The sequence below is a fragment of the Leucopleurus acutus genome (genome assembly GCF_964270905.1).
Source record: "Leucopleurus acutus genome assembly, chromosome: 10".
Classification (NCBI taxonomy): domain Eukaryota; kingdom Metazoa; phylum Chordata; class Mammalia; order Artiodactyla; family Delphinidae; genus Leucopleurus; species Leucopleurus acutus.
The window spans coordinates 624,113-695,137 of NC_139153.1; the positions used below are offsets into that span (position 1 = coordinate 624,113).

At 54.2% G+C, this 71,025-nt stretch overlaps 1 protein-coding gene across 1 annotated transcript; it reads right to left on the reverse strand.

Moving 5' to 3' along the window:
• Window positions 1–9,622: 9,622 nt before the first annotated feature.
• Window positions 9,623–58,984, reverse strand: CFAP100 (cilia and flagella associated protein 100; the record flags this gene model as incomplete). Its single annotated transcript, XM_082847439.1, has 18 exons — window positions 9,623–9,736; window positions 10,507–10,600; window positions 11,590–11,795; window positions 12,916–13,051; window positions 26,511–26,662; window positions 26,740–26,788; window positions 28,792–28,915; window positions 28,992–29,024; window positions 29,264–29,445; window positions 29,827–29,907; window positions 30,096–30,259; window positions 30,332–30,399; window positions 31,946–32,132; window positions 33,931–34,031; window positions 46,162–46,275; window positions 55,001–55,096; window positions 55,634–55,874; window positions 58,898–58,984. The coding sequence occupies 18 exons, from the start codon at window positions 58,982–58,984 to the stop codon at window positions 9,623–9,625; spliced, it is 2,229 nt and encodes a 742-aa protein (XP_082703565.1).
• Between the last annotated feature and the right edge of the window lie 12,041 nt (window positions 58,985–71,025).

The window sequence follows — 71,025 nt, forward strand, 5'->3', positions numbered from 1 at the left end:
TTTCCATCGTCTCCCCAAACCCCCACTCTTGAGAGGTCACCCCTCATTTCCCGCAGCCCCGGCATCCCCGGTCCACGTTCTGTCTCTGTGGGCTTGCCTGTGCTGGATGTCTCATGTACGTGGAATCCCTAATTGTCTTTTTCTGTCTGGCCTCTCTCACTGAGCGTCATGTTTTCGAGGTTCATCCTCATCATAGCCTGAGTCAGTGCTTCACTCCTTTTCTGTGGCTGAGTCACCGTTAGCCTCTCTGCTTTTAACTCTATAATTAATTGTGTCCCCCTGCCTGCACCACACAGGGCTGATGAGGATTTCACCTTCCATCATTCTTGGGCTGTAAGCTGAACTTTGAACCAACACCAAGGGATCCTGTGCAGAGGCTGAAAGGCCAGCCCCACACGGTGCACAGTCGCCGTGTGTGACCAGAGCCCAGGAGGAAGGGTGAGATGGGCCTGCCTGTTTACGGGACCAGCGTCCTACGGTCTCATGGGAAACCAACTCGCTCGTCAGCGTCCCGTGAGAGCTGCTCCCACCGTGCCAAGCGGGCAAGACAGACTGGTCAGGGACCACGGTGCTGCCTTCAGTTCAGGCCCACTCCTACTAACTGTCTAGTTGGAAAGTGCTGAGGCTCCAGGGGAGGGTCCTTCCTGCTTCTTCCAGCTTCTTGGGGCTCCAGGCATCCCTGGGCTTATGGCTGCATCCCTCCCATCTCCGCCTTCACCTTCATGGGGCTTCCCCTCTGTGTCTGTGTCTCCATCATCATATGAGGACGCAGTTACACAGGATTGGGACCACCCTAAGGCCCCTGTCTCACCTAGTTACACGACCAGGCCCTACTTCCACATGAGGTCCTGGCCTGAGCCCCTGGGGTCAGGGCATGGACGTCTCTTTCCCTGGGGGGTACACAATCCCCCTTCAGTCTGAGGGAACGGTAATGTTGCCCAGGAAACAAGCCAGCCCCTTACCTAAGCCAGCGCCTCGAAGAGGTCTGAGCCCGCCTGGTCTCCTGGAAACTGACTGGGCAGGAGAGTGTGGCTCCGGACCCGAGTGTGAAGCACACCAGGAAGCACCCGTGTGAGGCTCCCCTTCGCAGCGGCAGCGCTGGACCAGCTGATGAGGTCCAGCAGGGCAACCCCGAGCTCCTTCGAGGACTCGACCCACGTGGACTGGGGGCGACAGGCAGCAGTGAGTGGACGTGTGATGAAGTGTATGTGACGGGCCTGCAGTGAGCAGGTGAGCACATCTGCGTGTGTGACATCAGGCACACGTGATGGGTCAGCAGTGAGCACACATGTCTGAGATCAGGTGCGGTGCACACTCACGTGATCAGGTTCGTGTGGCGTCTTAGCGGGCAGGGCACCACAGGGCTGCAGTGCTGCCACGGGCTCGAGCCACCGACCCTGCCTGGCGTGGAGCATCCCTCCCCCACCACGTGCCCCAGCAGCTCCTACGTCCGCAACTGCGAGTGGCTGCACCTGCGCAGACTACTTCCCCTGGGCAAGTACTTCTGGAAGAGGGTCACCTCCGTGGTGACGGCGACCCTCCTCTTCTGCTGCTTCAGCGGGGGCACCCCTGCCTGCTTTCACCAAGGCATCCGGCCGCAGAGGGCTGGTCCCTGCACCTGAGACCAAAGAGAAGGACTTGAGGGGCTGCGCTTTCTCCCACCAGGAGCCCCATATCCAGGGGGGCCAGCGGGGGCACGTCAGACACACAGGGCCGGACATTCTGGTTCATCTTCCCCCAACACGGTGGGCGAAAGGACAGCCACGTGGGACCTCAGGCTACGTGGGACCTCAGACTATGTAGGACAAGGCATGTGTCGAGGACCAGTGAGTGTCCGTTGTTGCAGCACGTCCATCCTCCCTCGGGCCGGCCCCTCTCCCCCACAGGCTGGGTCTATTAACACAGGGGACCCTGGAAGGGGGTTTGCTGTGTGGCTGGCTCACTGAAGCTGGGTGTCTGTGGGCACACGGGCCCGTCTGCAGTCCCGGTGAAGACATTGTTCTCTCCGGGGAAATGAGGTGGACACTCAGTCCCCGCTCTGTGGATGGTCTAGTCCTCTGGGTGTCTTGTCTCTTCTTGGGGGTCACTGGGGCTTTACTCTCGCTCCATGGGGTACAGGAGGGGAGGGATGCCCACGCCCTGGGCTCACTGTGGCTGGGCTCCTGGGGAGGACCTCTCTGGCCCACATGTTCCCAGGCCTCGTTCACTCCTGCTTGACACCCCCTCCAGGGACTCGGCACGAGGACCTGCCCTGTGAAACGCGGCACCTGCATCAACAGAGGTGGGTCATCCACCGGACATACGACAGGAGCGAGCGGGACAGCAAGGCAGCCCGACGCCCAGCTCGGGTGGGGAGGCGGCTGCGTGTCCTCCATCTTCAGCACCCAGACGTGTGTGTAGAGATGCTCGTGCAGATACCGAGGGGCTCTTTCCTCTGATGCCTCGTGTCTCATCATCTGGCAGGTGTGGGGGTCCTGGGGTGACCGTGACAACATGCCACAAGCCGGGGGTGTCACAACAGCAGAGGTTTCTCTCTCGCAGCTCTGGACGCTGGAAATACACAATGAAGGTGTGGTTGGTTCCTTCTGGAAATTCAGGGAACCTGCCCTGGCCTCTCCAGGCTTCTCTGGTCTCCAGAAATCTTTGGCGCCCCTGGACTTGGGGCTGCATCATCCCCATCTCTGCCTCCATCGTCACGTGGCTTCTCTGTGTCTGTGTCCAGATTTCCCTCTTTTTATAAGGACACCAGCTGTTGGATTTAGGGCTCTCCCTAATCCAGCATGGCCTCATCTTAACCACATCTGCAAAGACCCTGTTTCAGAAACAAGGCCTGATTCTGGGGTCAGAATGGATATAAGTTTGGGTGGGGGGGACACTACTGAACCCACAGCAGCGGGTGAGGTGTTAGCGGATGGAGGGAACAAGGAGTGCCCACCGAACTGACAGGGCACCGTGAGCCCGAAAACCGAGGCAGGCGGCTGCTTCGGGACCTGACTGCTCAGATTTCTGCATGACCCCTGCGTGACCTCTGCATGACCTCTGCGTGACCTCTGCGTGACCTCTGCAGGCCGACCTCAGCGGGACCATGTTGTGTCAGGAGTCTCAGGCAGGACACATCCTCAGGGCTCGGGAGGAACCTCAGGAGGCCTTGGAGGCCAAATCTGTTGGGGGAGGACGGAAGGGCTCACCTCCAACCACCGTGGGGAAAGTGAGCAGGGCAGCGGGTGTCCCACGTGGACGGGGCAGTGTTATCAGCTCGCCTAAGAAAATACCCTATCACGGCTCCTGTGCGTTATGTAAAACTCCCGTTTCTACCATGAGGTTCTCAAGGAACCGGAGGTGCTCCGGTCTCGCTCTGCAGCCGCGCCCGTGTTCCAGCAGCGACCACGGACTGACGGCAGCGGCGTCCCCGGTAGACCCCAGCCTCGGGCTGAGAGGAGTCAGGCCACAGGCCCTGGCATCCAGGGCTGCGGTCAGTCAGTCACCAGTGCACGGCCACTGGCCTCACGAGGCTGTTTACACTTGATGATAAAGCCGGCCAGCCCTCCCAGTGGATTCTGTCCGGCGATGCTGGGGATGCGTGTACACGTGGGCGGAGCCCTGGGTCCGCCTCTGGACCGTCCCGGTATGGGGTCGTTCACGCCCTCCTTTACACTCCACGGTCCCCACATGGTCACCCGGGAACCACGTGGGCAAGCAGACGGGGTCTTTCAGCAGAAATGCGAGTCCCCTGTGATGTCAAGTTGTCGATGTGATGAACGATGGGGTTTTTTGAATTGTGGTAAGAAGCATTCTCAGTCCCCCAAAGGAGAACCCATCCCCCTCCCCATGAGCAGTCACTTCCCGTTTCTCTTCCCCTCCCCCAGCACCTGGCACCACTAGCCCACTTTCCGTCTCTGTGGATTTGCCTGTTCTGGGTGTTTCCTATAAATGGAATCATACAGTTTGTGGTTGTTCTAGGCTGTGTGTTTGTGTCCCTCCAAAATTCACATGTTGAAATCCTAACCCCCAAGGTGATGGTATCAGGAGATGGTGCCTTGAGGAGGTGGTGAGATCATGAGTGGAGACCCCATGAATGGAATTAGTGGGGGGGGGGGGGGTTAATAAATTTATTTACTTTTTATTTATTTTTGGCTGCACTGGGTCTTCGTTGCTGTGCGGTGAGCGGGGGCTACGCTTTGTTGCAGCGCGCGAGCTTCTCATCGCGGTGGCTTCTCTTGTTGCGGAGAACAGGCTCTAGGTGCACGGGCTCAGTAGTTGTGGCATGAGGGCTTCAGTAGTTGTGGCTCACGGGTTCTAGAGAGCAGGCTCAGTAGTTGTGGCGCACGGGCTTAGTTGCTCCACGGCACGTGGGATCTTCCCGGACCAGGGCTCGAACCCGTGTCCCCTGCACTGGCAGGCGGATTCTTAACCACCGCGCCACCAGGGAAGTCCAGAATTAGTGTTCTTATAAAAGAGACCCCAGAGAACTCCCTCTGCCCTTCCTCCACGTGAGGACACAGTGAGACATCACCGTCTGCAGCCGAGAATGAGCTTCGCCAGAACCTGGCCATCCTGACACCCTGATCTCAGACTTCTGTCCTCCAGAGCTGTAGGAAATACGTTTCTGTTGTGGAAGCCCGCAGCCTGGTATTTTGCTATGGCAGCCCGAGCAGACTAAGAGAGTGTCCTTCTGTGCCTGGCTTCTCTCCCTGAGCATCAAGTTTGCAAGGCTCATCGGCATTGTAGTGAGTGTCAGTGCCTCACTCCTCTTCATGGCTGAGTAATATTCCATTGTGTGGATGGACCACATTGCGTGTATCTGCTCTCCTGTTGATGGTCTGTTACCTGTCGATGGTCGTTTGGGTGGTTTCCATCTTTTAGGTGTTGTGAATCATGCTGCTATGAAGATGCGTGCACAGGTGTTCGTGTGGACGTGTTCCCCTTTCTCTTGGGTGTATACGTAGGAGTGGAATTGCTGGGTCACGCGGTGACTCCGTGTTTGACGCTGAGGAACTGCCAGCCTGGTGGCACCATTTCACATTCCCCCCAGCGCTGTCTGAAGCTTCCACTTTCTCCCCCTGTTATCGTCTGTCTTTTGGATTCTAGCACCTTAGTGGGAATGAAATGCTTTGTCATGAGGGTTCTGTCAGCCCGTCAGACCCTCACCCCTTTTATATCAAGTACTTTGGAACACTCCCCTCACCTTCTGAAATCAGATGCAGAGGTAACATAATCTCTCTACACATATAATTTAAGTATAATTATGTATATTGTGTATGTATGCAGCTATAGTTACAACAGAGAGGAGAATTCAAGATAAATACATTTAAATAAAATAATACGTAATTTAGTAGGTGAGTGTTTGGCTTCAACTACACTAAGTAATCAGATGCTTGCTTAAAGTTTTCTTCAGTTTAGATTTAAGAAAAGGCAGATAACATTCAACTCAACTTTTATATTTAACATTTTTAAATGAGGAAAAATAGGAATCTCTCTACAGAATTTGAATGACTGTGCTGACAGCAATCCTGGTGTGTTTACTGGCAATTCAGAAACTCTGAGCCCCTTTACCAGGAGATCTGATTTTCCAAACTGTCAGAGAATTCTTGGTAAAGTTCTGAATAACTATGAGAACAAGGTTCGCTAGAATCACTTCATTATTTTATTCCTGCAAAATTTAGCGTATCTTAAAGACACACAGAAATAACCTGTGTGTCAAGTAGAACAGAGTCAGATTCTCGGCTCAGAAAATCACGGGCAGGTCCTTCCCAGGAAGGGCGGGGGGCACAGGGAAGCCCTTCCCGCAGGAGGCCTGGAAGCTCAGGGCACCCCTACAATGTGCCCGAGAACCCCAACCTTTGTGTCGACCACAAAAGCACAATTCCACGTGTGCCGGGGAGAACCCAGCTGACACCAGAGGCTCCCAAACAGGGACATGTGCCCCCGCGTCCAGGGCGCAGGAGAGTGCACGGTTTGGAAGGGGTCACTTTGCAGCTGCCCCTGAAACTGGCCGGCCTGGAGCCCCTGCGTGCAGAGCACCTCACACGCAGAGGAACCCTGGTGCAGTCCCCTCTTTCTAGGACATTAGATGGTTAAGGTCCCGTAAATGCAAGACGTCGTAACTTGGCTACAGAGTACTGAGTATAGTTCCCTGTACTTCTAGTTCACCCAAAACTCGGTCTCCAAAATTCAGTTCAGCATTGGTGCACAGGGAACAGGTTTCGGGATCACAAGGGAAGACGTACAGTATCCATGTAAGAATGGATCATGTTGGAGGTATTATTATCAACTCACCTTTCGTTTACTATGGGTACAGACAGTTCCACACAGAAATCTTTATAATTAGGTGTGTATACTGTTGTTTAGATTTAAGAAAAGGCAGATAACATTCAACTCAACTTTTATATTTAACATTTTTAAATGAGGACAAATAGGAATCTCTCTACATAATTTGAATGACTGTGCTGATGGTAATACTGTTGGGGAGGGGGACCTTTTTCCCTCTCTCCCTCCGGAGTTCCTGTGGTTGGACTAATAATAAAATTCACACAAGACAGATCAACAGGAGAAAAAGAAACAAATTTAATTCCTGCACACAGAGGTCTCATAGAAATGGTGCCCAAGAAGTAGTCAAAGCAGGCAAAAAAAAAAAAAAAAAAAAAAATTATCATTCCCGCAAGGAGATGGAAGGATGTCAAATGAAACAGGACCCAAAGGGAGAGGATCAATGGCCAAAGCAGGGATAAACAGCAACCAAAAACTCTAGTGCTGGGTTACAACCAAGAGCTTAAAACACCTACCCAGGTGTCCACACTGGGAGAAATAAGTGATTGCATAGGTTTCTTTTTTTAAAATCAGATTGGATAAAAATCTCCTATGCAGAAGAATCCACGTATTTGATGCAGACACTCAGCCATCCGCCAAGGAGGTGAAGGTAACTCCCTTCTGCAGAAGTGTGGGTTGCCCAAGCTAAGTTCATCCAAGAGAAGACACACAGTATGGACACAGGGAAGCAAGTGACTTCACTGTGGGAAACGCTGACGCATAATAACTTAGCCAGCAGTCCCAGTAAGACGAACAGTGATAAGCTGCCTTGAGGCCTGTTCCCTTCACATAAAGTGATGAGAAAGCACCTGACCTCTGTGACCTGCCTCCTCAAGACACATAACCCGTCTAATCACAAGAAAAACACCAACCTGATCAGTCTTCCTCCACACTGTCAAGGTCACAGAAACAAGGTGAGTCTGAGAAACTGTGAAAGCCCAGAGGGGACTAAACAGACATGACGACTACATGTCATGTGGTGCCCTGGATGCGATACTGGAACGGAAAAGGGAGAATAAAGGTAAACTGAATAAAATATGGATTTCCGTTCATAATAAAGTATCAGTATTTGTTCACTAAATGTGACAATTCTGTAGAATAAGAGAAACATATTGCATCAGACTAAAGATCTAGAGGAAATCGGTGATTTCTTAGTGAAAACACACATTCACAAAATGGACCCTAAAATAACAACATGCAAGCAGTCCCATTTGTGACCCAGAGACCTCTTCCCTCCTGATTCTCCTCTCAGTGTTCTGGGGTTTCCCTTTCCTGGACAGGGAAGGGACAGGGACAGAGCTCTTTGGCTGCTCCTCTAAGATCTGACCCGACCCCGTGTCTTCATGTTGCCCACCCATCCCCACCCAACGAGGACACGCTGCCAGAGGGAGTCTCAGGACTTATTCAACAGCCACTGTTTGCACCCACACTCTGCGCAAGCCAGCCTTCGCGCCTTATGACTCACTCAATACCATTCGGGTATGCCCACTTGCACCCTCACTGTGTGCATTTAAAAACCGCTGTTTACAGAGGATGTGTGCAAATAACCAACTTCTCAGATACACTCATTCTGCAAAATCCAATTTTTACTCTTTAGAAAGAAAACTTTTTAATTCAACATTCAATCCAGGCACACTCAATGTCTGCAATAAATACTCTATGTATATTCATTCCACTGCATCCAACAGACAGGTCTTGCCCGATCACTCTGGGCCAATCAACCATGTCTCACACACAGATGGACCTGGGGTGATCCCACACCTCACCCAGAGTGAAACTGGACTGACCACAGACCTCACGTCAAGGGGGAACTGGGCTTGTCCCACGTATCACCTGCAGGTGGAGCTGGAGCTGATGCGACACCTCTCCCCAGGGTAGAACTGGGGTCCATCCCACACCTCAAGTGAAGGTGGAACTGCAGTTGATTCCACACCTCACCTCAGGTAGAACTGAGGTTTAACTCATCTCACCCCACGGAGAACTCTGGTTGACCTCACATCTCGCCTCAGGTGGAACTGGGGTTGATTTCACACCTCAACTCCAGATGGTGCTGGGGTTGATGCAAAACCTCACCTCCAAGTGAGCTGGAGTTAATCCCACACCGCACCACGTGGCAGAGCTGCAGCGGATCCAGCTCCCCTCAGGGTGGAATCTGGGTTGACTCAACACCTCATTCAGTGGGGAGCTAGGGTTGACTGCACACCTCATATCAGTGTGGAACTGGGGTTGGTTCCACATGTCAAACAGGGTGCAGCTGGGGGTGATCCTACGTCTCATATCAGGGGAGAAACGGGGTGGATCCCATATCTCACCTCACAGAGAGAGGGGACTGATCCCACACCTCCCCTCAAGGTGGAAACGGAGTTGATCCCGCATCTCACCTCAGGTTAGAACTGGATTTGACGCCACACGTCACCTCCGGATCGAATCGTAGTTGATCCCACACCGCACCTCAGGGTTGAAGTGGGGTTAATCCCACACCTCACCTCAAGTAGAACAGGGGTTCATCCCACACCTATGTCCAGGGTGGAGCTCGTGTGGATCCCACACCTCAACTCAGGTTCAACCTGGGCTGTTTCCACACCTCACCATGGTGAAAAGCTGGGGCCGATCCCACACCTCCTCCAGTTAGGGTGGAACAGTGTGCGACCCAACACCTCACCTCAGGATGGAGCTGCAGGGGGTCCCCCACCTCACCCTAGTTGATTCCACGCCTTACCTCGGGTAGAACGGGGTTTAATCTCACCATACGCATCTCACGTAGAACTCGGGTTATTCTCACACCTCAGCTCCGTGGGGACTAGGGGTGATCCCACATCTCACCTCAGGTTGGAGCTAAGGTTTATCCCACATTTCACAACAGGGTAGAGATAGGGTTGATGCCAAATCTCACCTCAGGGTGGAACTGGGGTTGGTCTCACATCTCGTCTCAGGTAGTTCTGGGTTTCATCCCACACCTCACCTCAGGGTGGCACCGGGTTGGATCCTACACCTCGTCTCAGGATGGAGCTGGGGTTTATCCCAGCCCTCACCTTAGGAAGGAACTCTCTGTCTCAGCAGCTAATTGAATTGACATGCAAAATGGGCTCCTCTCTCATTGTTTGCTGATTTAGATGACGAATGAGGGGAGACTGACATTTTGCTAGAGCGTCTGCCTCCTGAAACAGGCCTTGAGGTACCAGAGCGACATAGCTTTTATTTCGCGTGAGACTGAAGGGACAGCGTGGGAGCGGGGGGCATGGTGCCAGTGCTGGCGTGTCCTGGGGCGTCAGCCCCGCCGCCTCTGCTTCTCCTTAGGCAGCAGGTGGCCCGTGGGCTATGTGAAGAAGAACAGCCATTCCACCTGGTCCTTGTCCACCAGCTCGTGCCTGGGCGCCTCCTTGCTCTGCAGGGCAGGTGGCCGCGAGCGGCACACCAGCCTCCTGCCCCTCTGTGGGGACGGGCACGCCGTGAGCCTGCGCCCTGACCGCAGAGCCCCAGCGCTGAGGTCTGGACACCTGGCCCGAGTGCACCAGGAGCCCAGGGCCCATGCCAGCCTCTCTGGTCACTCGTGGTCAGCAGGCGGGCCGGGGCCACTGTGAGCGCTGCGGGGGAGGAAGTCTAACCAGCCTGGACCGGACCTGCCCCCCGGGATGAGCCGGGCGTCGGGAGAGAAGGGGGGAAACCTGGAAACTCAGGGGAAACACCAGGCTGAAGGGCCCGTCTCTCCTGCCGCGAGGATTACGGGAGACCCCGCAGTGTCCTCATTTGTCCTTGGGGCCGTGTTAATGCTCAGGCCTGCTTTAGGGACCACGCATCCTGACGCCGGGGCCGGAGGCCAGAGGCCACTCCAGCCCACTTGCTGTGGTGGAGGATGCAGCTGTTGGGGGGCCTTACTGAGGGGTGATGACCTTGGCCTGTGGTCTGGCTGAAACATAGGTGGGACCCTGGGGTGGGGGCTGAGCTGTGGGCGCCAGCGCTCTGGGCGGAGGGCCCGCAGCCGGGCAGGGCTGGGAGGGCACCCAGAGGAAGCAGGTCCCGAGGGGCAGGTGGGGCGGCGGGCCTGGAACGGGAGAACGTGCTCCACCCTGACCCCGCTCTGCTGGCCCATCTGCCCCCGAGGACCTCAGCAAGAGCATCTGCAAAAGGGGGCGAGCCGGGGGGGCTGCAGGCCATCACCCCTCCCGGGCCCCGGCGCCTCCCCAGGGCCACCTCGCCCACCTTCTTCTTGACCTCGGCCTGGGCCCGGGCCCGGGCCCGCTGTACACGTTCCTCCTGCAGTTGCTTCTGCAGCATTAGCTTCTCTTCCCGGAGTCTCGGGGGCAGGAAGAGAGAGGTTCATGACCAGAGGCCCAGGGAAGGCCACCGAGTCACCAGCTCCCTCCCACACGGCCCTCAGGCCACAGCCCTCCATCTTCTGAGAAAACTGTCCACTCCTCTCCACCTCCCTGCCAGGGGGCAGGGCCTGGCTTCTGACCCTTGCAGGTCGCGGCACTGGGCTCATGCCCCCGGGAGACCCGACTTCCGAGCTCGTCATCCCTGGTCACCGATCCACTCCCCCATCGCCGCCCTTGAAGACCCAGGCCCCAGCAAGCTCTAGAGTCCCGTGTCGTCCTCTGTACTTGTGGCCGTCAAACCTCTGTCCAGTGCCCGCTCCAGCAGGGCCCACGGACACACAAGAAGAGCCCTTGTGCATGTGGCAGAGACATGGCTGCTTGCAGGTGACCGTGTCTCGGGGCTCTGCTAGGACCGAATGAACCAGGTGGCCAGGGACTGGCCTGCACCCCACTGGACCTGTGGGGAGCTCCACGGGCCTCCCTTTGGAGCCGGGCGTCCCCTGCTGACCTAGGCTCCCTTCAGCTGCTCCCGAGCGGGCGCCTTCCCCCTCCACCGCCCCCCACCCCGGGCTCTGGCAGTGCAGCTCCTCTCCCCCTCCAGTCCAGCCAGCACAGTGCCTGCCACCGTCCCTTGTCTCCGGAGGCGAGGCCGGCTGGCCGCACCCTCACTTTGGCTCCCAGGCTCCCTGACGCCACCACACGCCCCACTCCCAAACAGGGACTTTCTCCGTCGGGCTGAGTGTGCCGTCCCGTCTGGACCCCCAGACGCCCCCAGAGGCCCGCAGATGCCGGCTCCCCTCCCCCAGCATGCAGCACCAGGTCCTGCCGCTGGTTCGGGAGCTCCGCGGGCAGGGCCGCATCCGACCTCTGTCCTCAGTGCCAGCCCAGAGCCGGGGCAGGGGTGTGAGGGTCCCTCGCCCCCGGGCCCTCCCGCTGAGAGACAGCTGCACGACCAGCGGCACCTCACCTCAAATGGCGCTCCTTCTCCTTGGCTTTCTCGGCCTGCTCGACCCTCACCTGGGGCACCCGCTCCAGGTTCTCGAGCAGCTCGTTCAGCTGGTGCTCGATGGTGGCCAGCATCTTCACGGTGCCCAGGCTGGACTCCTGCTGGCTGCCGACACAGTGCTGGTACACGTGCAGCACCTTGCGGTTCAGGCTCTCCAGCAGCTTGTCCTGCGAGGTGGGAGGCCTCCCTCCAGTGTGGCCACGCGGGCCTGGGCCGGCCCCTTGCCCCAGCCTGCCAGACCTCTCACTGCGGCTTCTTTGACCTCCCAGGGCCCTGCCCAGCAGGCAGTGGGGCTCGGGAAGTGGGGGGGGGGCCACAACTGGACGCCTGGACTTCTCTTGGCCAGAGTGCCTGACCCCTTGGCCCTCTTGTGGTCAGCCAGATCCTGGGTCCCGGCACCTACCGGGGCTCACGTCTGGGCCTCGGGGTGCCCACTGAGGCCCATCCCCTATTCCAGGAGCCCGCCTTGTCCTGGCCCCGCGCTGACCTCAGCTCCCCCCAGGACCATGTTCTGTGACCTGCTTTCTGTGTAGCCCTGGGCAGGTGGACTCCCCTCTCTCAGCCTGTCCTGGCATTCAGAAAACTCAACGACCGCTGTCCCACGGGGTGGTTACAAGAGGAGCAGCAGGCACAGGCCAGGCACAGGGCACAGCCAGCGCCCACTAGTCTGCAGGAGGCACGGACGCCTGGCCTGCTCTCGGGGCATCCCAGGTACCTGGCCCGGTGCCTGGCGCACAGTAGGCATTCAACGGGAATTTGAATGAACTGGGAAGTCAGGTGCACACCCTGGGCCCCGGGCATGCTGTCAGGAGGGGTGTGCCCGGTCCCAGGACACATCCCTGGCCTCTGTGCCCTCAGAACTCTCCCCCCCGCCAAGCCTGGCTGGGGACGTGCCTGCCCTGCTCCTGGCAGGGTCACTTCCAGACACACTGTGTGTGTTTAAGAAGCTGACGTAGTCACTGAAGGAAGCAAGGGATAGAGGAGGTGTGTCGGGGAGCTGCCTGTTCACAGGGCGTGAATACATGGCTGGTTCTGCTTTGAGGCCAACGGCCTTGTCCAGTGGTGCCCCTGGGTCAGGCCCAGAGCCTGGACGCTGGCAAGGGGCCACGGCAGCCCCAGAGCACCGCGTCCCCGGGGCTTCGCTCTCCCACCATCCGAGCTCTGAGCACTGGGCCCTGTCCCAGCAGGTGCCCATGAACGCCCCCACCCTCCCACCCTGGCCTCTGGCCACATGCCCTCTGCCCACCACCGCCCACGGGCAGCCATCTGTCCATCCAGAGGCCCTACCTCCTGATCACCCTTGTACTCGCCGAAATGGAATATGCGAGCTTTGAGCTCCAGCTCCGCGGCTGTCTCCTCCTCCCTGGCGACGGACATCATCAGCGTGCTGATCCACTGCTTCAGTTGGCTGACCTCCCGCTCCCTGGATGGGGGACCAGCACCTCTCTGAGCCTGCTGGCCTCTGCCGCATGCTGAGGGCTGGGTGAGGCCCAGGGTCAGAGGCGCTGGTGAGATGCAGGAGGAAAATGTAAGATCTTTAACAATCCACACTAAAAAAAAAAAAGAAAACAAAAACCAGCCTCACTGAGGTAGGTAATTCACCATAAAATTCTTCACAAGTGCACAATTCAGTTGTTTTTAGTAGAGTTGCAAAGGCGTACAACCGTCACCATAATCTAATTTTAGAACATTTTCACCACCTGGGGAGAAACCCAGGCGGTCACTCCCACTCTTCCGTCCCCCCTACTTTGCCTCCTGGATATCTCAGTAACGTGGAGCCACACGACATTTGTCCCTCTGTGTCTGGCTCTTTCGTTCAGAACAATGTTTTCAGGTCTGTCCGTGTTGTAGCGCGTACCAGAGCTTCACTCCTTCCTGTGACCGCTGTGGTCCATCTATGACTCTGCAGTAGTGCGCTGTGTGCAGAGCCCACACTTTGCTGATGGCTTCTTCACCACTGGACACCTGGGTACTGCCCACCTTTAGGCTCTTGGGAATAATGCTGCTATGGACATTGACAGGACAGGGCTTGGTGAGGACACGTTTTCAATTCTCTTAGGAATAGGACAGCAACGATCAACTCTTACATGAAATAATATACTGAGAAGTTTTTTAAATCTTTCACAGTCATGGCAGACACTGACCATTGTATGTTGGGGTTTCTGGAGCAGGAATCCTGGCTCTTAGGGTGGTCGTGGGGCCGTCCTGTACGGGCGGCCGCATGCAAGTCCTGGCCAGGGTAAGCAGGACATCGGCCCCTCAGCCAGCAGTGCCGGGAGGCCTAGAGGTGTCCCTTACCCCTACGGTGATTTTGTGGCTCTGCGCATTGGTTGATGGAACCTACTGACATTTTCTCCTTTACAGGCCAAGTGCCACGGGCTGCTGCTCCTTTGCCCACTGGGGGCCACCGGTCCGTCACACGCACCGCCACAGGGTTACGGGCCTCAGCCTCCCGGTGCCCACCCGGGCTGCAGCCCCATGGCTGTGGGGCTGAGGCCAGAAGCCTGAGCATGAGGGATCCTGACCTGGTCTGGCCAGCTCTCCTGGGCTCTCAGAGGCAGATGGTCTGACAGGCCACACGCAGCTCCCACATACCCTCCCCCCGGGCCCTTGTGGGGTGCACGCGGGTTGCCCGGGACAACAACAGAGGCCGGACACCCCTCCAACCCTGAGTGCCCACCAAAAGGGCGGGTGCGTTCGGGGTCAGTGATGCATCTCCTAAGGGTACGTGATTGCACTCGGTTCTAGCCTGTTTTGTAAAGCTTCCTCTACGTCCAGTGCCTGGACCCATGAGTGACCCTAGAGCCGGCACCTCTGCTACGTGGACCAGGTTGCGGGCCGGGGGGTAATTTTGATGTTCTATTTCTTCTCCAGGTAATTGGGATAAAAAGGTACCTTATCCCCACTAGTTCTCTTTAAATGTCAAGTTGTTGGGTCACAGGCTTTTCTCTTCCACCAGATCCCACTGGTAAAGGAGAAAAGTCTCAGGAAATGCAGGGCATGAGGGACACACTGCTCAGTGTCGGTCCTTTCAGACCAGCGTGCACATCACCGGCACATCTGTCAGAAACGCAGGGTCCAGGCTCCACCTAGGTCCTGCCCAACTAGAGACTTCACTTACCAAGATCCCCGGGAACCCTCCTACAGTGTGGGAGGGAATGCAAGCTTCTGCAGCCACTGTGGAGAGCAGTATGGAGGCTCCTCAGAAAGCTAAAAATAGAGCTACCATAGGATCCAGCAATCCCACTCCTGGGCACATATCCAGACGACAGTCTAATCCAAAGAGATACATGCATCCCCATTTTCAGAGCAGCACTGTTCACAACAGCCAAGACATGGGAACAACCTAAGTGTCCATGGACAGACGAATGGATAAAGAAGATGTGTTGCATATATACAATAGAACACTACTCGGCCATAAAAAAGAATGTAACCCTGGCGGTCCAGTGGTTAAGACTCCGTGCTTCCAATGCAGGGGGCACGGGTTCAACCCCTGGTTGGGGAACTAAGATCCCACATGCCACAGGGTGCAGCCAGAAAGTAAAAAAAAAAAAAAAAGAATAAAAGAATGCCATTTGCAGCAACATGGATGCAACTAGAGATTGTCCAACAAAGTACAGTAAGTCAGAAAGAGAAAGACAAATATATGACATCATTTATATGTGCAATCTAAAATATGACACAAATGATCATATCTATGAAACAGAAACAGACGACAGACAGAGATAAAAGACTTGTGGTTGTCAAGGGGGAGGAGGTTGAGGGAGGGATGGAGTGGGAGTGTGGGGTTAGCGGATCTAAGCTATTATATACAGAATGGATAAACAACAAGGTCCTGCTGTAGAGCACAGGGAACTATGTTCAGTATCCTGTGATAAGCCATAATGGAAAGAAAGAAATATTTAAAAATAAAAAAATATATATATATATATATATATATATATATATATATATATATATATATATATATGTTTGTGTGCCAGGATCACTTTGCTGTGAAGCAGAAATTAACACAACATTGTAAATCAACTATACTTCAATTTAAAAAAATACTAAAATTAAAAAAAAAAAGCAAGATCCCTCGGGGAATCCAACGCACAGCACCTGAGGAGCATTTTGCCACCGGAAAAGTGATCACACAGGGAGGGAACCTATGGGTTGAAAGGGACTTAAAGATACAACTGATTGCAGAGTATTGATCTTATTTGGATTCTAATTCAAATTAATGATTGAAAAACTCCGTTTATGGATTTTGAATATTCAATATTAAGGATTTCTTTTTTTAATGCTATGATGGTATCGTGGTTAATTTGAAGAGGCCTCATCTTTTTAGAAGTACCTATTGAAACAGTTAAAGATTAAATGATACAATGCCTGGAATTTGCTTCAAAATAATATGGGAGGGACTTCCCTGGTGGCACAGTGGTTAAGAATCTGTCTGCCGATGCAGGGGACATGGGTTTGAGCCCTGGTCTGGGAAGATCCCACATGCCGTGGAGCAACTAAGCCCATGCACCACAACTACTGCACCTGCGCTCCAGAGTCCGCGAGCCACAACTACTGAGCCCGCGTGCCACAACTACTGAAGCCCACACGCCTAGAGCCCATGCTCCGCAACGAGAAGCCACCGCAATGAGAAGCCCATGCACCCCAATGAGAAGCCCATGCACCACAATAAAGAGTAACCCCTGCTCACTGCAACTAGAGAAAGCCTGCACGCAGCAACGAAGACCTAATACAGCCAAAAATAAATATATAAATAAATAAATTTATAAAAATAATATGGGACATAGGGAAGTGGGTGGGTTCTAGGTGAAGGGAGATTGGCTACAAGTTGATCACTGGTGAAGCTGGTGATGGGATCCTGGAGACTCATTATACCATCCTCTCCACTTCTGAAGATTTTTTTTTTTTTGATGTGGACCACTTTTAAAGTCTTTATTGAATTTGTTAAAATATCGCTTCTGTTTTACGTTTTGGTTTTTTGGCCCCGAGGCGTGTGGGATCTTAATTCCCTGACCGGGGATCGAACCCACACCCCCTGCACTAGAAGGCGAAGTCTCAACCACTGGACCTCCAGGGAAGTCCCACCTCTCTACCTTTGTATATGCTTATGTGTTTGAAATTTTCTTAGAGCCACTGGGCTGAACTGGAGAAGTTATAATAGGTTTTTTAGACAGTAACAAGAAAGAGAATCCCTTCATAAATACCTGGGGACATATACTCAGAAAGTTTGCTGAACTGGTATTAAAGAGACAGAGAGAGAGAGAGAAAAGCGAGCAGAACCAAATGTGAATAAAGGTCATTCAAAGACCAAGCAAAAGAGAAGGAGTCACCATTTTCCTGCAGAAATAGCAGCAAAAAGAACAAAAATAACATATTTTGAAGTCGGGGAAGATGGTAGAGTAGGAAGCCCCAGGAGTCTACCTCCCCATCCAGACCACTGTTGCACTGGCAGAACTGTGATGGAGCTCTCCTGTAACTCTGGAGTCTGTTGAGGCTTGCAGTTTCTAAGGGAAGACTCTGATGTAAAACTGTGTTCATTTCTGTCCATTTCAGCACTGAGCACAGTAACAGCTACCTATCCCCCACCTCCATCCCTGTGGCAGCATCCACAAGGGAAAGTCTCAGAAAAGACCTGAGACCTTAAGTTTACACCTCAGGCTGATTCTCAGCACAAAGATAGCGTACAACAATCAAAACAACCAAAACCAACAAACAATGGCAACAATAAACAGAAAACCCTGGGGAAGAGACAGAATGTGATTTCCAGAGTTAACACATTATTAAACTCAAATATTCAGGGTTTACCAAAAATTCACAAGGCACACATAGAAATGAGAAAGTATGGCCCATTGACAGGAAAAACAAACAAACTGTTCCTTAAAAAAACATGATGGCAGGTATACTACCAAGACTTTTAAAAAACTGTGTTAAAAGATGCTCAAAGAGGGGCTTCCCTGGTGGCGCTGTGGTTGAGCGTCCGCCTGCCGATGCAGGGGACACGGGTTCGTGCCCCGGTCCGGGAAGATCCCACATGCTGCGGAGCGGCTAGTCCCGTGAGCCATGGCCACTGAGCCTGCGCGTCCGGAGCCTGTGCCCCGCAACGGGAGAGGCCGCAACAGTGAGAGGCCCGCGTACCGCAAAAAAAAAAAAAAAAAAGATGCTCAAAGAACCTAAAAGAAGATGTGGAGAAGGTCGAGAAAATGATGTGTGAACAAAATGGAAATACGCACAAAGAAGTAGAAAACTTAACAAGAAATCAGAAAAGAAAACCTGGAGCTAAAAAACACAATCATTGAAATAAATAATTCACTAGAGGGATTGAAAGGCAAATTTGAGCAGGGAGAAAAAACAATCAGTGATCTTGAAAAGAGGACGATGGAAACGATGGAGGCTGAGGAACAGAAAAGAAAAGACTGAAGAAAAGCAAACAAAGCCTAAGGAACCTGTAGGACAACATCAAGAGGACCAATATATGCATTGTGGGCGTCACAGACAGAGAAGACAGAGAAAGAGGCGGAGAATATATCTGAAGAAATAATGGCTGACAAGTTTGCAAACTGGATGAATATATACATCCAGGAAACTCAAGGAACTCCAAGTATGAGGAAGTCAAAGAGACCTACACTGAGACACATTATAACAAACGACCACAGGGTAATCGAAAGCCAAAGAATCTTGAAAGCAGCAAGAGAGAAGCGAATCCCCACATCCAAAGGACCTTCAATAAGACTTCCAGCACATTTCTCATTAGAAACTGTGCAGGCCAGAAGACAGAGGCCAATATATTCAAAGTGTTCAAAGGAAAACAACAAAAGAGTCAACCATGAATCCTACATCTGGCAAAAGGGTCCTTTAAAAGTGGAGAAATCAAGGCATTCCCAGATGGACAAAAGCTGAGGGACTTGGTGACCACTAGAGCTGTCCTGCAAGAAAGGCCCAGAGGAGCCCTGCCAGGTGAGATGAACGGTTACTGATAGAAACTTGAAGCCACGTGGACAACTAAAAATCTCAATAAAGGTAAATACATCAGCAAGTACAAAAGCCAGTATTACGGTAACAGAGGCTTGTTAAAAACAGAGGCTTGCTAAAAAAAAAAAGAAGAAGAAGAAGAAGAAGAGCTCCTTCTCACCCCTCAAACGTGAGAGCCGTGCTCGCCTAGACCCGGCATTAGGATTCTGGAGGAAACGAATGACACGCGCTTGGCTCTGGGTCCTTTACAGGACCTGGGTTTTGTTTGTTTTCCTTGTCTGCCCCAGCATCGTAGCTTTTTCTTCGCGGTCTTATCCCTGCGGAGGTGTCCAGTGTGAGCTCCTGTCCCTGCACCTGGGCCTTGGGTTCAGTCCAGGGCGGTTTTCACCTGCCGGTGCACTGGCTTTGCCCCTCCTGCCTTCCGTCTGTTGGCGCCTGGAATTCCTCCCACTCGTCACCTGCAGGCGTAGCCCTGGGCCCTGCCCTTTCTCCTGCAGTGCCACCTTGTTCTTCTCCCTGGAGCTCTGGTAGCTGTCCCAGCCTACTGCCCACTTTGCCCGCCTGACTGCCGGCCGTGTTCAGGCCTTATCACGCCCTTAACCCCGGCGGGCTTTCCTGTGCCCCGATGGTTCTTTCCCCGGCGGGGCTGAAGCCTCTCCAGAGAGGAGTTAAGACGTTCTCCTAATTCTCACAGCGTCTACGTTTACTAGGACTTCTCAAACTCATCCCCTTCGTGAATGTTTTCTCTCCTGTTTCCGATGACAGTTTTTGTTGGCTTCTCTGTAGAGCTGGGAGTCAGTGCAAGTCCAGTCCCGGGACCTAAGGTGAGTTGTGTCGCTTTAATCGAGTGTCGGGATGGAGCCTGGGCTGGAGGCTGACATGCGGGCTGGTGTCCACCGGGCCGTGGAGGCTCGTTTCCATGACTGAGCGGCAGTCGTGGGCTGCAGGTGCCTCGCGTGGCTGCCAAGACTCAGCCTACACGGCGTGTGGCCTCAGCCGAGGCCGGCACGGGCCAGTACTTCCTGCTGGGTGTGGCTGGCCTTGGCCCGGTGGCCCCAGCTACTGCAGGGCTGACCCTCACCTCCAGCGATGGTGTCTGGGGTTCTGCTGGATTCCTTCCTGCACATTCTCTGACTTCCTGGTTGGGCTGGTCCCTCTTGGAGGCAGGTTTGCGCGGTTTCCAGGAAGGGACCGAGGCTTTCTCTTTCCTGCTCCTGTGGTCACTATGGCACAGCTGGGAGGGGCTCGGGTTCCCTCTGGCTTGAGCACCTCCGCTTGGCTCCTCTCTGGTCCCATCACCTCTGCCCTGTCTGGAGACACAGAACTGACCCTGGCGCTCAGGCTCTGTCCTTACCTCAGCCTGTCCTGTGTCTCTTGTGTGTCTCAGGCCCATCTTCCTGGTCTGGGCTCTCCTTGACCCTGAATGGAGGGCCCAGGGAGTGAGCGTCTCAAGCAGCTCACAGCAGGGAAAGGGCTGGGACCTGAGGGAGGGAGCCAGGGAGCCAGTGTGCGATTCAAGGAGGTGTTCGCCCTCAGGGTCACATGCGACTCCTCACATGCGGTGCCCTTGACAGAGAATATATGATGCCCTGTCGGCTCGTCCTGCAACCTTACGCGCCCAGTCAATGTACAGGGGCGACTGGCCAAGTCAGCCTTAAAAAGTCCTGAATTCACCAAATAATATTTTGTGGTTGCGGTTTGATTTACGTATCAGAAATGTACCATTTTGTGTATACGGCGGGGCTAGACAAATGTACACGCTGTGTAAGGACCAGCATAATCGAGGCACAGGGCCTTTTCACACCCCCAAACTTCCTCGTGCCCCTCGGTCTCCTCCCTCCCCTTCCCCCACCAAAGGCACCTGATGGGCTGAAGTCTCCACTCACTTTGGCTTCTCAAAGATGCTCACACCCTGAACGCAGGCTGAACTCATCGACTTGCTCTCACCAGTGCAACGCGGGCAGCACGTCCCTTCTGTGACCAGGTTACAGAGGATCCTGACTTCCGTCTTGCTAGGAGACTCTCTCCGCTGGCTTTCCGGCTTGCACACAAGCTGCCCTATCCAGGAGCCCACGTGGCAGGGACTGAGGGTGGCCTCTGGCCTAGAACCAGCCAGGACCCAAATCCTGACAACAGCCGCGTGCACGAGCTCGGAGCTCAGAGCCTTGGGACGATTGCAGCCCAGCCTCCACCTGGACAGCAGTCCCCGTGAGGCCCCGGAGCAGAGAAGCCAGCCCAGCCGTGCACAGGTCCCTGACCCAGAGAAAGCCTGACATAATACCTGTGTGTTAGACTGAGCCACCGGGTTTTGGGGTAATTTGCGACGCAGCAATGGATCACACACACAGTTGGTTCTAGCCTCCCGATTAATAAGACAGTAGGTGTTCTCTGGTGCCTGGCTTCTCTCCCTCACCCGCATCACTGGCTGGCGTGATAGTCTGTTCCTTTTTACTGCTCAGTAGATTTGTACGGCGTGTAACGGCCCCCTTTACATGTCCGCGCCCTAACCCCACGAACCTATGAATCTGTTACATTACCTGGCAAGGGGGAACCAGGGCTGCAGATGGAATTAGGGCTGTTAGCCAGCTAACCCTGAGATGGAGAGATGGTCCTGGATTACCTGGTTGGACGCATTGTAATCACAAGGGTCCTTGTAAACGGAAGACAGAGGCAGGAAAGAGAGTCAAGCAATGTGAGGGGAGGAGGCCTCCGCTGGCACTGCTGGCTTCCAAATGCAAGGGCAAGGTGGCCTCTGGAAGCTGGAAAAGGGCTCTGCCTCAGGGCCTCTGCCGACACCCTGATTTTAACCCAGCAAGACCCATGTCGCGATTCTGGCCTCCAGAACTGTAAGAGGATAGCTCTGGTTGCTCTAAGCCCCTCGGTTTGCACTAATTTGTCACAGCAGCGGTGGACACCCAATGAGAGTGCTGTGGGCAGGCCGCACTGTCCATCCGCTCGCCTGCCGGTGACATGCGCGAGCCCAGCCCTGGCGGCTCTGCCTGGCTCCACTGTGGCACTCCTGAGAGTTTCAGGGCACTGTCTCTAGCCCGGCCACTCTTGCTTCCACTGCGGGAATACGCTGCTCATTTGCTGTTGTATATGTTTTTTGAATACAGACCTCATAGTTTAGAGCAGTTTTAGGTTCACAGCAAAACCGAGTGCAAGGTACAGAGACTTCCCGAATCTCCCCTGCCCCCACCTCCCCCACTATTGACATTCCGCGCCAGGGTGGTCCGCTTACCACAACTGATGAACGCACGTGGGCCCATCATTATCACCCAGAATCCACAGTTAACACTGGGGTTCACTCTTGGTGGTGTACATTCTATGGATGTGGGCTTTACCCATCATTGTGGTGTCACATACAGTATCGTCACTGCCCTAAAAATCCTGGGTTCTCCCTATTCATCCCTCCGCCCCCCAACTCCTGGCAACCACTGATCTTTTTTGTGGGTGTGTGGTACGCGGGCCTCCCACTGCTGTGGCCTCTCCCGTTGCGGAGCACAGGCTCCGGACGCGCGGGCTCAGCGGCCATGGCTCACGGGCCCAGCCGCTCCGCGGCATGTGGGATCCTCCCGGACCGGGGCAGGAACCCGTGTCCCCTGCATCGGCAGGCGGACTCTCAACCACTGCACCACCAGGGAAGCCCGACCACTGATCTTTTCACTGTCTCCATAGTTTTGCCTTTTCCAGACTGTCATACAGCTGGAATCACACGGTTTTGTAGCCTCTTCAGATTGGCTTCTCTCACTTCGTCATATGCAGTTGAGTTTCTTCCATGTCTTTTCACGGCTCAACAGTTCATTTCTTTTTAACACCAAATAACATTCCACTGTCTGGTTGTACCTCCTGAAGGCCATCCTGGTTGCTCTCAGGTTTTGAATAAATTATGACTACAGCTGCTATAAGCATCTACGTGCAGGTTTTGATGTAGACCTAGGATCTTAACGCCTTGGGTAAACACCAAGGCGTATGACTGCTGAATCCTAAGGTAAGAGTACGTTTGGTTTCGTTAGAAACTGCCCAACTGTCCTCCAAAGTGGCTGCACCTCCATCGACGATGAGCGTTCCTGTTGCTCCACCACCTCACCAGCACCTGCTGCTGTCAGTGCTCTGAGTTTGGTCATTCTGATGGGTGTGTAAAGGTAGTTCGGGGTTTTTTTGTTTTTTTGTTTGTTTGTTTTTGGCCACGCCTCACAGCTTGTGGGATCCTAGTTCGCTGAGCAGGGATAGAACTCCAGCCCTCGGCAGTGAAAGCTCGGAGTCTTAACCGCTGGACCGCCATGGAATTCCCTCTCCTTGTTGTCTTAATCTGCATTTCCCTGAGGACCCATGATGCCGAGCACCTTTTCATGTGCTTTTTTGCCATCTGACTATTTTTTTGATGAGGTGACAGTTCAGATCTTTGGCCCATTTTTTTAATCAGGTTGTTTATTCCTTATTGTGAAATTTTAACAATATTAAAATTTTAACAATTTTTTAACAACATTAAATTTTTAACAATGTATATTGTGGACAACAGCCCTTTATCATACATTTTGTACATATCTTCTCCCAGTCTCTGGCTTACCTTCTCATTCTCTTGACATTGCTTTTCATAAAGCTGAATTTTATATTTTTAATGAAGTCCACCTTATCAATTCTTTCTTTCACAGACCGTCTTCTTTGGCGTTGTGTCTGAAAAGTCATCACCGTACCCAAGGTCATCTAGGTTTTCTCCTATACTTTCTTCTAGTTTTATAGTTTTGCATTTTAGATGTGCGTCTGTGATCCATTTTTGAGTTAGTTTTTGTGAAGGGTGTAAAGTCTGTGTCTACATTCCTATTTTTTTTTTGCATGTGGACATCCAGCTGTCCCAGCAGCATTTGTTGAAAAGACTGTTTGTTCCATCGTACGACCTTTGCCCCTCTGGGAAAAATCAGTTGATCACATTTATGTGGGTTTATTTCTGGGTTCTCTATTCTGTTCCATTGATCTCTATGTCTTTTCTCTTGCCAATTAAGTCTTGGAGTCAGGTAGTGTCATTCCTCTAACTTCGATCTTCTCCTTCAATACTGAGTCGGCTCTTCTAGGTCGTTTGCCTCCACATAAATTTTAGAATCAGTTTTTCAATATCCATAAAAAAAACTTGCTGAGATCTTGGTGGAGAGTGCACTGAATCTGTATAGCAAACTGGGAAGCACCGATACTTTGACATATTTGAGTCTTCCTACCCATAAACATGGCTTGCTTTATCAGAATTTTGTGGCTTTCCTCATATAGATCTTGCACATATTTTGTTAGCTATATAAGCATTTCATTTGGGGGGACGCTAATACATCTTCAGTTTCAAATTCCACTTGTTCATTGCGAATGTATAGGAAGGTGATTGACTTTTGTATATTAACCTTGTATTCTGTAACCTTGCTATAATAGTTTACTAGTTCCAGGAGGTTTTTTTTGTTGATTCTTTCATTTCTTCTACACAGATGACCATGTGTTCCGTGAACAAAGAAAGTTTTATTTCTTCCTTCCCAGCCTGTATACCTCTTACTTCCTTTTCTTGCCTTGTTGCATTAGCTAGGACTTCTAGTACGATGTTGAAAAGGAGTGGTGACACAGGACATCCTTGCCTTGTTCCTAATCTTAGCAAGAAAGCTTTAAGTATGACGTTAGCTGTAGGGCTTTTGCAGACATCTTATATCAAGTTTAGGAAATTCTCCTCTATTCCTAGTTTATTGAGGGTTTTTATGATGAATGAGTATTAGATTTTCTCAAATGCTTTTTCTGCATCCATTGATATGATCATGTGCTTTTTTCTTATTTAGCTTATTGATGTGGTGGATTACATTAATTGATTTTCAAATGTTAAACTAGCCTTGCATACCTGGGAAAAATCTCACTTCATCGTGGTGTATAATTCTTTTTATACGTTGTTGAATTCAATTTGCTAACATTTTGTTGAGGATTTTTACATCTCTCTGTTCACGAGAGATACTGTACTTTTCTTGTAATGTCTTTGTCTGGTTTTGTTACTAGGTAGGTTAACGCTGAATGCTGGTCTTAGAGAAGGAGTCAGGAAGTATTCCCTCTGTTTCTATCATCTGGAAGAGACTGCAGAAAACTGTTATCTCTTCCTTAAATGTTTGGTAGAATTCACCAGTAAATCCATCTGGCCCCGGTAACTTGTGTTTCGGAAGGTTTTTTTGTTTTTTTAAATTCTTATTTATTTATTTTTGGTTGTGTTGGGTCTTTGTTGCTGCACATTGGCTTTCTCTAGTTGCAGCGAGTGGGGGCCACTCTTTGTTACAGTGCACAGGCTTCTCATCGCGGTGGCTTCCCTTGTTGTGGAGCATGGGCTCTAGACGTGTGGGCCTCAACAGTTGTGGCACACAGGCTCAGTTGCTCTGCGGCATGTGGGATCTTCCCAGACCAGGGCTCAAACCTGTGTCCCCTGCACCGGCAGGCAGACTCTCAAACCCTGCGCCACCAGGGAAGCCCATGGAAGGTTATTAATTATTAATACAATTTCCTTAAAAGACAGGCCTACTCAGATTGTTTATTTGTTGTATTTTTAAAGTTTTTTTTTTAAAGATTTTTTTGATGTGGGCCATTTTTAAAGTCTTTACTGAATTTGTTACAATATTGCTTCTGCTTTAAGTTTCTGGTTTTTTGGCTGTGAGGCATGTGGGATCTTAGCTCCCTGACCAGGGATCGAAGCCACACTCCCTGCATTGGAAGGCGAGGTCTTAACCACTGGACCACCAAGGAAGTCCCGAAGTTTTCTTTTTCTTTTTTCTTTCTTCCTTATTTTATTTTAGAAACGATGGTTGAGTTCATGTAAGTTAAATGCATATGGGCTGTGACTCCTCTGGAAATAAACTGTTGGTGATCTTGGGGATGGCTCAGCTGGCTGAAGACCAGCTACCAGACAGCCCCTCCAGGATTCTGCCGTGAGGCCTATGGGTGCATGTGTATGTCCTCTAGCAGGTTCTTGGAGTCTGGGAGGCCGCCTGCCTCTCCCCAGCTCATCTCGCTTTGTATCTCTGCCACTTCCCAGGTTCCAGGAAACAGTCTTTCCTGAGAGCCTACGTTTCTGTATGATTCTGGAGCCCCTCAGGAGGAAATTCTCCAGGGTAGATGCAGCCCAGCAAGACTGAGCCCTGAAGAACATGGTTCCCCCGGGACCTCACAGCCTCGGGCCGGCTCCCACCTCAGGGCGTTTACACGTGCCTTCCCCTTGCGTGCAGCCCTCTTCCCCCGAGATCCCCATGTGGCTTCCCGCTGCTCAGGAAGTGCCTGGCTTAAAGGACGCCTTCCCCTGGAAGCCTCCCCTACCCTCTCCCATCTGCTGCGACCCTCCACTTCGGCCTCCTGCTTACGTCACTCTTTCTTTTCCTCCTAGCATGTGTTACTACCTACAAGTCAAATCTGTGAGCCTCTAAGTCTGCTCCCACGGGCTGTCAGCTCACGAGGCAGGGCCTTACCTTATCCCTGGAGAGCCTAGGCCCCAGCCTGACCCAGAACAGGCGCTCAGCCACTGTCTGGGAATAAACGGATGATTCCTGGCTCCCAGCAGGCCTCACGTGGTGCCCCGGCCTGACCCTGCCCAGACCAGCTCTGGGGGGCCTAGTGTCAGCAATAAGGCCCTGCGCGAGAGGGCCTTGGAGATCTCCCCCTCTGCGTACAGGCTGCTCCAGGGTGGGGAGGGGCCTGACCCGCTCCCAACCCCAGCCCCCCGCCCAAGAAGACACACCCTCTTCCCAGAGCCAGGCCTTAAGTCTGCAAATGGAGCTTTCCAGAAAACTGAAGCCATGCACAGGGCGGGGAGTGCACAGCCCAGCTCCCAGTTGCTGTGGGAGGTCCCAGGAGGAAAGCCAGTGACAGAGCCCCCTCGCTGCCCGGGCGCCCGGCGGCGTGAGACCTACATGCGGATCTGGGTGTTTTTCAGGGTGAAGCTCAGCTCTTCCAAGGCCTCCTCCATCTCCTGGGTGTTCTGGACCAGTAAGAGGTTCTGCTCTTCCAGGTTCACGAAGACATCCAGGAGCTGCTGGGGCTCCGTGAAGTACAGCTGCAGCTCCTGCAACCAGAGCCACGTGGAGCTGCTGGACGGCGCGGGCCCGGCTCCTGCGGCCCCCGCCCAGAGCGGGCACTGACCTCCCCGTCGCTGTCTGGGTCCTCCTGCACGGGGAGGGTGGAACAGGCCCTGCGGAGACACGGGGTCGGGGAGGCCTGAGGGCGTGACGCCCGCCCCTCGCCCCCTCCTCTGTCCCTCAAGTTGCCGAGAAGGTGGCGCTGGGCTCCTCTCGGCCCCCAGCTGTCACACGGCAGCCAGGGGGAGGGGGTCAGCACCCAACTAGCTCCTCTCATTCCGGCCAGACTACAGCTCGCACCCTCGGGGCCTGTGAGCCCCCATCCCGAGGCGGCGCCGCCCCTCCCCACCGGCTCCTTCCCGCACTCCGGGTGCTCAGCAGCTGTGCACCTGCGGCTCCCCATTCACCGTGCGCCTTTTCTGCCCACCTCCTCTGTCAGATTCGGCCGTGCCACGTGTCCTTGCTGGTCCCACGCACAGCTGTTGTGACACGCATGCGACGGGGCAGGGACCATGCTGGGCGGGCCCAGAGGCCACAGGAAAGGCTGCTTGGGCCGCAACACTGCAGGGGGCCCTGGACCGACCTCAAACCCGCTTTCGTCACCCCTCCTGGCCTGCTCCAGCCTGCACCCTATGCAGACACGCAGGTTCTGCTGGCCCCGGAGCTGGCGAGGGTGGCTTGCAGCCGGGTAGAGCTGGGCCGAGGCCTGAGAGACTCCAGGCCCCGACCATCGTGAAGTACGGAGATGACAGCGCAGGGCCCACGCCGACAGCTAACACACTCCCAGGCCTGTGCCCCACCCCGTCTGCACATTGATGCCCATTCGGCAAATGAGAAACACGCTCCTCAGAGAGCCAGTCACCTGCCGAGGTCACCGCTAGGACACTCTTGGCCCAGAAGGTGCCCTTCTAAGAATCCTCCTTCCAGGAGGACAGAGCCTGGGGCTGGGCTGGACTTTAGCCCCCACTTGCCCTCTCGGCCGAGTGCCTCGTGCAGCCCACAACCTGCCCACACGTGCTCAGTGGCCCTGGTCACATGGCTAGTAGAGGGCGGGGCCCAGACCTCTGTTCTCAGGGTCTGTCCCGACAGAAGCCTGCTGCTGGGAGCTCCAGGGCTGAGGGCAACGTAGGGCGAGGAGGCACACACACGTAACCTCTTCAGCTGGAAACAGCACCCCCGACAGGGGTTCCTGGGACCAGAGTCAACCTGCTGCGTGGCTTGTGCAGTTGGTGATATGTCCACAACACTACAGTATCAGAGAAGGAAGTAGCAGGAGACCCAAGTGCAATCATGGCCGTGCTTTGCTGAAACTTCCTGGACTCTGCAGCCCTGGCCCCGAGGGCAGGTGCTGGAAGCGGAGCCAGGGCTCCAGCTTCTCCTGGCTGCTCAAGGCCCCAGTCCCCTCTCCGCTGCGTGGGCAGCACTGCAGGAGGGGCCGGGGTTTGGGGTGGCTGGGCTGGAGGAGCGAGGGGACACGGAGGAGGGAGTGGGGCAGGAGGTCTGTCCCATTGTCACCTGTCACAGCTGGAGAACAGCGGGCATGGAGGGGGGGGTGGAGAGGCACTGCAGGAAGGGACCCAGGAGAGCCCAGGGGGCTTGGGGGTCCTAGAGGTGGGTGTCGGAGGGACCACGGGGCAAGTCACCGGGTCTGGATCTGTTTGATTTGCTTGTCCCTTACCATGTTTTTTTAAAGACTTAAAAGTAACTGTCACAGTTAAAATTTGGGACTTCCATATGAAAATCCAGACTTCCTGATTCTCTTGAAAGGCTCGGAGGCTCTGCCAGCCGCCAGCCGGCACTCCTGCCACAGAGGGCGTGGGCAGGTGCGTCCTGTCCCAGGCGCCCACCTAGCTGCTTCATCTGTGTACCTTTGACTGTCCCACCAGCGCCCAACTGGGCCACCCCAACTCAAGTTCACCAAATCAGACAAAAAGAAAGCTTTGCTTGGGAAACATCTCGCTTTTCAGGCTTAAGTCTGACTCCAGACCGTCCAGGCTAGAAACAGCCCCTCCTGACCCTCTCACCCCGGCTGGGGTGCCTCTGGCCGGAGCCACTGGGGGCCGCTCCGCAGCAGGCCAGTCACCTCCATCACCCGCCCCCCACCAAGCCCACTCACCTGGGGCCCAGCCTGCCAGGCCCACTGGGCCGGGGGCCCCCCTGGTGGCTGACAGTGCTGGGCCGGACCTGCCTCAGCTGCGGCACCTGCAGGAGCTTGGTGGCCTTCTCTGGGCCCTGCTCCTCTGGAGGAAGCAGAGGAGGGCTGTCCATCTGCCCCAGCCCGGAGCAGGGCCCCTCCAACCTGGGGCAGCCACATACCTCTGAGATCTGTCTGGCCCTTGATCTCTGGTCCTACAGGAAGCACGGGAGGACTCTCAGATGGCTCAGGGGCACAGAGTTCCCCAGGACCCTCCCCGAGGTCCCCCTCAGCGGCAGGAGGAAGGTTTGCTTTGACAGTCCGCGATTCTCCCAGGAGTGTGTGGGCTGAGCCCGGGGTGGGGGGGGGGTGGCTCTGCGAGCAGGGGAAGGGGCCTGGAGCCAGCTGGACACAGGCTCTAGGAGCACCCGGCACGCCCTCTCTCTCCTGCTACCTTTGTCCCCGAGTGTAGAGAACAGCACGTTCTCCTCGGAGGCCTCGACCGCCTCCCTGGTGCTTGTGAGAGATGAGCGCTTTCTCTCCTGTCCCTCCAGCCACTCCTTGGGCGACAGCTTGTACAGGAAATCCTTGTAGATCTTGTAACGCTGCAGAGTGTCTTCAAATTTGGAGATTTCACTAGACCCGGGAGGGGACGGGCAAAGTCAGGCTCCGTCCCTGGGCCCCTAGGAGGGGAGGCCGGGCCCAGAGCTCCCAGGCCTCCCGAAGGACAGGCGCCGGAACTCCGTGTGCGGGGAAGGAGGCCGCCCTGCCGGGACCAGCGCGGCTCACACCCCGAGTTGCAGCCGCTCTCAGGGTGGAGCGAGCCCTGCCCGGTGGTGTGGCCTCAGGAAGGCCCCCGACTCTCTCCTGGCCTCGGTCACCTCATCTGAAAAGCCCCACAGGGCTTGGGGTCCCTAGAGAGCCGAGGCTCGGAGGTGTGTGTTGTGTGGGGCTCCTCCGGCTCCCGGAGGTGTGCTGGCCCGGAGGGCGCAGGGCCAGCTTGGCGCCTGACCTCACCTCTTGACGATCGTGATCTGGTTGGTCAGATCGCGGATCTCCAGGATCGTCTCCATCTTCGCTCTGGTCTCCTTCTCAGCCCTGGGGGTGGGGCGGGGAGGGAGCCAATCACAGGGTGTGCAGGAGGGGCGTGCACTCTGCCTTCAGTCAAGGCGGGAGGCGGGGGAGCTGCCAAGGAGGGGCCTGGCTGGCTGGGTGGTGGGTGTGCCAGGCTGGGGTCGGGCTGGGTGGGCGGTGGGTGTGCACAGGCTGGGGTCCGGGCAGCTCACGCTCTCAGGGCCTGCAGGGAGCTGCGGTCGTTTTCCCTGAGGAACTCTTCAAATCGAGCAGCGTCCTTCTCCAGAAACTTCTCCGCCCGCTCCAGCTTGGCCTCCTCCTTGGCCGCCAGCCTCTCCAGCCGCTGGATCTCGTTCCGCTTCATATCCAGGGCGTACTGAGGGCACCGAAGCGGGAGTCACGCTCCGCACAGGGACAGCCCGCTGGGCCCGCGGGGCAGCCAGCCTACCTGGAGGAGGAATGTTTGCCGCTTCTGGGTGATGTAGCTGTGTATGTCATCAGGTTCCATCTTCCTTTCTGCAACAAGAGGCACGAGGCATCTGGGGCGGGCAGGAAGTGGGAGAGAGACCCAAGCCTGCAGCCTTGGGTGGGCACAGCCAGGCAGTGCGGAGCCGGCCTGCCGGCCTGGTGCTACACCTGGCTGTGAGGCCCAGATTACTACAGGGATTGCGAGAGAGCCAGCTCTGGCTCCAGCAAACGGAAAGCAGGCTCTGCTGACATAGTACAGCCTCCATGGCTAGAGACTGGCCAGGTGGGAAGTCCTTCCGTATGTCTGACTCGAGTCTCTCTTGCTGTAGCACCCTTCTCACCTGGAATGAAGCTCTGGACACGCCCACCCTGGAAGTTTTACCGGGCTGGACTTAATAATAAAAGGTCTATGGGCCAGGACAGCGAGAGAATGGGGGCGGTGAGAGAAAGGTGGGGCAGCGTGATCTCTCCTTGGGGTTCCCTAAGCACACAATGTGGGCAGCAGCTAAGTCTACCCTGGCAGGGTTTCAGCCAGGCGGAAGTTACGTGTACCTTCCGGAGTACAAGTAGGGAGGCATCGCAGCTGGGCTCAAGGCCCATGCGGGCCTCCTTCCCTGCCTTTCTGGAGAGGAAGGCCTCCAGCGGTGGATGGAACCGCGGGGCTCTCGGCCTTTTCCCTCAACTCCTCTCCTTTCCCGAAGAAGCCGGTGTGTACACAAGTTCCGTTTTCAGTCTTGAGGTCTGGCCCGGCCTCCCCGGGCTCCTCACGGGAGGTCAGACCTGCTGGGTCCAGCTTTCCCCACCCCGGTGCCACTTGCCGCTCCCACGCCTCAGAAACGGACAGTGAGGCAGAGACAAAACACACGCAGCGCTGCTTCCCTGGTGCAGAGCTCCACACACAGAACGCCCAAGCAAGCTCAGGGCCTCCCACCCAGAACAACAAGCCTCGGGCGCCAGGGGTAGAGGCTGGCGGTCTCTCCATGCTCAAATTCCCATTCAGGGCCCCTGTAGCCCATGGGGCCCAGGGCTCTCGGATCTCAATTGCTTCTTTCTAGTTTACTGGTTTATATTTCACTGGCAGAGTATTAGTGCATTTTTAGTACTTCAGATTTCCTACCGGGTCATAAAAATAATAACAGGTCACACACACACATAGCTCCCTCTCACTACCTGCAGTGTCTGAAGACGTTGAACCCGACCACCCATGAGTCTGGTGCTGTTACCAGCCAGGAGCGGAAGCTGCGGTACAAAGCCGACTTGTCCGGGACAGAGAAGCCATTCAATGCTGAAGCTCAGATGCTCGCCGCCAAGGGAAGCGCCTACGTTTTATACATTGTCCCGCCTGCGTTCACTGCAGGTCAGCATTCAGAGTGCGTGCAATGCTGGGATTCAAAGGCTTTTAGAGCAGCAATCCATGTGGAATTCATCCTTGTACCCCGGGAGGCAGAGGTCAGGCACAGAGAAGACCCCGGCCACACACGCACACTGCACCACAGCCCCGCATCTCCCGAGCCCTTTAAACGCACTGCTCAGACCGCAAGGGCGAAGACGGGATTCTGGGGCGTCAGGGCTGCGGGCGGGGGGAGGGGCACACCTCGGGTCATGGAGAGCTTCCAGGCCGTTTGCTCGTGGAAGATGCGTAGCTGCTCTGCACGCGCCCCCTGCTCCGCCACCTCGTCCTCCTGCTGCAGCTCGCGCCGCAGGCTGGCGTGCTTGGCCGCCACGTTGGACGAGTAGGTCATCTTCTCGTGCACCCGCAGCTTCTTCTTCTGCTCCCGATCCTGGGGTGGGCCGTGTAGGGCAACGGGGTCGGGCGGGGTCGGGCGGGGCCGGGCGGGGCCAGCCACCCACCCCTCTCCCGCCCACCAGTCCTCTCCTCGGCTCCCCGTCCGGGGCAGCGGGGGCGGCGGGGGCTTCGGAAGCGCGCACGGCGCGGAGGCGCGCACTTGGCCGGTGTGGCGGCGCGCACGTGCGGAGTGACTGGCGGAGAAGACCCTGGGGCTGTGAGCCTGCGGGAACTGCTCTGGGTACCTGAGCACAGCTACCCAGCGGTTGACAGGGAGGCGGGGCGCCAGATGAACCACAGGATGCCAGCTCAGATACGCATTCCAGATCAGTGGTGCAGGGACACACTCACTAGACATGATCCTCGTTTGTCTGAAGTTCACACTTAAACTGAGTGTCTTGTATTGTGATTTGCTAAATCTTGACAAACCGACGTTGAGGGAAACTAGATCCTCGGAGTTTCCAAAAGAAACTGGAAATCCCAAGTTTGATCCGCAAGCTCCCTACTCACTGTGGGCAGCCCGTGGCCACATGCGGGGCTCTGCACCTCCCTACCTATTCTCCACCCTGCCTGGCCTCTGGCCAGCCACCCCCAGGACTGCATCCGGCCCCAGCCCTTCACTGGGGAGGGTCTCGGGATAGGGTGGGGCGAGGGACTCTTCTTCTGAGGCCTCGTGCCCAGCCCCTCCTGCTGTCCAAGTCCTGGGCATCTTGCTGCCCGATCAGATAAGCCCTCACGTGGGTCTTCATTTGGCTTCCTGCTGGCCCTGCCGCGTGCAACACCTATTCCACCTCTAGTCTGTGGCGGGACCCTACTTTGCACGTCCGTGTACAATGAAGGTGGGAAAATGTCACGCGCTAGAATTCCAGTGGCAGAAGGTCTGCAATTTAAAGACACGGGGCAGCTGCTTGGGGTCAGTGTGAGGAGGTCGGGGCTGTGCTGGGCGGAGGAGTGTGAGGTGGCGACAGGGGCTTTGGAAGGAAGGCAGAGGCTCCCTGAGGCTGCGTCAGGCTGGGAGAAGAACGTCCAGGCTGTGCTGGCACTGGTGGAGAAAGGGGAAGTCCTGTGTGCGCGTGTTGCCATGAGTGCCGCTCAGAGTGGCTCTGTGCCTCTGTCGCTCCGCCTTCCAGGCAGGAGGTGGGGAACACCGACGGCACCGCCTGGATCCTAGGCACAGGGGCGGGGCTGGAGGACCTGCATGTCCCTGTGTGTCCTTGGTCCTGCTCTGGGTCACAGAGGGAGCCACTGCTCTAAGGAATCTCACATGCTGAGCCCTGAGTCGGGGTGGACACAGTCAGCCCATGAGGGAGCCCGGGACGCAGGCCTTGCCTGTGCGTGTGAGAGTGTGTCCCAGAAACACGGCCTGGGGCGTGTGCGTGTGTGTGTGTGTGTGTGTGTGTGTGTGTGTGTGTCTGGCCTCCCAGAATTCCAGTGAGGGGGACTGTGCAAGGTTAGAGCATGCGGGAGGGTTCCTAGGGCCTTGAAGGTCAGGGAGAGTCTCAGGAGGGGACAGCGCCTCATGCAGGCGACAGCAGAAGTTAAGGCATGTTGGCTGAGGCTGTAGCCACAGAAACTCCCCCACCCTGACAACAGCCCAGGAACAGTGGTGATGAAGCTGGTAAGACAGCGGGACAAGAGACCTGGGGCCAGGCAGTTGCGAGTGGTTTTCATCGCAAGTGGTGAGCCATTGACTATTCCAGAGTGAGAGAGTGACCTGAGCAAAGGGCAGTGTGGCTGCTGCCGTGTGAGGGAGGAAGGAGCTGCGGGCAGGCTACTCCTCGACAGATACTCACTGATAGAGACTCACTCCGCTCCTGGTGTCTGCGCAAGAAGAAATCCAGGTCCCCAGACACATGGAAAGGATTAGCTGACGGGTCAGGAACAATCGCAGACCCTGGGGAGGGAGACGCCTCGCTGGAGAAACAAGCCAGCTCTTCCAGCCGGTGATCTGGGCCTCTGGGGTCCCGGCACCCTCCCAGCCCAGCAAGGGAGGTCCACGAAAGCACAAGCGAGCAGCGAATGTTCTCTTAGATCCAGCTGTGCCTGAAGTCCACCCCTGGACCTTCCAGCTCTGGTTTAACCTGTTTGGACTCGGGCTTCGGTCCCTGCCATCTGAAAGAGACCTTGTGAACACAGACCTTCCTGTGTCTCAGACCTGTGCTATGTTCCTGGCCCTCTGTCCTCTCTCGCTTAAAGTCTCGGGAACCCCCAGTCCATAGGGGAGAGAAGCTCCACCTGCCCTTTGTAAGTGATGGAAGCAGCTGACCCTGGAGCTGAGGCACCTGCCTGCAGGGGGCAGGGGGAGCCCTGCGCTTTGTCCTTGCAGGGGTCTCCCTGAGCCTCCCAGGGGAAGGCTGAGATTGGGAGCTGGTGAGGGCAGAGTGCCTGAAGTCTGGGAGGGCAGGGCAGGAATCTGGGACGTGAGGGCTGCCAAGGATTCCAATCCTGCTGCCTCCCTCCAGTAGTAAGGGGGAGATTCCCACAGCACAGCTCACCGGGGGAGATTCCCGCAGCACAGCTCCCGGTGTCAGAGAAGATGGAACCCAGGGTAAGGGGGAGATTCCCACAGCACAGCTTTCTGGTGTCAGGGGGAGATTCCCGCAGCACAGCTCCCGGTGTCAGAGAAGATGGAACCCAGGGCACCAAACTAAGGGCGTAAAACTACGTTGCTTCCTCCCCCACTACCCTTGATTTAGAAGAAACAGGGTTCATTGTTAAAAAAAAGGAAATCTCGGGCTTCCCTGGTGGCGCAGTGGTTGGGAGTCCGCCTGCCGATGCAGGGGACACAGGTTCGTGCCCCAGTCTGGGAAGATCCCACATGCCGTGGAGCGGCTGGGCCCGTGAGCCATGGCCACTGAGCCTGCGCGTCCGGAGCCTGTGCTCCGCCACGGGAGAGGCCACAACAGTGAGAGGCCCACGTACCGCAAAAAAAAAAAAAAAATTCGAAAGTAAAAGAAAATATCATATATAAAAAAGAACTCCTCCATTTTAAACAACTGCTGATAACATTTCTGGGGGTATTTTTTTCCTAATACTTTTCAATACACATTTTTGATAATTCTATATCTTCCTTAAAAAAAAAACCGAAACACTTTAAAGTTACTAACTCTTTGTGGACAGCATAAGGAAATATTAAGGGCTACCGTAACTCACTTCTTCACGCGGCACACTCACATGGCAAATGCGGGCCCCACGGCACCGCCCTGGACATCCTGAGTCCTCCACTGCGCCATCGCTGACTGGCCCTCGGAGTGACTTTCCGAAGGGAGGCTAGAGGGCTGTGAGCAGTTTCCAGGCTTCAGAGACTTAGGTTGACCTGCCTTCCTGGAGGTCGGTCCCGTTTTACGCCCTCACCCCCAGAAAGAGGATGCCGTTAAAGGGACATGAAGTTATGCCCTAAGAGTCTCAAAGCACCTCCACACAAGACGTGTGTCAGTTCCCACAGCGCAACGAGCTTGCAGTGGAGAAGCGTGGCAGCCTCCACACCAGCCCGGGTGAGAGAAGTCTGCATCCTGACCCCGGACGTACCCAGGACGTGCATCCCTCATGAGGAGGGGTCAGAGAAGCCTAAATACGGGCACGCTACAAAATCTTTTTTCAGCTTTTCTGTAAGAATTAGCTCCTATCAGAAAAGAGTTTTAAAAACTGAGTTGTGCTCAGGCTGAGAAGGATAGAGAAAAGTTATCTGCTCCTGGCCCCAGCCCACGGGAGGGAGTCAGCAGGGGCTGTGTCATTCCACCCTGCTTGCTGGCAGCGCAGCCCGCCTCTGTGGAAGAGGTTAACTGCAGTAGTTAGCAAGGACTAATGTTCGTAACGACCCAGTGAGGTGGGAAACACTGCAGCCCACGGGAGGGAGTCAGCAGGGGCTGTGTCATTCCACCCTGCTTGCTGGCAGCGCAGCCCGCCTCTGTGGAAGAGGTTAGCTGCAGTAGTTAGCAAGGACTAATGTTCGTAACGACCCAATGAGGTGGGAAACACTGCGACCCCTGTGAGGAAACAGAGGCACCGAGAGGTTAGAAGCTCCCCGAGGCCACGCAGCCGTGAGTAGCTACTCCGAGAGCAGCTTCCGAAGCAGAAACTGCAACTGCATTCGGGGAAGAGGGAATGTTTAGCACTAACGTGAAGGGAATCAATGGGTGATGTGAAGACGAGCCCCAAACCCAGAATGGTGATCATTCCAGGCAGACTGTTCCAGAAACTCAGTCGGTTTAACATTTACACATCAAGCAACGTACTACACCCCATTAACAGAATGAGAAGAAAATGATACGATCATTTCAATAGATGGCAGGAAAAGTGTTTTTTAAGATTCAAAACTTACTTTGAATAAAAGTCTTAGCAACCTAGGAACAGAAGCAGACACCCCTGATCTGATCAAAGGAAGAATGGTGAGCTGACTCATGGTCCCCAAAGACGTCCGTGCCCTCGTCCGCAGCCTGTGACTGTGTTCCCTTATATAGAAAGGGGGTTTGCACATGTGATCACAGACCTTGAGACAGGAAGATGGTCCTGGATTATCCACATGGGCCCAATGTAATCACAAGGGGCCCTACAGGACGGAGGTCTGGAACAGCAGCAGGCAGAGTGGCAGCAGAAGCAGAGCTGGGGAGACGCCGCGGAGACGGGAAGAGGCTGCTCTCGGGGGTGGAGGAGCGCAGGCGCCTCTAGAAGCTGGAGAAGGCGGGAAACAGATTCTCCCCTGGAGCCCCAGAAGGAGCCAGCTCTGGAGGCGCCTTGATTCCAGCCCTGTAACATTCATTTTGGACTTCTGATTTCTAGAACCCTAATAAACGTGTGTGTTTTAAACCACGGAGTCTGTGGTAATTTGTTACAGCAGCAATGGGAAACCGATCCGTGTAGCCACAAGAAACCGCTAGGTAAAATACTCCCCCCCAACATTGGACACAAGGCACGGATGCCTATCTTAGCAGTGTTGTAATGAGGGTCCTCAGGATGCCACAGGCGAGAAAACGAATAAAAGGTGTAAGGATTGGAAAGAAAGGTGATGGAGTAGGGTAGAAAATCCAAAACACCTACAAACAAAATGGATACAGTTCGATCAATTAGAGATGGTTTGCAGATCTTCTTGTGAAACGAAAAAAGAATGCAGAGAAGATACAATAAACCTATGTCTTCATGACCCTGGGGGTCAGCAAAGAGTTTTAAAACAGGACTTGAAAAGTACTGACCATGAGGAAGTGATCGGTAAATTGAACTACAAAAGTAGAAACTTTGGTTTATTAAAAGGCACCACCAAGAGAGGGAAGGCAACCCACACAGCAGGGGGAGGTATCTGCAATACTCAGAACTGGCGAATGATTTGTAATCAGAATATGTAAAGAGCTCCTAGGAATCATTAAAATAAGGAGGCAGACAACCCAATAGAAAAGTGGGCCGAAACAGGAGGAACAGGTGCTTCACAGCACAGAGTCATCAATGCCCCATAAACATAAGTAATTCCCCTCGCTGGTCACAGGGAATGTGAGATACTAATGCACACCCAAAGGATCAGGTAATACAGAAAGGAAGTATGTGTGCCTGGTGTTGGAGAGGTGTGGAGCAACTGGAACCCTCACACCTGTTGGTGGGCTGTGAACTGCTACAGTCACTCTGGAAGATTGTTCAGCAGCAACTACGAAAGTTTAGCATCCAGCCAGCAATTCCACTCCTCCCTACACACCCAGGGGAAACAGCCCCAGAATGGCACACACAAGAATGTTCACAGCGGGGGGCCCTCAAGATGGCAGAGGGGTAGGACAACGTGGAGTTCACCTCTCCCCAGAAACGCATCAAGAATACATCTACGGGGCCTCCCTGGTGGCACAGTGGTTGAGAATCCACCTGCCAATGCAGGGGACACGGGTTCGAGCCCTGGTCCAGGAAGATCCCACATGCCGCAGAGCAACTAAGCCCGTGTGCCACACTACTGAGCCTGTACTCTAGAGCCCGCATGCCACAACTACTGAAGCCTGCACGCCTAGAGCCCGCATGCCACAACTACTGAAGCCTGCACGCCTAGAGCCTGTGCTCTGCAACAAGAGAAGCCACCCCAGTGAGAAGCCCGTGCACCACAACGAAGTGTAGCCCCCATTCACCACAACTAGAGAAAGCCCGTGCCCAGCAACAAAGACCCAATGCAGCCAAAAATAAATAAATAAATAAATAATACATTTTAAAAAAAAGAAAGAAAAGAAATGAGGACAGTCTCAGAGACCTCTGGGACAACATTAAACGCACCAACATTCGAATTTTAGTGGTCCCAGAAGAAGCAGAAAAGACAAAGGGCCCGAGAAAATACTTGAAGAGATTATAGTCAAAAACTTCCCTAACATGGGAAAGGAAATAGTCACCCAAGTCCAGGAAGCACAGAGTCCCATACAGGATAAACCCAAGGAGGAACAAGCCAAGATACATATTAATCAAACTAATAAAAATTAAATACCAAGAAAAGTATTAAAAGCAACACGGGAAAAGCAACAAATAACATACAAGAGAATCCCCATAAGGTTATCAGCTGATTTTTCAGCGTAAACTCTGCAGGCCAGAAGGGAGTGGCAGGATATATTTAAAGTGAGGAAAGGGAAAAAACTTACAACCAAGATTACTCTACCCAGCAAGGCGCTCATTCAGATTCAACAGAGAAATCAAAAGCTTCACAGACAAGCAAAAGCTAAGAGAATTCAGCACCACCAAACCAGCTTTACAACAAATGCTAAAGGAACTTCTCTAGGCAGGAGGGGGAAAAAAAGAGGCCACAAGTAGAAACAAGAAAAGAACAAATGGGAAAGCTCACTGGTAAAGGCAAACATACAGTGAAGGCAGGAAATCCTCCATACACAAGTATGATATCAAAACCAGCAACCATGAGAGAGGAGAGCACAAATGCAGGAAATGGGAATTGCATTTGAAATTAAGAGACCAGCAGCTTAAAACAACCTTGTATATAATACACTGCTCATGGGAAATGCAAGCCAAAAAACTACAATAGATACACACAAAAAAAGGAAAAGCAGGGACTTCCCTGGTGGCACAGTGGTTAAGAATCCGCCTGCCAATGCAGGGAACATGGGTTTGATCCCTGGTCCAGGAAGATCCCACATGCCGTGGAGCAACTAAGCCCGTGCGCCACAACTACCGAGCCTGCACTCTAGAGCCTGTGTGCCACAACTACTGAGCACGTGCTGCAACTACTGAAGCCTACACGCCTAGAGTCCATGCTCCACAAGAGAAGCCACCGCAATGAGTAGCCCCTGCTCGCCGCAACTAGAGAAACCCCCGCGTGCAGCAACGAAGACCCAATGCAGCCAAATATAAATAAATAAATAAATTTATTTTTTAAAAAAAGAAAGAAAAAGCAACCCAAACACAACACTAAAGATGGTCATCAAACCACAAGAGAACAAAAGAGGAGGGGAAGAAAAAAGACCTACAAAAACAAACCCAAAACAATTAAGAAAATGGCAATAGGAACATACGTATCGATAATTACCTTCAATGTAAATGGATTAAATGCTCCAACCGAAAGACACGGGCTCGCTGAATGGATACAAAAACAAGACCCGTATAAATGCTGTCTACAAGAGACCCACTTCAGATCTGGAGAGACACACAGAGACTGAAAGTGAGGGGATGGAAAAAGATATTCCATGCAAATGGGAATCAAAAAAAAGCTGGAGTAGCAATACTCATATCAGATAAAATAGACTTTAAAATAAAGACTGTGATAAGAGACGAGGAAGGACACTACATAATGATCAAGGGACCAATCCAAGAAGAAGACATAAAAACTGTAAACATATATGCACCCAGCATAGGAGCACCTCAATATGTAAGGCAAATGCTAACAGCCATAAAAGGGGAAATCGACAGTAACACAATAATAGTGTGACTTTAACACCCCACTTACACCAATGGACAGATCAGCTGGACAGAAAATTAATAAGGAAACACAAGCCTTAAATGACACATTAGACCAGATACACTTAATTGATATTTCCAGGACATTCCATCCAAAAGCAGCAGATTACACTTTCTTCTCAAGTGCACACAGAACATTCTCCAGGATAGATCACATCTTGGGTCACAAATCAAGCCTCGGTAAATTTAAGAAAACTGAAATCATATCAAGCCTCTTTTCTGACCACAACATTGTGAGATTAGAAATCAATTACAGAAAAAAAAATTGTAAAAAACACAAACACCTGGAGGCTAAACAATATGTTACTAAATAACCAATGGATCACTAAAGAAATCAAAGAGGAGATTTAAAAATACCTAGAGACAAATGACAAAGAAAACACAACAATCCGAAACATATGGGACGCAGCAAAAGCAGGATCTAAAGGGAAGTATTACAGCAATACAATCTTACCTTAAGAAAACAAGAAAAATCTCAAACAAACAACCTAAACTTACACCTAAAGCAACTAGAGAAAGAAGAACAAACAAAACCCAAAGTTACTAGAAGGAAAGAAATCATCAAGATCAGAACAAACATAAATGAAATAGAGACAAAGAAAACAATAGCAACAATCAATGAAACTAAAAGCTGGTTCTTTGAGAAGATTTACAAAATTGATAAAACTTTAGCCAGACTCATCAAGAAAAAAAAGGGGGAAGACTCAAATCAACGAAATTAGCAATGAAAAAGGAGACGTTACAATGGACACCACAGAAATACAAAGGATCATAAAAAACTACTACAAGCAACTCTATGCCAATAAAATGGACAAGCTGGAAGAAACGGACAAATTCTTAGAAAGGTACAACCTTCCAAGACTGCACGAGGAAGAAATCAAAAATATGAACAGGCCAATCACAAGTAATGAAATTGAAATTGTGATATAAAATCTTCCAAAAAACGAAGTCCAGGACCAGATGTCTTCACAGGAGAATTCTATCAAACATCTAGAGAAAAGTTAACACCTATCCTTCTGAAACTCTTTCAAAAAATTGCACAGGAAGGAACACTCCCAAGATCATTCCACGAGGCCACCATCACCCTGATACCAAAACCAGACAAAGATATCACAAGAAAAGAAAATTACAGACGAATATCACTGATGAACATGACACAAAAATCCTCAACAAAATACTAGCAAACTGAATCCAACAACACTTTAAAAGGATCATACACCATGATCAAGTGGGATTTATCCCAGAGATGCAAGGATTTTTTCAATATATGCAAATCAATCAGTGTGATACACCATGTTAACAAATTGAAGAATAAAAATCATATGATCATCTCAATAGATGTAGAAAAAGCTTTTGACAAAATTCAACACCAATTTATGATAAAAACTCTACAGAGAGTGCAAATAGAGGGAACCTACCTCAACATAATAAAGGCCATATATGACAAACCCACAGATAACATCATACATCATCGATGGTGAAAAACTGAAAGTACTTCCTCTAAGATCAGGAACAAGACAAGGATGTCCACTCTCGCCACTATTATTCAACACAGTTTTGGAAGGCCTAGCCATGGCAATGAGAAGAAAAAGAAATAAAAGGAATCCAAATTGGAAAAGAAGGAGTAAAACTGTCACTGTTTGCAGATGACATGACGGTATACATAGAAAATCCTAAAGACGCTACCAGAAAAATAGTGGAGCTCATCAATGAATTTGGTAAAGTTTCAGGATACAAAATTAACACACAGAAATCTCTTGCATTCCTATACACTAACAACGAAAGATCAGAAGAGAAATCAAGAAAACAATCCCATTTACCATCACATCAAAAAGAATAAAATACCTACGAATAAACCTACCTACAGTTGCAAAAGACCTGTACTCAGAAAACTATAAGATACTGATGAAAGAAATAAAAGATTACACAAACAGATGGAAAGCTATACCATGTTCTGGGATTGGAAGAATCAATACTGCAAAAATGACTATACTACCCAAAGCAATCTACAGATTCGATGCAATCCCTATCAAATTACTAATAGCGTTTTTCACAGAATTAGAACAAAAGATTTTATAATTCGTATGGAAACACAAAAGACCACGAATATCCAAAGCAATTTTGAGAAAGAAAAATGGAGCTGGAGGAAGCAGGCTCCCTAAATTTGGAATATACTACAAAGCTACATTCATGAAAACTGTATGGTACTGGCACAAAAACAGAATTATAGATCATTGGAACAGGATAGAAAGCCCAGAGATAAACCCACACACATATGGTCACCTAAACTATGACAGAGGAGGCAAGAATATACAGTAGAGAAAAGACAGCCTCTTCAATAAGTGGTGCTGGGAAAACTGGACAGCTGCATGTAAAAGAATGAAACTAGAACACTCCCTAACACCATACACAAAAATAAACTCAAAATGGATTAAAGACCTAAAGGTAAGGCCAGATACTATAAACTCTTAGAGGAAAACACAGGCAGAACACTCTTTGACATAAATGACAGCAATATCTTTTTCGATCCACCTCCTAGAGTAATAAAAATTAAAACAAAAATAAATTAATGGGACCTAATTAAAAGCTTCTGCACAGCAAAGGAAACCATAAACAAAACGAAAAGACAACCCTCAGAATGGGAGAAAATATTTGCAAATGAAGCAACCGACAAGGGATTAATCTCTAAAATATACAAACAGCTCATGCAGCACAATATCAAAAAAAAAACCCAATCAAAAAAATGGACGGAAGATCTAAATACACATTTCTCCAAAGAAGACACACAGATGGCCAACAAGCACATGAAAAGCTGCTCAACATCACTAATCATTAGAGAAATGCCAATCAGAACTACAATGAGGTATCGCCTCACACTGGTCAGAATGGGCATCATCAAAAACTCTACAAACAATAAACGCTGGAGCGGGTGTGGAGAAAACAGAACCCTCCTACACTGTCGGTGGGAACGTATCAATAAATTGGTGCAGCCACTATGGAGAACAGCATGGAGGTTCCTTAAAAAACAATCCCAGGCAATCCCATGCCTGGGCATATATCCAGAGAAAACCATAATTCTAAAAGATATGTGCACTCCAATGTTCATTGCAGCACTATTTACAATACCCAGGACATGGAAACAACCTGAATGTCCATTAACAGAGGAACGGGTAAAGAAGATGTGGTACATATATACAAGGGAATATTACTCAACCATAAGAAGGAATGAAATAATGCCATTTGCAGCAACATGGATGCAACTAGAGATGGTCATACTGAGTGAAGTAAGTCAGAAAGAAAAAGGCAAATATATATTGCTTATATGTGGAATCTAAAAAAAGGGTACAAATGAACTTATCTACAAAACAGAAATAGAGCTACAGATGTAGAAAACAAAACATATGGCTACCAGTGGGTAAGGTGGGGGGAGGGATACACTGGGAGATTGGGATTCACATATACACACTACTACATATAAAATACATAACTAATAAGGACCTACTGTATAGCGCAGGGAACTATACTCAATACTCTGTAATGGCCTGTATGGGAAAAGAATCTAAAAGAGTGGATATATGTTTACGTATAACTGATTCACTTTTCTGTACACCTAAAACTAACACAACAATTGTAAATCAACTATACTCCAGTAAAAATTTTTTAAAAAACTGAATGTTCGCAGCAGTATTATTTGGAGTAGCTAATAACTGGAAGCAACCTAAATGTTCACCTGTAGAAGAATACACACATTGTTGGCGCATGTACACAGCAGAATACGCACCACAACAGCGAAGGACTCCTGCTACGTGCATGTCAGATGTGATGCTGAGAAAGAAGCCGGAAGCAAAAGAGCACAGGCTGTGATTTCACTTGCACAAGGGTCAGGAGCAGATAAGAGGATTCCACGGTGATAGCAGAACATGGGCTGTCCTTGGGGGAACGGATGGAAAAGTTCTAGATGGTGAATATGGGGTGGAGGCTGGACACAAAATTGTACACATTTATCAAAACTTATCAAACCGTAGCCTTGAGATTTGTGCATTTCACTGTAATGAATGATACCTCAGTGAAGAAACACAGACAGACCACAGTGTGCAGCCCTGACCCTTAATGTAACGTTCAGTTCAGTGCAAACATCACAGGTAGAAGAAACTGTCAGGTGAATGGCTGGTGGGATGTGCGATGCAGGGTCAGGCTGTCACACCTGAACCCGCAGGTCACTGGGTGGTCCACCACGAGACAGCTGAAAGCACAGAGCCCACCCAGGAAGGAGTCTGCAGACACAGGGGAACACGGATCCTATCAATCATCCTGGGTTAATGTCCAGCCAAAGGAAATGGGGGGCCCAGAGAAACAGCTTCAGTGACACCATCAGGAAGCGAACAGACACGTTTGTCTCGGGGACGTTCTATAGGATAATTAACGCCATTTCTCTACAAGCACAGAAAATGAAAAGACGTGGAAAGGGGCTCAGCTTGATTCAAAGAGACCGAAGATGCTCGGATCTCATCTGACTCCCGATTAGAATAAGTGTTCTATGGGAAGAGGTTTTTGAGACAATTGGGTAAATCTGACGATGGCCTGGTTAACTGCTTACGGGCTTGTAAGAAAAGATCCCTACATTTGAAAAATGCACACTGTAGGGATGAAATGACGTATCTGGAATTTACTTTAAAATATCGTGGCAAAATCTGCAGCAATGTGGATGCATCTAGAGATTATCACATAAGTGAAGTCAGAAAGAGAAAGGCAAATACCATATGATATCACTTATATGTGGAATCTAAAATATGACACAAATGAACCTCTCTATGAAACCGAAACAGACTCACAGACATAGAGAACAGACTTGTGGTTGCCAAGGGGGAGGGAGTATGGGGGAGGGACGGACTGGGAGTTTGGGGTTAGTAGATGCAAACTATTACATATAGAATGGATAAACCACAAGGTCCTACTGTATAGCACAGGGAACTGTATTCCATATCCTGGGATAAGCCATAGTGGAAAAGAATATAAAAAAGAATGTATATATGTGTATAACTGGGTCCTTTGCTGCACAGCAGAAATTAACACAACACTGTAAATCGACCATACTTCCATAAAAAAATAAATTAAAAAAAAAGTAAAATATTCTGGCAAAGACAAAAAAAAACAGAGAAAAAGGACGGATGAAGCAAATGTGGCAAAATCTTGTCTGCCTCCAATCTGGCAATGAGCACACAAGTTCATGGACTTCAGTCTCTACTTCTGGGCAGGTTTGGATTTTGGTAACTAAAACAAAGAGGAATTGGGGTTGGGGCAGGGTGGACTGGGAAGCTTGGCCCCAGGGTGGGAGCTCGGCCTGGGAAGGGCAGGCTCGGGGAAAATGCTCACCTCTGCACATCTCTGCAGAAGGATCAGACTGGCCTGTAAGGCCGGGTTGGGGGTGGGGACAGCAAAGGAACCAGGAGGGAGTCCAGGAAGCCAAGGCGTGGAGGACACAGCAGGGGCTCAGAGGATGAGGCACATGCAGCCAGCTGCCTCCTCTTCCTTCTCCTAACAGGTGGCAATCACGTGCCTCATTGAAAAGCTACACTTCTGAGACTCCCTTGCAGATACTGATGGGCCCATAACCAATGGAGTGTAGGCAGAAACTGCTGGGTGGGGCTTCTGGGGAAGAGGTCTTCCAAGATCTGAGTTAGCAGGTGGGCAATTTTGCCCTTCCCTTTGCTCCTTCTCCCTGCCTGGAATCAGATATGATGGCTGGAGCTGCCACAGCCATTTTGTGACCATGTGACAACCTTGTGGTTGAAAGGCCTGAAAATAAAGATGGTGGATCAGAAAGACTTGGGACCTGGTGACCTGGAAGATTTTGTAGAACTGCCGTTGGTGGAGCTCCATGGAGCCCTGGTCTGCCTCCCACGTTTCTCATTACAGGAGGAAAAATAAACCCTACTTTGTGGTTTATGTTCCTATCATTTCACGCTTCAGTAGCCCAATTCCGAATGGAAACAGAAGCATCTCTCTCTGTCTGTCACACTGAAAACGAGGTCTGAAGGCATCTGGGTGCTGAGGGAGAGAGTCTGCCTCCCACCAACTGGGACCTCAACTCCCAGCTGCAGAATTACCTTTGGTTTTTTCCCCATGTTTCTTTTTTTCTTCAATGACTGAAGAAGAACTATTGTCCACGGATTCCGGGCTCTTCTCTGGGGAGACACAAAAGTAAGGGCCACAGCAAATGACTCATTGGCTTGGTACAGCTGTGAACACAGTGTGAGGCTGGGGAGACCCCAGATACTAGGACTCCAGTCCCACGGTCTCCCCTACCAGCTGACCCTCAGTTTCCACACTGGAGAGGATTATGCTGACTTTGCCAGGAGGCTGTGAGAACTGTGCAAGAGAATGGCCACAAAAATTCCTAGCACACGTGCCTGGCGCACAGAAGGCGTCTTGTGCGTCCCTTTCGGCACCCCTCTCTTTGCTCCTAAGGGCAGAGCGGGACTGTTTTTCATGGAGGCCACGGCCCCTAAGCCTTTGATGCCCACCCAGCCAGCCCTTGGGCCGCAAGCCTCCCAGGGCTTCCGAGGGCTGCAGCGGAAGACGCGGAGACCCCCTGCCCACTGCTCTCTTGTCCGCTGACACCACAGCACCAGCGGCAGGCAGGCAGCAAAGGGACTGCTGGAGCCAAGGGGATGACGAGGGGGAGAGGGACCTGCTGGTCTGTTGGGATGACGCTCCCACATCAGCACTGAATCCCCCAGAGCTCCTCTGCTCGCCAGGCATCCCCAGAAGGTCCTGCAGGCGCCTGCATCTCAGCAAAAGCGGTGCCCCAAGCTTCCCCCAGACGTGCCCCCGGGCCCCCTCCTACTCCCCTCAGCACCTGCCCCTCACCAGCCTCCGCTGCCCCCCAGGCCCTGCTTGACCCCCGAGGCCCAGCGCTCGTCCTCGACGTGCCTTTCCCGCCACCGGGGCCCGCGCCCACACGCCCGCCCTTCCCACGTCCTGCCCCCGCCCGGCTTCTTCCCGGCGTCCGGCCGCCCTCTCTCCCGTGGGACGACGGCAGCTCACACCGCCCGGCGCCTCCCCAGGCTCAGCCCCAGACCGGTCGCCACGTCCAGTCCCCACAAAGCTCGGGACACCCGTGCTGCTCCTCAGGAACCGAGGAGACAAGACGCGAGAGTTGGGTGTCACCCGAGGCCGAGCGGGGACGTCACAGGCCCGACGCCTGCTGGCCCCGACCCCCTGGGCAGTGCTGCCCTCTGGAAACGCCCGTGGCCCCGGTGCCACGAGAGAAAGGCGTGGATCTGTGCTTCCCGACGGGGCTGTGAATGGGGTCAGGCCCTCCCCATCCTTGGGCTGGGGCTCCGCAGGGATCAGGGCGAGACCCTCGAGATAGCAGGTGCTGCCCGGCGGCCCCCAGCTCCACTCTCCCCTCTGGCAGAACCAGAGAACGAGGGGTGCGTTCCAGGCGTCCTCCCGCCACCCCCAGCGCCGCCCTGAGCTCTGCTTCCTGGGTGCTGTTCCGAGCGGCCAGCCTGGGTCCTGTGCCTGGCCCTCTGACCCGCCATCCCCCTTCTAGTTTATCCCAGAGACACGTGGGAATCACGCACAGGTGTCGACTGCCGCGCCGGAGGGAAAAGCGAACACTGGGAAGGGAATTAGCCCTCAGTAGAGGAGGTGTGGTGGATGCTGGTGTGTCATTCCGTGGGCACAGGGCGTGGATGTGGACGGTTAAATGGATGTGCACGTGGAGGGCGGCTGCCCAGATCAAGCCCCGGGGGGTGCTCGCTGAGCCGCTCTGCCTCGTCCCCTGCCCCCCGCACTTCAGCCACCCAGCCTCCCTGGGCCCCTCACACAGGACGAACGGTTCCTGCCCCAGGGCCTTTGCACAGAGGGGCTCCCCGACTCCCGCCACACCGGACAGTGTGAATTTGCTTCTCTCCCAGCTCCTGTCTTCCTCTCTGAAAGCACCCGAGTCACCTGTTGCTTCCTTCTGCCTTCCACCCCTGAATCCCAACCTCACGAGGCTGGTTCAGCCCACAGCCGTCCTGGTACCCAGTGGAAGCAGTTGAGGAACTGGCACAAACGAAGGAGAGCGTGCAGGGGTGTGAGTGTTCCCTCACAGCCCTCGGGTACAGGAAAGTCACAAACCTTTAGCTCCTGGGATGCCCACCCTTCCCCTGCAGGCAACTGTACACCGGCCACCAGCTCCCCTGCCAGCCTGGGCTCAGTGGGGCGCGGGGAGCGCCAAAGCAGCCACGCCCACAGCCCAAGAGGAAGGGAGCGGGAGCCCCTGCTAGCGACGTGTCTCTGCCTGCTGCGTGCTCGTTGGCCACCTGCGCCTCTTCCGTGGAGAAACGTCTATTAAGCTCTTTGCCGACTTTCTAACTGGGTTGTCTGTTTTCACTCGTTGTTGAGTTTCAGGGCTCTCCGTGTGTTTTGGATATTAACCTCTCATCAAAGCCTTCCTTAAGTGTCCGGCTCCCAAAGCCGGGGAAGGGGCCGACAGACATGGCAGGGAAGTTATGGCAGCTGTGGGGCTGAAAGAATGACCAGCCTCTGCGCGGCCCCTCAGCAATGAAACACACAGCCCCCATCTGGGACGACGAGGTCCTTGCTGCCCACCCTGGCACCCACAAGCCACGGCGGGAACTCAGGCCACCCTCCCCGCTGCTCCGGGACCGGAGACTGGGGACCGGCAGCCCCTCCACCAAATGCCAGAGGTCACCAGCATCTCCCAGCCTCTCCATTTAGTTCTCTCCCGGAAGCCGCGGAGCTCGTCCGGGGTTCTGACAGTTCCTGCCTGCTCAATGCTCATTTGTGTGGAGAGAGTGACTCCCAGGTCCTCCTGCTGGGTCGCCTCCCGTGACGTCACCCCATTCACAGATATTTTGTTCTTCTGGACGCCAGTGTGGACGGAACTGCCCCTTAATTTCCATGTTGGATGGTGCACTGCTGGTGTATAGAAACACAACTAATTCCTGAGTGCTGGTCTTGTACCCTGCAATGTTGCTAAATTCATGTATTAGCACAGGTAGCTTCCTTGGGGATTCCTGGGCATTCTCTACATATAGGATCTGTGAACAGAGTCTCCCCTCTTCCGTCCCCATCTGAAGCCCTTTTACTTCCCTTCCTTGTCTGAATGCCCTGGTGAACCTCAGCACGGTGTTGAAAGGCACTGATGAAAGCGCCTGGTCTTTGGGGAAACCTTGCAGCCTAACAGAATTTTACTGAAGGCTTTTTAGGTGCCGGGTTCTGAAGACGCAGCAGGGTAAGAGGTACAGAGCAGCCCCTGCCCTCATGGAGCTGACACTCTACTGGGGAGAGAGAGAAACAAGGTAAGTAGGGAAAGGCCAGGCAGGTCGGGGACGTGCTAAGGAGGGAACAAAGCCAGGCACAGCGAGCAGAAGCGCGGGGAAGGTGCGGCCGCCCCGTGACTGAACTGCACGCGGGGCTCACTGCGGGGCCTCACGCTGAATAAACTCCTGAAGGGAGTGAGGGGGACGGAGCCTCAGGGGGACGGCCTTCTGGGCAGGGGACCCTGCAGGTCTGTCCCAGCAGCACAGGCGGCCAGTGGCGCGAACGGGACGAGCACAGAGAGGACAGCTGCCTACCACCCTCCCCCCAAACTCTCCGAAAGCGGGCGACGCCTCCGTGTCCTCGACCTCTGCACCCCAGCCCGGCACAGAGCAGCTGTGCTCATGCCCGGCCCGATCTTGCAGCTCCCCAGATGAAGGTTGGGTCACTTAAAACCAGGGCTCCTAGGCAGGAATGTACAGTGGAGAAAGGACAGCCTCTTCAATAAGTGGTGCCGGGAAAACTGGACAGCTACATGTAAAAGTATGAGATTAGATCACTCCCTAACACCATACACAAAAATAAGCTCAAAATGGATTAAAGACCTAAATGTAAGGCCAGAAACCATCTAACTCTTAGAGGAAAACATAGGCAGAACACTCTATGACATAAATCACAGCAAGATCCTTTCTGACCCGCCTCCTAGAGAAATGGAAATAAAAACAAAAATAAACAAATGGGACCTAATGAAACTTCAAAGCTTTTGCACAGCAAAGGAAACTATAAACAAGACCAAAAGACAACCCTCAGAATGGGAGAAAATATTTGCAAATGAAGCAACTGACAAAGGATTAATCTCCAAGATTTACAAGCAGCTCATGCAGCTCAATAACAAAAAAACAAACAACCCAATCCAAAAATGGGCAGAAGACCTAAATAGACATTTCTCCAAAGAAGATATACAGATTGCCAACCAACACATGAAAGAATGTTCAACATCATTAAGCATCAGGGAAATGCAAATCAAAACTACAATGAGATATCATCTCACACCAGTCAGAATGGCCATCATCAAAGAATCTAGAAACAATAAATGCTGGAGAGGGTGTGGAGAAAAGGGAACCCTCTTGCACTGTTGGTGGGAGTGTAAATTGATACAGCCACTATGGAGAACAGTATGGAGGTTCCTTAAAAAACTACAAATAGAACTACCATACGAGCCAGCAATCCCACTACTGGGCATATACCCTGAGAAAACCATAATTCAAAAAGAGTCATGTACCAAAATGTTCATTGCAGCTCTATTTACAATAGCCAGGAGATGGAAACAACCTAAGTGCCCATCATTGGATGAATGGATAAAGAAGATGTGGCACATATATACAATGGAATATTACTCAGCTATAAAAAGAAACGAAATTGAGCTATTTGTAATGAGGTGGATGGACCTAGAGTCTGTCATACAGAGTGAAGTAAGTCAGAAAGAGAAAGACAAATACCGTATGCTAACACATATATATGGAATTTAAGAAAAAAAAATGTCATGAAGAACCTAGGGGTAAGACGGGAATAAAGACACAGACCTACTAGAGAATGGACTTGAGGATACGGGGAGGGGGAAGGGTAAGCTGTGACAAAGCGAGAGAGAGGCATGGGCATATATACACTACCAAACGTAAGGTAGATAGCTAGTGGGAAGCGGCCGCACAGCACAGGGAGATCAGCTACCGCCTGGAGGGGAGGGAGGGTGGGAGGGAGGGAGACGCAAGAAGGGAGAGATACGGGAACATACGTATATGTATAACTGATTCAGTTTGTTATAAAGCAGAAACTAACACACCATTGTAAAGCAATTATACCCCAATAAAGATGTGAAAAAAAAAAAACAAAAAAGACAGGGCTCCTAAACCGCCAAAGTCAAGGACTGAACCCGGCCCCCATGCCCAGGGTCAGCAGCGGCGGGGGAAGGCACGTGCACACGCGCTGGCGGAGCACGCAGGCCGACAGCCAGGCCTCAGCAGGGAGGACCCCTCCCAGCAGCCCCCTCCCCCCACCCACACGGGGAAATACACTCGGCCGCTCAAGGGGTGGCCCCCAGGCCCCGCCCCCGCGAGGAGCCCCAGAGATGCGGGGACCAGCTGCAGGCCAGGTCTCCCGGAAGGGGCTCTGCACTGGGGTCCTGCAGCCCTGCCCCCACCAGCCCCGACTGGGGAGCCTGGGGCCCACTCTGGCGTTGCCGGACGCTCTGCCAGGCCAAGGTCCCACCAGGCATCCTCTGCCCTCTGTGCCAGGGCCAGGCCTTGCCCAGGGTCTCGAGGGAGCCGCGGCCAGTGGCCCCCCTGCCCAAGGGGGACGGAATGGCACCCCAGCCACAGAGTCGTAAAACCCAGACACCGGGCTGTGTCCTGCTCAAACCCTCCCCGTCATCCCCACGGAGCCCAGCGGTCCCCCTACGCCCACAAGGCCCTGCATGCTGGTCCACACTGGCCTTCTGTCTCTTCCGCCAGCCCTCATGCCCATTCCCACGTCAGGGCCTCCGCTGGCCTCGCCCACTGCCTAGGACACCCGTCCACGCGTTCATCTTTCAGGACAGTGACCCACAGGTGTCGAATGTCGCTTCCTCCCAGAGGCCTCCCCGCCCCCTGGGCTGCAGCAGATACAGAACGATCGCCCGATTCCCAGCGTCTGCGTCCCTCGCCCCAACCTAAGTCCCAGGACGGGCAACTCCATCAGCGCTACTCACCTGAGTCCCCAGGGCCTAGGACCCATGCCCACGCACAGCCGGCACTCACTAAGCACGTGCAAATGAGGAACAAACCCAGAGCCCACTCCTCCCGTGTTCCATCCCAGCTAAGTCCTTGCCCACACCCCCAGCCACCCCTCATCCTGCAGCCTGCAGCATCTCGTCCAACTCTGGCCCCACGCATGCAGACGCAGCCCAGGCCCTGGAGGACGGGCGGTGGGCGCGCTAACAGCAACGGTGCAGACACTGCACCAGCAACATGGATGCGCCTACGGTTGGCAGAGCTGCACGTGTGCCCAGCCCTCCCGCCCCACGGCAGCCCTCGGGAAGACAGGCTGCTCCTCCTCCACAGATGGGGCAGCTGAGGCTGACCGAGGCGACCCGAGCAAATAGGTGTGTCTGACGCCAGTGCCCCTGCCCGCGGCCTCTGTCTGCGGCTGGGGTCCAGACGCCCCATCTGCACCTGGCCCAGGCTCGGAGTTCAGTGTCCCCAAGCCCCTCCCCCCCAGAGGGCTCAGGCTGTTCCTGGCCCCCACCGTGGTCGCCAGCCCCTGTGGCCGAACCCAGGATGCCAGGCTCAGCAGTCTTCCTGGCTTGAGCCCCAGTCGACACACCCTCACCCAGCTCGACTTCCCTCACCGGCCTTGCTCAGCTCCCCCGCCCAGCCCAGCCTGCCAATGCCCTGGGTCTGTCGGCTTGGCCGTGCCGGCCTGGCCTGGTTTCCTCCCTAATGCACAGACCCTCAACCCAGACCAGGCCACCCAGCTCAGGGATGCCTCCTGCTTGCTTGTCACCTCCACGGGTATGATCACAGAATCTTGAGGGCCACAGGATGCCCTCCATCTAACCAGCCCCTGGTACCATAGAGTCAATCAGCATAGTTTATAAAGCTCTCAATTGTCTTGTGAGCGCGCACCTGTGTTGCATTGTTTTGGGTGTGTGCATTTAGAGTTGATTTGTTATCTGTAAACATTGCAGAGCTATCTTTTTTTTTCTCTTTTTGGTAACCCCATTTCAGCCTTCGTTTTTCAATTTACTAGGGAGCAGAGTAAGTGAGAGGCAGAGCACACGGTGTAAACGCGCGACCGCTGCTGAAAGCAGCCCACCAACAGCGAACTGGTTAAAGAATTCTGCTACTTGCACACGGGGGTCGCTCTTTGCCGCAAGCACTAAGGGTGTAAGGGAGCTCGACGTGGTCATAAAGAACAGTCCGCACCACGTCTGGGTTAACGGGAAGCAAGGCCCGGGAAGCGTCGCTGCTGTGTGGCCGTTTGTGTGAGAAAGGACAGGCCGCCTCTGTGCATTTGCTTGTACGTGCACAAGGCGTGAGCGTGGCGGGTGTCACGCGTGGAGGGAGACAGAGACATAGCAGCCGCCACGTTGGGAGGCAGGTAGGGCTTTTCACAAGGGCGGCTATCGACACACTTTTGAATCCGAACCACAGGAAAATTAAACCAAAAGCTGAAGAAATGCACAGCGTGCAGACAGCGGGCGTTGTGCCCCTCCCGCCCCCTCAGCCCCAGCGGCCTCTCACGTGCCACGCAGCGGGAGCACCTGGCCGCGCACGTGTGCCTCCAGAGGGGGAGGGGCTTCGCACGGGGGCGGGTCTGCGCAAAGCTGAGCCCCACCTCCGCGGCGGCGCTTTCCTCAAAGCCTGTTTGGGGTGCATTCTGTCCCCCCCCAAAACGAATGCTTTTGAATATCTGAAATCCTAACTCCCAGGACTTCAGAATGTGAGCCTGTCCAGAAACAGGGTGGCTGCAGATGTAACTAAGACGAGGTCATGCTGGGCTACTGTGGTTGCCTAATACCATATGCCTCCTGTCCTCAAGAAAAAGGGGCTATTTGGAGCACACACACGTAGAACGCCACGTGAAGACGAAGGTACACACTGAGCTGATGCTTCCACACGCCCAAGAACCCCAAAGATCGCCAGCAAACCCCCAGAAGCTGCGAGAGAGCATAGGACAGAGTCCCCCCCTCGCGGCCGCAGAAAGGAACCAGCCCTGCCCACGACACCTCGATTGTGGACCTCTGGGCCCCAGAACTGTGAAAAGACACACTTCTGTTATTTAAGCGCCCGGCCTGGGGCGGGGCTTTGTCACAGTGGCCCTAGGAAGCAAAACATGCAGTTTCTAGGGAACCTGGCAAACCTGGGATTTCTGGTTCGCGGCCTGATTTAGAATCACTGTGGCCCTTGATTACATCTAGACCTCACTGTGCAGACCCGCAAGGCTGCCTTTGACGCTGAGAGAGCCCACCCCAGCCCAGAACTTACTGTTGAAACTTATGCCCTTGGAGACCAGAGGAGGCAGGACCTTTGACATCCGGGCGAAGGAGGGAGCGCTCACCGATAAGCTTGCAATTGGCTAAAGCAGATTCCAACCTGGGGAGAGAGACGCGGCCTGAGCCAGCTGGGCCCGCCCCCAGCCCCCGGCCCACGCGCGGGGTGGCTGGGAACAGCGGCGCTCCCTGAGGGCGCGCCACGAGGCCCACACCTGCAGTTCCTGGCGTTCCGTACGACCTCGCTCCCCTCCTCGGCTCGGTTCCAGCCGCCCTACCTAGTCTTCCTGTTCCCAGATCAGGCCTCCCCCACACCCAGACCTGAGCTCAAGCGTCACCCCTCCGGAGAAGCATCTTCTCAACACCCCATCCACTCCCATTTGACCTATTACCAATACTTGATTTATCACTTTGACAATCGGTTGATTGCCTGTCTGCCCCTAGAACGTAAGCTCCACGAGGACGGGGTGAGGCACTGATTCGTGCCTTCTCAAGCGTCTGGCCCCGCCATGGCGCTTCTTAAGTACTGAACGAGTTTGCATTTGGCAGAGGCGGAGGCAAAGCGGCAAGCTGTCCGAAGGCACACAGCCAGGAAGGGCCCAGGCTGGGACTCCAGTCCAAGGTTCCTCGACTCCAAAACTTGCACCCTTCCAGCCACATTCCGGCTGCAGCCTCCACGAAAGGAACCGTGTACTCGGGCAGGACGGGGTCCCCCCACACCCCCGTCTGGGCCGTCGGGCCTACGGCAAGGGTGACCGGGCCGAGAGGCAAGAAGGGTGCCCAGATGGCTGGGTATGTGATAAGGCCAGTAAAGTACGGGCAAGGAACGGGGAGAGCGTTGCAACGGGGGCTTGGAAGGGCGCCCGAGGTGTGCGGCCCCGCCCCGCACACACTACGCCCCGACCCCGCGCGCCCCCAGCCCGGGTCCAGCGCGCACTCACGGGATCCGCACGACCGCGCTCGCTCCGAAGCCTCTGCGCACCTGGACTCGTCTCCCCGAGCCCGGGCCTTCGGTTTACGTCGCCATGGCAACCATTCTCCCGGCAGGCGGGGCTGTGACGTCGCAAAGGCTGCGGGGGCCCTGCTGCCCACGAGCCGCAGGGGGGCTGCGCAGCTCAGAGCAAGCGCCCGGCCCAGGTTTCCTTCCTTTCTCGGTCTTCACCATTCCGCCCCCCTTCTGCTCATTTTCCTTCATTCTCTGATTCATTTTTTCACCGGGCACCAGGTTGCTCGTGGTACGAAAATATACCTGGTCCTTCCTGCGGAGTGGACCTCACTTTCTAGAGGGGCGGCTCTGAAAAGTGTGGTATCGGGCGGCAGCATCACACGTGCTGGGAACTCGTAGAAAAGCAGATGTTCTGCCTGGCCGAAGCAGAAGCTGTGGGGGCTGCGGGGCCCGGAGATCTGGGCTGTAACAAGCCCTCCAGGAGGGAGGGCTTGACTGCGGTGCTGGCTCAGGTTGGAGAACCAGCGCTCCAGACGGTGCATGAGACATAAAATAAAGGCAGAGTGACAAATCTGTCAGTAAAAAGAGGGAGGGATCCCGGTTAAATCGCCCAGATTCACCAGCTGTTGTGGCCACGGGCACCAGGGTCTGCCCTCTGCCTTCCCGGCTGAGGGCCCCCTTTCCCCCCAAAACAGCAGGAGGCCCCTCCTTGAGATTTGACCGTGGCCACCATTTCTGCCCACGCATCTCGGGGATTTATAGATTGACAAGGGCATGTAGGGCCCTCTGCGGTCCTCTGGACAGTCTGCAGACAGGCCAGTACTGTAGTGCCAGTGGGAGTCCCAGCAGCTCCTGGGTCTGCCCAAGGCGGGATTAGTGGGTGGGGAGACCAGTTCCACGAGTGGGAGGGGGGAAACCCGCGGGTGGAAGGAGCGAGAATCCCTGAATCACCCCTGGAGGGGTGGGACCCAACAGGCAGTAACCACAGTGTTCTTCGTACAAGGCAGGAAGTTCTATTGTGTTAAGCCACACATGGGATTTGTGTGTGTGTGCACACGCGTGTATGTATGGGGGAGTATATGTTACAGCAGCTGGTGTCGGGTGCCCCGAGCAGACAAGTGTCTCCCCCACCCCCGGGACTCTCACAATCTCCTGATCCAGCCGCTGCCTGACTCTGCAGCCCAGCCTCCTTGCTAGCTGTCAGAGCCACGGAAGAGAGAGCTGGGCACTGAGTTTGGGGTCTAGAAGCCACAACAGGCTCTGTGAACCAGCGACTGAGATGGGAGAGCACAGAGTTCTGAGAGGGTTCATCTCAAGCAACACCTGTTCTAACGAGACTTTAGGAATCTGGAAAAAAGGCAACCCGAAAGGAGAAAATCCAATCCCTTGTTAACAACACGTGAGCTTATTTTCCTCCTTGAAGAAGGTGTGGCAGTCAGAGCTCTTGGGAACAGAAACAGAAAGCAACAGTAGCCGGTTAAAGGGGAAAGGGGCAGGGGGGCTCCCCGAATCTGCAGGGCGTGGGAGCCAGGCTGAGAGATCGTGTGACCAGGAGCGAGCCCAAAGCCGGCTGCAGGTGTGTCCTGGAGGAGACCCCTTGGCTGTGATGGGGGTCCTGATGTGTGATTTTCATCCTCAGAACCTGGGTCACCTGCCCACACTTCATGTCTCATAGGCAGGAGCCTAAGGGTCCCACCTCCGCCCTGACTGCAAGAGAGGCGGGAGAGAGAGCTTCTAAGGTGGGAAGTGGGGACTCCTAAGATGGGGCCCCCAGCCCAGGAGGGGTGTCAGAGGTACAGGTGGTCCAGCCTGAGGACAGGAGCTGGTGTGTTTCCATGGCGCCAGGTCTCAGGTCACTCCCGCAAAACCGACTCTGGGCCTGTGCTTCTATCCACCGCTTTCTTTGGAATGACCTTTATTCTCCTGTCAAACTCCTAGTGTTACCAAACCCAGGTTCACTGCTTGCCGCTCAAGCGCCCAATACTGAGAGACAAGTGTTGCATAAAAGGAAAGGTGGCTTTACTGAGGAAGCCGGCAATCCTGGGGAGACAGTGGACTCGTGTCCCAAAGAACCAGCTCCCCACTCCCCAGGTTTTGCTCAGAGATTCTATAGGGGAAAGAGGAAGGGGCTACGTGCTGAGGAGAGGGCTGTGGGGGCGTGGTCAGCTCGTGGACATCCTTCTGATTGGCTGGTGGTGAGGTAACCGGGAGTCGGCCTCATCAAGCTTCTGGTTCCAGCCGGTCTGGGGTCTACATGCTTGTGGGCAGCAGACAGGTAACTTCTCCCACCTGGTGGGGACTTGGGTATCTGCAAAACAGCCCAAGGGACACGGCTCAGAGTAGGGTCTGTGGCCCTTGAGGAGGAGCTAAAGGTCCTTCACTTTGTTTAATGGCTAAACCATCATTGTTTTGTCTTGCTTGACTGTTCTCCTTTCTTTCCGCATTCTCTCATTTCTCTGATTAAATATATTCTTTGGGTAAAGTTTTTCTACAGACAAGAGGCAGGTGGAGGACGTGGGGAGGGGGGTGTTGTCCCAGGAAGGCCCTATAGGGTCCTGCTCGCTGACACTACATTTCTCAAGACTCAGTTCAGGGCTGGCCTCCTAGGAGGCATCCCTGGAGCAGAGCATTTTGCTGCTCTGTGCCGTCACGGCCTGCATCCTCCGGGTCCAGCCGCCAACACGTCCTAGCCCTCCCTCCTCTGGATCCTGGGTGGGTCCAGCGGGGGAGAGATTGGGGGGCGGGAGACATGGTGCAGCCAGAGCATCTGTCCCCTCCCTCACAATTCATTCCCATTTTGGTATCTAGTTACTTCCATCGTGTGTGTAACAAATTCCCTGTATTAAATTCTCTCTCTATGAAACCCCCGAGGGCTTCTGTTTTCTGAGTCACACGTATTTGACAGGGGCAGGAGACCTTGCTGGCCAAGGGGACAGGCTGTGGCATCCGTCCAGGCTGGGTCCAAATCCTACCTCTGACCCTCACTGGCTATGTGACCTTGGGCAGGTTACTCTAGTGCTCTGGGTCTCAGATTCTCCGCCTAAAAAGTGGGAACAATAACAACGACCTGGAGGGATGTTGTGTGTTAGCACAGAAGCAGCACCCAGTTGGGCCTCAAAAATGCTAGTCTGCCTGGATCATAGTGTGGCCTGAGGGGTGTGTCTGACTGCAGAGGTCTACAGGGCATCCCAGCAGAGTGGCCGAGATCTCCATGCGGAAGCTGAGGGTCAGAGACTTGAAGCTTTTTGCCCAAGACCACAGCCCATAAGAGGCAGAACTGGGATTCAAACCCAGGCAGTGTGGCTCCACAGCCCAGCCCGTCAATGCCACCCAAGCCTCTTCCCACGTGCCTGGCGAGAGACGGTGCTTGGGCAGCTGGGGAGGGCCAGGTCGTGGGGCCTGCGGCTGGAGGTGGACTCTGTGCGTTGCCCAACCAAGCAGCATCCCTCCCCAGCCCCACCTGTGCTTGTCAGCCTCGGGGGGCCTCCTAGGCCCTCAGAACCCCTCTCCCAGGTGTGGCCCAGCTCCTGCAGTAAACAGATGTGGACCACAGGGGACACATCCACTGATACCCCTGGGGTGTCTGTAGGCTTACAGTGGAAGCAGGAAGGAGTAGCCACGCAGCCAGCAGAAACACAGCGGGATTCTCGGTGACTCCCACGCGGGACTGGATGGGCGCCATGGCGGTCAGACGCCTGACTGCCCAGGCCTCTTGCATCTGGATTTCCTTTTCTTCCTCCTTCAGTCTCAGAGGTTGCAGGGTGCGGAGAAAGTCTACCCCACGGTGAGCCGGGGTGTTCGTGGGCCATATGGCCCACGTGCGCTGCTTCCACTTCACCTGCCATTAAGCTCCAGTCCGGCTGTGGTCTACACTACTCCCGTCTGCCGGACCAGGGGAAGCTGCCAGGTCCTGGAAGTGAGTCTGAAGCAGTATCCCACCTCCCCTCAGGGCTCCCTCCCCACCCCAGTGCCCTCACGTGCCCTTGTAGTGCCCTGGCCTGGCATGCTTTTTATGTCACTGTCATCAGACTGCTTTCCTGACAGCTCAGATGGACAGATAATTCGATTGGCGTCTGGGGAGAAAGCGGGGTGATTTCTGGCATCCACATTTGGCTACAGTACAAGAGAAACAGCGTTAAGTGAGCCGTAAGGAAAGTCTTGGAGCCCGGAGTGAGATCAGCTGGCCGGAGTTGAATCATCGGGGAGGCCTCCCGGGGTGACTTCACTGGGAGCTGGTTGAAGGAAGCACAGGGTCCACATAGGGCACTGGAGGAGCAGGGAAGACTGTGGAGCTCAGGCAGCTGCAGTAACCCTCTGAGGCTGGGGTGCAGAGTGTGGTGGTAAAGGCGGTGGCGGGAGAGCGGAGGCTGGCGGGGGCCCCAGGAGAAGGTAGGCAGCTGCCCACCAGGTCACGGAGGGTTGGAATGTTGCTCCTGCCGCGACTGGGGTCTTTCATCACTCCCCAGGGGCACAGAGAAGGCAAAGCACGATCCGATTTGCTGCAAGGAAAGGAGGCCGATGCACGTAGGTGTGGGTAGAGCCCAGGTGGGCCAAGCAGGAAACGGGCGGAGCGGCGGGGCCGCGCTCTCCGAATCCACCGCGGGGTGTCGCCCTGCACCAGTTTGAGTCCCGGGCCCTGGTGAATGCCCTTTCTGCCCAAGGGGACTTACAGGAGGAGAACCTTTTGTGCCAGGCAGCGGTCAAAGGTTCCCGGGTGACTCAGGCTGGTAAACAAGCTGCCCCGAGAGCCCGCGTCAGGCGCAAACGGAGACCTTGTCGGCGGGCGAGCGCGCGTCCCGCGGCTCTGCTCTCGGGCTGGCGGTGGGCGTGGGGCGGGGGTCCCGCTCGGCGTCCAGCGCGCCCGCGGGCGAGGACGCGGCCGCCTCCGGGCAACCCTCCTGGATTGCTGCAGACAGCCGCAGGCAGATGCCGGAGGGGGTGCGGGGGACATCAAGGTCTGGGCGGCCCCTGCGCCCACATGCGAACACCCTCCCCCGCCAGTTTAAACCTTGCTGGGAAAGCTGCAGCCTACCTCAAACTCCAGCACCGCCGCAGCCTGGGCGCCATCCGAAACTTCATTGATTCGGAATCCTCTTTCAGGCTCACGTTTTCAACCCCGTCCTCCCCAAACACTAACCCGAGGCGTTTTTACCCCAACTCTGCTGGGCCTTTTAGTGAAAACCTCATTTCTAACCCCAAACCCCCATTTACCAACAGCAATGAAACCTAACCCAACGCGGATGTGACCAACTCCAAACCCAACCCTGAACTCACAGACATTTTAAACCACTCGATAAACAGACAAGAAATGCACAAATATGGTATGGGTGTAAAACTCCCAGTGACACCAATGAAGGGGGGCAGGCGTGGATGATCAGGGGTCTGCCGCACTCCCATCTCTCCAGAACCCTCGGCTTTGCAGGGGGCGTCCACCCTTTGGGGAATGGGATCCTCCCACCCCCACTGTCGCGGGACTTGCTTTTCAGACGAAGTTGTCGCCAGGCAGCCGATTCGAGGTGCCTGGCCTGGCACGTGGTGGCCACTCGCGTTTGTGTGGAACGGCTGGCCCACCGGAGATCCGTGCGCCCCCTCCGGGTTTCCCCTCTGTTATCAGCAAGGGCTGTCCCTGTACGGAAATGCGTAAGGAGTGCTGGGCTCACTTCAAATCCAGATCGGTGCTGCCGAGTTGCCCTTTGGTTGTGTTCTTTTGTTCTGTTCTTTTTTCGCCTGTGCCAATCTCACTGCCACCAGTGTCGCTGGAAACTGTTAGCTTCTTCGACATTTACCTACACTGAGTGTTACCAGCCTTTTTCATTTTTGCCAATCTGATGGGAAGAAAAATCCCAAATATCATTTTAACATGCATTTCTCAAGGACCCGTCTGCAATCTCTCCAGCAACTGTTTATTAAGTGTTCAACAAATATTCCTTTATACCATATAATAAAAAGCAGCACTTCCTTGCCCACTTTGCACATTCTTCGGGCTGCCTCCTCTGGTTTATTTCTCCATATTCCTAAATAATCTGTTTAAGCTTTGATGTCTCAATTTATCAGTTTCAGATACGTGTCAGTTGAGTCCCCACAGTTGATTCAGGGTTTGGGAGTCAGTCTTTTCCAATTTATGCCTAGATCAGTGTGGTTCCCTTGTGAGACATCACGTTTTTGTCTGTTCTCCCTGAAATTAAATCCTCCATTTTCCTCCACCTTCCTCATTTGTCCACTTTTTGAATTATGAAATATATAAATTATACAGAAGACTGTATAAAATATATGTACAATTCAAAGAATAAAAATTTTACAAAGGAACAAATACCCAGGTTAAGAGCCAGACTGTTGCCAGTTCCTTAGAAATCCCTGGTGGGGCCCCATCCTGACTTCTGGGCTGTGCTCCCCCTGGCTTTGTAGTTTTGTCATCCACCTTTGTATTCCGAGAGAGTTTGTTGAGTCTTCCCTGGCACATGGTGGGTGAACTTTGTGGAAATGGAAGCATTTGTCCTTATTCTTGGGAGATCAGCTTTCCTTTTCAGCACTGGGAGGGGGTACGTCCACGTGCCTGTGGCTCACCCACGTCCATTGCCACGTGGCCACATTTCATCGCATGAACACAGCACAATTTATTTATCTATTTTACCGATGGCATTAGTGTTTTGTTGTTGTTGGGGCCACGCCTCGGGGCATGCGGGATCTTAGTTCCCCGACCAGGGATCGAACCTGTGCCCCCCGCAGTGGAAGCGCGGAAGCTTAACCACTGGACCGCCAGGGAAGTCCCTGCCGATCGCATTTGGATTCTGTGCAGTTTTTTCTTGTACAAACAATGCTCCAGAAGCCAATCTTGTACGCGCCACCTGATGCACAGGTATGGGTGGAGCTACTTCGTCCGCAGATGGGTGTTCGTTCTGCTCTACTGGCTAACACTAGACTTTCCCACAGTGGTGGTACCAGTTCACACTCCACCAACAGGGATTCTAAGCTCCCTGTGATCTGCGGCCTTGCCAACACTCGGAATTGTCGTTTTTGCCATCTGATGGGAGTCCCATCTCAGTGTGCTCTTAGTTTGCATGTCCCCGTGGACGAGGATGGTGGGTGAAACCCCTTTCCCTATGCTTCTTGGCGCTTGGCCTCCCTGTTCTGTGCAGCGTCTCTGGAAGTCGTTGCTCATTTTCCTGTGGAGTTGCTGTCTTTTCCCTGACAGTTTGCAGGAGTCCTTAGGTACTATAGACGCTCATCCCTGGTCCGATATATGTGTCACAAATATCTTCATTTTCTAGAGGCTTTATAGATTTGCTTGCCACATATTTGTCTTTAATCCACCTGGAAACTACTTTTGTGTACAGTGTGGGTCAGAGGCTCACTTTCACTTTTCCCGTTTGGCTAGCGGATTACTGCAGTACCATATACTAAGGTCTATCCTTTCCTCTATCTGCACTTCGATCGTGGCCATATATGAACTATCTGTACATACCGTGTCCAGGCCCCATTTTATTCCGTTGGTTCCTTTATCATCTGTTTGATTCTATATGTCATGATCACTCATCATTACAACAGCTCTAACGATCACTTCTTTTTTTTTTTTTTTTTTTGCGGTACGTGGGCCTCTCACTGTTGTGGCCTGTCCCATTGCGGAGCGCAGGCTCCGGACGCGCAGGCTCAGCGGCCATGGCTCACAGGCCCAGCCGCTCCGCGGCATGTGGGATCTTCCCGGACCGGGGCACGAACCCGTGTCCCCTGCATCGGCAGGCGGACTCTCAACCGCTGCGCCACCAGGGAAGCCCAGGTGTGTGTGTTTTCTTGCATAGATCCCTCCTGGGACCGCCGGCCCTGCTACTCTTACCTTGACTGCCTGCTTTCTTGCCTCCTGGTTGGTTGTCACATTAGGACTTCCCTTCCTTCTTCCTTGCAAGAAGGCGCCTCCGGCTCCTGGGTCTACTTTCATGTTTTGCTGAAGCATTCTTCTAGTGGCTTTCTGAGAGAGTCACGGGAGGAAAACTTTAGAGAGCTTGCATTTCCAGACAGTCACCTGCTTGACAGTTTGGCTGGGTACAGAATTCTAAGTAGGAGTCATTTTTCTCCCGGGATGTTGCACGCATTTTGCAGCCCCTTTTGACAGATAATATCTTCCAAAAATAGAGCAGTATGTCCAGTCCCGAACGCTCATCCATAACCTTGCTACTCTTTAGCAGGACACCCTAGAGCCTCAGCAGGTCCTCGGACAGCCCTGACGAACAGAAGGCGTCAGATGTCAGGTGGTGTGACTTTCCAGGCTAGGTCATGAAACATGATAGGGCTTCCTCCGGACTCTCGCTCCTGGACTCTCAGTCCTGTAAATCAGCTTCCTTGTTGTGAGGAAGCCCTGGCCACGTGGAGAGGCCACGTGTGGGTGTCCTGGCTGGGAACCCCAGCTAAGGCGTCAGCCAAGAATTAGCATCAATCCCAGACTCGAGTGACCAAGGTTTCAGATAATTTCAGCTTCCAGACCTCAAATCACCCAGCGGATGCCAAGTGGAGCAGAAGCGTACTGTCCACACTGAGCCTACTTAGATTGAAGATTTAAGGGCAAAATAATTTTTGTCGTTGTCTTTTTGTTTTTTAACAAATTTATTTATTTATTTATTTTTGGCTGTGTTGGGTCTCCGTTGCTGCGCGCGGGCTTTCTCTAGTTGTGGCGAGAGGGGGCTACTCTCCGTTTTGGTGCGCGGGCTTCTCATTGCGGTGGCTTCTCTTGTTGCGGAGCACAGACTCTAGGTGCGCAGGCTTCAGTAGTTGGGGCACGTGGGCTCAGTAGTTGTAGCTCGTAGGCTCTAAAGCGCAGGCTCAGTAGTTGTGGCGCACGGGCTCGGTTGTTCCGCGGCACGTGGGATCTTCCCGGACCAGGGCTCGAACCCGTGTCCCCTGCATTGGCAGGTGGATTCTTAACCACTGCACCACCAGGGAAGCCCCCGCTGCCATTGTTTTGAGCCAGTCAGTTGTGGGGTATTTGTTATGTAGCCTGTGTGACTGGAACGCCCCTCTTCATGCCAGCTACTGGCTAAGCAGACTTGAAGACATGACGGTGAGCCCTGTGCCTGAGAACATGATCTAGTCAATCAATTTAAATAAATTTTAAGATACTGTACCAGAGGGTGGGCATCCCACATGTTCCCAGCGCCTGACGTTTGTTCCTGTTCACAGCAGCATACGTGGATGTGGCAGCGGGCAGCCTTCCCGAAGGCTGGAAGACCAGCGGTGGGTCTGCTTCTCTGGGCGCGTTCTGCCAGACTGGGCTGGTGACCTGGGTGATGGGAAGTTGGAGAGCAAAGCCCTGTGAGGCCTGTGCTGGCCCTCGCTGTGCCGAGGCCACGAGCCGCTCCAAGTCGCCAGGGACCCAGATGAAGCAGGAAGGCGAGGTCACCCGGGGAGTGTGTGAAGCAGCCCGGAACCAGGAAGGGGGCGCAGGAAGCCCGGGCCCAGACGGGCCCTTTTCTGCCCCGGCCATGGGTCCGAGCGGGTGCTGGTGCTGGCACCGAAGAAGGGGCTTTGGACTGCCTCCTGGGGGTGGGCCGCAGCCTGAGCAGGGTGAGATTATTCCTTCAATCGTTCAAGAAAGAGTTACTGAATTGTCACCCCACACACACTGGGCATGCTGGGAACGAAGCAAAGAACAGAAGATGCAAAAGTCCCTCCCCTCAAAGAGCTGACCTTCTCTGGAGAGAGAGACAGCGCCTAACAGCCCAGTGGGCCGCTGGCCAGGAGAAGGGGCAGTGGGTCCGAGGCAAACCTGGCGGGCGCTGGGATGGTGGCAGGGGACGGGGGTGGTTCTTTGAACACTGGTCAGCGAGTGGAAGTTGTCTTTGAGACAGAGGCCTGAGGAGGTAAGGGTGGCAGCAACATCCCCAGGCAGAGGGGACCCCCGACGGGGAGCAGAACAGGGAGGGCGCTGGGTGTGTGTGGTGAGAGCGAGCCTGGAAGAAAGGAGTCAGGAAGGAAGGGGCTGCGTGGATTGAAAAACACCCCCAGTGCGCCGGTTAAAATGAAGGTGAAAACTCACACGCGGGGCCTTTTTATGTATTTCGAGATAAAACACTGAAACCCTAAAAGCTTCCTGGGAATTAGAAATTACTTTCAAAGACAAGAGCTTCACATTGACCCTCAAAACCCAGCCTCAGAGTGATAGAAACGTTCTGGGGGAAGAATAAGACAAACGGCTTCACGACCAGCGAGCAGGTCCCTGTCTGCCAAAGGCAGGGAGCTGCTCAGGTCTGCACCTCTCGGTGGAGATCCAGCCCGTTGGCCCAGAGGCTCCTCTCAGGGAGCCGGCGCTTTCTTCTCTGTTTCACAGGGACTGAGGCCCAGACAGGTCAAAGCATGTGAAGGCCAGACGGCCGGGGAGGCTCTGAGCCAGGCCTGGGGATCCTGATCGCTCCGCCTTCCCAGTGGTCACCAGCCCCCAGAGGCCCTGAGCGCAGGCCCACCTCCTCCGGGGCATCCCTCCATGGCCAGTGCTGTGCTCCCCGCACCCATGGCCCCATCTCCAGCCCAGCTGCCTGCAACATGCTCCCACCCCGGATCACTCCCTACCTGACACTCCAACCCATGCTGGCCCACCTCTCTGATGACGAACGTCTTCGCTCAGGGCGGGAATTGTGACTTTTCCGCCTGAAAAGTGTGGCTTGTCAAGGGCCTGGGCTCCGGCTTCAGACGACCTGAAGGATCAGATCAGGATTCAGCTGCCTTCAAGCTGTGTGTCCTAGGGAGAGTCACTGCACCTCTCTGTGCCTCGGTCTCCTCCACACAAGGACCACGAGGGGACCAGGCTGTGTGGGCATCAGATGAGTTAACACTGGCTCAGCACTTGGAAGGCGCCTGGCCCTGCCTGTGCCCCCAGCCCGCTGAGGGGCCTGTTATAGATCCACCTGCGGTGCTGCTTGGCTCAGACCTAAGAGTCTGCACCTGGTCTGGCTCCTCCCTCCCCACCCCGCCCTCCGGTGGCTCTCCCCGGGCTGCTGCTGTGGCCGCACTGGCCTCCCTGACTTCTCAGCTTCTCCAGGCTGCCGGCCTCAGGACCTTGGCGCTGCCTGCTCCCTTGCCTTCAAGGCTGCCGTCACCTTCTCAACGGGGCCTGCTCCCGCTGCGGGCTCCAAACTGCAGCACACGCCTGCAGCTGGGCCCCCAGCAGACACTCGCCCCCACCTCTCATTTCTCCACAGCCTGTCTCCCTTCTGACCTGCCCTCTCCTTTACTGCCTGAGCCTTTCCACTGTCTGTTTCATTTTTCCTGAGGACAGAAATCTTTGCCTGTGTGTTTGCTGCTGTGGCCCAAATGCCTAGGGCGCCACCCGGCACACAGCGGTGACTCTGAGGAGTGGTGACGGAGCTGTGGATTTCAGAACCAGCTGGGTGTCTCCTGAAATGCAGATTCCCAGGCCCCGAATCAGCCTTTCTGGGGGTGAGGCTTGAGACTGTTTGCTAACCTCCTGCTGCCCAGCTGGGACCGATGCAGGCACATGTTAGACAGCCGCTGCACTGAAGGGGGCGGCCTGCACCCCAGATCCCCACGCCCCGGTGCCCGGACCACAGACCACCTCTGACTTCTGAGGCCCTAGCTGTCCAAGCCCCTGGATTTCCGTGGCCTTCCAACAGTGGCAACTTGCCCAATGCTGTATGAGAAACATTTGCTTTTGCAAAACGTGGCCAGAGGCATGGGAAAAAGTCCAGCCAGGACCGGGACAGATAAAGGGCCATTTCCAGGTGGTTGAAGAGGTCTTGGTCTTGAGGAAGGAGCATGGCCTGAGGCTGGCTGGGGCTGGGCCCGATAAGAAGATCGGAAGAACTGGGCGCCGGACCAGCAGTTACCCAAGCAGGGCAGGGAGCACACCTGGCAGGGGGGAGGCAATGATTCCCACCCCTCAGCCCCTACCCCCCTGCACGAGGACTGGAGCAGGTCTTCCAGTGCGCGGGGTGTGGCATCAGTTAACCGGCTCTGCCTTTGGGTCTCCCGTCAAGCATCAAGGACTCCTTGCCACTAATCCAACTTTAAAAATGCAAATACCCTTGACCTGATCCCCCACCCGCACCTGCCCAGACTTTCTGCTCCCACAGGGCACCCGCTGCAGGCGTGGCATCAGAGGGCACGCCCAGGAGCAGGGGCTGGCAGGGATGACGGCCCGCAGGGTGGAGCTGACTGATGGGTCAGGGAACATCCCCACCGGCCCAGCTGGAACAAGCCTGGAGAGACTGTGAAGCCAGTGAGTGTGCGCGACAGTCCGTTTTGTGTTTTAAAAATGCACGTGCTTCTCTGGTCAGCATATCCTGGGACTGGGCTCCGGGAAGGGCGACGGGGAGGGTGGCTGGTCGGGGACAGCGGCTCTTCTCGGAACGCCTTTCGTACGGTTTGGCCCGCTGGCCGTACGTGGATTGCACAGCCGGCTCCGCTGCGCTGAAAGCGGACTAGCAGCGCGCACCCTGGCGGCCGCTCACGCCTCGTTCCCTTCGCGGCTGCTCCCGGCTGCGCCCAGGGCGGACGCGGGGCGCTCGGTTTCCAGCCCGGTAGAACCCACTCGTGAGCCGTCGGGAAGCAGAGTGTGAGAGCAGCCGGCGGTGCTGGACCGTGGCGGACCCAGGACACGGATCGGGGTAGCTGCCCGTGCTGGAAACAAGCCCTCCCGGCCCGCGGACCTCCACTGCGCTCCCTGCGGCCGCCCGCCCGGGTGGCCGCGCTCCGCACGCGCCGGCTTGCTCGCAGTCTGTCTCACCTCAGGGCCCTGGCGCGTGCCGGCTCTGCACTCGGCCGGGCCTCATCCTCTGGCCCATGTTCATGGTCAGGTATGCACGGAACTTCCAGGAGCAGGGACCGTGCTGGTCTCGCTCGCTGCCCTCCTGCCGCCCCTGGAACAGAGCCTGCCCTTGTTGCTACAACACACAGTCTCCCTGATGCCTTCCCTTTCTGGCCCTTTCACCCCAATTCTCATGGCCCAGAGCGCCCCACCCCCGCAAGTATCCTCCCCTCCCTCAGACTCTGTCCCACACAGGTGCCCCTGGGGACAGTGCCTGCGAGTGGGCAACACAGAGGGGTTTGGGGTCCAGCTCTGTGGCCAGGATAGGTCCTTCTCCATCCCTGGACTTCAGTGTCCTTATCAGTAAAATGGAGACAGAAACAAGTGGAGAGGACGATGTTTTATAGAGGGAGATGAGAAGTCAGAGGCGGTTGCATTTGCAGGGTGCCAGGGGATGGGGTGCCAGGGGATGGGGTGCCAGGGGATGGAGGTCCCAGGTGATGGGGGTCCCAGGGGATGGGGTCGCAGGGGATGGAGGTCCCAGGGATGAGGGAGGGACTGTGCTGGGAGCTGCCCTTCTGGGGTACAATGTGCAGATGGAGAAGGAAGTGGGGGTCCTTGAGTGCCAGCACAGTGCCTTCCCAGCTCTCTTGGCTGTGAACCAAACAAAGAAACCCGCTGCTCAGCGCAAGCCTGAGAGGAAAGTTTCATGCACGGGCCTTGTTGCTGTCCGCGATGAGCGCCGTACTTCCTTTCCTCTCCCTTTTGATTTTATCCTCTTTTCTGATTTTTGACCTAACCATGCTGATAGCACTTTCCTGAGTGGATCCATGACCCGCTCTCGCTTCCAGCTGGCAGACGGAGATGGTGGTAAACACATTTGGCTCGTGTCCATGGAGGAAAAGTCCCTCCTCCAGGCCTGGCGTGCCCCTGCCCCTTCCCGTACTCCTTGGGTGGGAGCTGACGAGGCCACGTGTCTTTCTCCCTCCTGCTGGGGGCGGCGGCTGTCCGTCCCCCGCAAGTCACCCCAGGCTGAGCTCAGCCTCTGCGATGTTTTTTGCCTTTGTCTTCAGAATATCCCAGCATAACCCACCTTAACCCAGATGGCAGCCATGGGTGGTGATGTACCCAGGATGCCCTGGCCTGGATGGACCGGCTAGGGAAACATTCAACTGTGAGGAGACAGCCCTTCCTAGCCCCCAGGGCCCTCTACTCCCAGCCACTCCACCGGCCTGGACCCAGCCCTGGCACCCCTGGGCTGTCTGTGGCCCCGAAACGGAAGGGGCCACCTCACACCTCCAGCTGTGCTCCGATCTGACCAGTGGGGCCTGTGCCTCCCAGCAGGTAAAGACTTTGAGCGTCATCGCCGCCCACAGCAGGCGTGCTGAGCCGGGCTCGGGGCCAGGTCTGTGCTCCCTGACACCTGCTCTCTCCACCCCGCTCTGCCTCTCTCGCCACCACAGTTTGCATCTTGTTTTTATCAAAGAGCCACCACGAGGAGATTCCACTTTTTCCTGACCCACATCCAATCCGCCAGCCAGTCCTGAGGTCCTGCCGCCCACATCTCAAGGCCGTTTACATCCCTGCTGCCACCACGTGGTCCTCGCTGCCGCCAGCTCTCCCCTGGCTCCCTGCACTTCTGTGTCTCCCAGGTGGTCACCCTCCACCTGCCGCTCCTTCTCGGGTCTCTGCCGGTCCCGGAGGCTGACCTGCAGGGCTGCGCCCCTCGGGCCTCACCTTGAGTGTCTGCTTTGCTTCGCCCGATAGGAGGCACCGGCAGGCAGTGGGGGGCTGGGACAGAGAGGGCGGTGTGATTCCCTCCTTCCTGCCACGGTCCTGGCTGCCCCCTCCTGCCTGCCGCCCTCTGTCAGGAGCCCTGTCGTGAACTCATTGTCATTGACTTCACACCGTTCGGGTGTGTCCGTCTTGTTCTTCGGGGACACCAGGGACAGCGCTGACCCCTACGCCCGACAGCCCTTTTGCCCACAACGGTGGGACAGTCTTTCTGAAAACCTGAATCTGGGCCAGTCTCCCCCTTGCTTCAGCAATGGGCCGCTCCTGCTACGAGGACACAGACAAAACTCTATTACCATCTACGAGGGTGTTGGTTAAATTAGGGGTCGGGAGGGTAACCGACTGCATTGAATTTCTTTCCTTTCTTTTTCTCCCTTCTTTCAATGGCACTGGAGGAGAGAGATTAGCAGAGGGAAGGGAATAGAAATCACCAGCACTCACAGCAGAGGCCCGAGTTAGGGGATTGTTTTGGTAACGTGCAAGCTGGTTGAGCCAGAAGGTGATGTCTTACTGTGGATGCCAAATGTTGGGGACCCCTGCCCTGCCCTCTCCCTCTCCACAGGCCCCACCTCACCCCCACGTCTGCCTGGCTCAAGGCCTCAGCTTCCTGTCAGTGCCTCAAACATGCAGGCCCGTTCCTGCCTCAGGGCCTTTGCACCTGCTGTTCCCTTGGTCTGACTGCCCTTCCGTCTGCTCTTCCCAGGGCTCCTTCTCACTCCAACATCACCTCCTCAGAGAGGTCCTCCGAGCTTGGCCCACCCGAAGCAGGTTCCCCCTGTCTTCTTTGTTCTATCACGAGACATTGTTTCATCAGAATCTCCATGAGGACACAAAGACCTGTTGTGTGTTAGTGACCGTCCTAGCATTTTTCCTCATCTGTAGTTACCTGTCTCCTGCCTTATCCCCCGGGAATAAAAGCTCCCAGGAGGTAGGCCCTGGTCTCTACAGTTAACCGCACTGTCCCCAGATAGTTCTGGGCACACAGTAAGTGCTCAGTACACGCCTGTGAGTGCTGCCGGGACAGGGCGGCTTTGTGGCCCTGTACTCCCAGGGCGCCTGGCATGCTCGCCAACCCAGGATGGGGGCTGGGACTCAGAGGAGGCTCGAGGGCCCTTGGAATCAGACCTGCGGCCCCCCCTGCGTGCCCTGGGCCCCCGTGTGCCCTCTGCACCCTCCCTGCC